Source organism: Juglans microcarpa x Juglans regia, chromosome 8D (assembly GCF_004785595.1).
Source record: "Juglans microcarpa x Juglans regia isolate MS1-56 chromosome 8D, Jm3101_v1.0, whole genome shotgun sequence".
NCBI lineage: Eukaryota > Viridiplantae > Streptophyta > Magnoliopsida > Fagales > Juglandaceae > Juglans > Juglans microcarpa x Juglans regia.
Genome location: NC_054608.1, coordinates 12,883,603 through 12,955,691, shown reverse-complemented (window position 1 = coordinate 12,955,691; position 72,089 = coordinate 12,883,603). Strand labels below are relative to the sequence as shown.

The 72,089-nt window shown below is 35.0% G+C and overlaps 3 protein-coding genes, 1 long non-coding RNA gene and 1 other non-coding gene across 7 annotated transcripts; 4 read left to right on the top strand and 1 right to left on the bottom strand.

Annotated features, from left to right (window-relative positions):
• Positions 1-13,867: 13,867 nt before the first annotated feature.
• Positions 13,868-19,950, top strand: LOC121242791 (probable LRR receptor-like serine/threonine-protein kinase At2g16250). Its single transcript, XM_041140735.1, has 4 exons — positions 13,868-16,403; positions 18,054-18,182; positions 18,347-18,369; positions 18,843-19,950. Exons 1-4 carry the CDS (start codon positions 14,569-14,571, stop codon positions 19,433-19,435), a joined length of 2,580 nt encoding a protein of 859 aa, XP_040996669.1. The 5' UTR covers positions 13,868-14,568; the 3' UTR covers positions 19,436-19,950.
• LOC121243813 lies at positions 17,720-17,840 on the top strand. Its single transcript, XR_005936297.1, has one exon. It is a non-coding gene; the product is annotated as a small nucleolar RNA snoR80 (small nucleolar RNA).
• Positions 19,951-47,027: 27,077 nt separating the features above from the next.
• On the top strand, positions 47,028-50,096 carry LOC121243056 (probable rRNA-processing protein EBP2 homolog). Of its 2 annotated transcripts, none has more exons than XM_041141116.1 (2): positions 47,028-47,221; positions 49,010-50,096. In XM_041141116.1, the coding sequence occupies exon 2, from the start codon at positions 49,019-49,021 to the stop codon at positions 49,916-49,918; it is 900 nt and encodes a 299-aa protein (XP_040997050.1). In that variant the 5' UTR covers positions 47,028-47,221; positions 49,010-49,018; the 3' UTR covers positions 49,919-50,096. The 2 variants fall into 2 exon arrangements, with proteins under 2 accessions (XP_040997050.1, XP_040997051.1); XM_041141117.1 differs by having other exon boundaries at positions 47,028-47,263.
• Positions 50,097-61,075: 10,979 nt separating this feature from the next.
• LOC121243456 (5'-nucleotidase domain-containing protein 4-like) lies at positions 61,076-70,239 on the bottom strand. 2 transcript variants are annotated; one of them, XM_041141573.1, is made up of 18 exons: positions 69,785-69,923; positions 69,338-69,421; positions 68,363-68,679; positions 68,032-68,109; positions 67,715-67,935; positions 67,458-67,550; positions 67,251-67,334; positions 66,816-66,932; positions 66,178-66,283; positions 66,018-66,080; positions 65,816-65,869; positions 65,635-65,692; positions 65,345-65,421; positions 62,126-62,196; positions 61,988-62,048; positions 61,838-61,897; positions 61,687-61,749; positions 61,076-61,552 (listed from the first exon to the last, which is right to left on the bottom strand). In XM_041141573.1, the coding sequence occupies exons 3-18, from the start codon at positions 68,648-68,650 to the stop codon at positions 61,430-61,432; spliced, it is 1,617 nt and encodes a 538-aa protein (XP_040997507.1). In that variant the 5' UTR covers positions 68,651-68,679; positions 69,338-69,421; positions 69,785-69,923; the 3' UTR covers positions 61,076-61,429. The 2 variants fall into 2 exon arrangements, with proteins under 2 accessions (XP_040997507.1, XP_040997506.1); XM_041141572.1 differs by lacking the exon at positions 69,338-69,421 and having other exon boundaries at positions 69,785-70,239.
• On the top strand, positions 62,116-65,314 carry LOC121243457. The gene is made up of 2 exons (XR_005936142.1): positions 62,116-62,251; positions 65,195-65,314. It is a non-coding gene; the product is annotated as an uncharacterized LOC121243457 (long non-coding RNA).
• Positions 70,240-72,089: the final 1,850 nt, after the last annotated feature.

The window sequence follows — 72,089 nt, the reverse complement described above, 5'->3', positions numbered from 1 at the left end:
GGTGATCTCGATGAAGAGATCTACATGGAATTACCTCCAGATTATCACATCAATAGAGAGTAGATTGAAGGGGAGAAATTGGTTTGCAAATTGAATAAGTACCTTTATGGACTTAAGCAAGTATCTCGACAATGGTTCTCAAAATTTTCCTCTTCACTCACTTCCATTGGCTTTCATCAATCCAAATCTGACTGCTCTTTATTTATTAAAGTCAGTCACTAAGGATTCATAGCACTCTTGGTGTATGTCGATGATATCATAGTTGGCAGTAATTCTCAAGAAGAAATTGATTCTCTCAAAGTTTATCTTCATACCGAGTTTAAAATCAAGGATCTTGGAGCTCTTAAATATTTCCTAGGACTAGAAGTTGCTAGGTCCTCCTCTAGGATCAATCTCTGTCAAAGGAAATACACACCCGAAATATTAGAGGGTGTAGGGTTACTTGGTACAAAGATAGTCTCTACACCTATTGAACTAAATCACAAATTGAGCCACACCACATATGAACTTCTTCAGGATCCTACAGGCTATAGAAGATTCATTGGAAGGCCGATTTACTTGACTATTACCAGACCAGACATTACTTATGCTATAAATGTTCTAAGTTAGTTCATGGATAGACCCTCACAAAGTCATTTACACTCAGCCTGTAGGATTCTCAAGTACCTCAAAGGGTCCATAGGCCAAGGCATATTCCTATCAGCCAAACCCCCTGCATCTAAAGGCATACAATGATTCTGATTGGGCTACTTGCCCTGAGACTAGGAGGTCTATTACAGGTTTTTGTATTTTTATTGGTGATTCCTTGATAAGTTGGAAATCCAAAAAATAAGTGACTGTTTATAGATCTTCAGTTGAGGCTGAGTATAGGGCATTAGCTTCCACAAGCTATGAGATTATGTAGCCTCTCAGTTTGTTGAAGGAGTTTAATGTTGATCATGCACAGTCTGCTCTCTCTTTCTTTTTGACAATTAGGCGACTATTCATATCACGAAGAATCCAATTTTAATCCAATTTTTCATGAAAAGACTAAACACATAGAGATGGACTGCCATTTTGTTCAAGAAAAGGTTCTAGTTGGGATCATCACCCCAGTACACATAGCTTCAAAATTCCTGTTGGCAGACATTTTTACTAAAGCCTTACCAGTCTCTACTCAAGATGGGAATGTTAGATATCTATGTCCATCTTGAGGGGGAGTCTCACGGAATGCAATGCAGTGGAAAGAATTGCAAGGAACAGAGGAATGACAGCACTGAAATACTGAAATGCAACACCCCTCACAGTGGCTGTATAGAATATTAACAACAGCTCCACTTGTCGGAGAGTTTGATCCAATTCATCATATGCCTATGGAATCCTCACACTTGTATAGATTATCCTTTGTTAATCTTCTAGAAGCTAAAGTTAGTTAGGATTTTATCCTCCATTGGAGTGTATATATGGAGCATTCTTTTGTACATCATTGAAAGATTAATGAGAATATTTTTCATTTCTCCACATTTCCATCAAGTCTACATTTTCACTTTCTTTTCTCTAAGTACAGTTTATGCAGCAGTCAAGACACAGTCCTAGAAAAAATGAAGGGGGTAGATTGGCTTAAAAAATAAGAGCTCTTCCCATATCTAATAAGTGGTAACACAACTTCGTTGATGTGAAGATTATTTTAAATGCATAAAAGAATTAAGATACTCAATTCAGTTCCATTATTGTTTCTCCTCACAATTCTGACATTTTCTATTAAATTGAATGTCGAAAAGCTGATGATTTGGAACGAGTGTTGGATTTGGTTTGGCTTGCATGATGAGAAATATATATATATATATATATATATATATATATATATATATATATATATATCCATGTAGTATATATACGAGTAAAGTCAGGATCAACAATAGTAAGAAACCAATGAAAACTACTAAATATCCAAGAAGATGAACTTGGCAAATCTAATAACTATTATTTTGTAAACTAATTGTAATTGTGTTGTCATGAACACCAAAATGATATATAGATCATATATATCATGCATGCATGTATACAATATTGAATCTATACTAACTAACTAGCTCTAATATTTACACGTGGTATATTATATGTAGTAGAGCAATGCTACGTACAGTCTTCAAATGGGGACTGCATTGCAAGTCTAGTTAATTTTGTCTTTAAATTTTTTTCAAAATTACAATAATATCTTTATCAAAATAATACTTTTTTTTTCATTTAATGAAGGGCTTGCACATGCAGTCTCTAAATAAGGATTGTAAATAGAATTTCTCTATGTAGTAACTAACTGGCATGCTGACTTGGCTAACCTAGAAACAATCCAACTCGTTGGAAATATAATTTAATAGCAATTACTATCTGTAATATTAATTTTTTAAGGACTTACAGCCATTTATAATATAATATATATGTGTATATATATATATATATATTAAAAAATAAGCATATATGTTCCCAAACAGAATACTAAATGCATATATGTTCCTTAGTTAGGTATTGGTCTTATCAATTCCCAAACAGTTCCGTGACCAAGTCTAAATGAATATTCTAAGATCAAAGAGGTTTCTTTAAACCTACGAGGGAAGTTCAAAGATGGTTCCAATGTTATTACCTATCAAAGATGCAATAAATTACCTAAGGAATCTTATACTTTTCTTCATTTTTTTTGCATTTTTCATAAAAGAAAATAACACACACATATATATAGACACGGGCATGTTTGGGATTATGTTAGAAGTCTTAGAAAGTGTTTAAATAGCCTTAAAAGCTTTTTAATGGAAAAAATTATGTTGTTTGGGTGTTACATTTCAGATTTTCCTCAAACATACTTTTTTGGATAATGTTGAATGTAATTCAAACCTTAAAGGGAATATCAATGGATAAAAATACCCATACAACTTTAAGATAATTATAACTTTCAAATTTTTAAAAATATGGTCATAATTTTTAAAAAAAAAATCAAATAATCATTATTTCTACCTTAGAAAAAACTGTTTTAATTTGTTTTCAAATAAATATAACATGTTTAAGTGTTTTAAACATCTAGGTATCAAATAGTAGATAAAATTTTAATAATAAAATTTATTACTTAAGTTATAAATTATAAACTCTAAAATTATAAGTTATATTTCTCGCATCAATTTCAAACGTGCACGCAGTAGTACTTTGAGATTGATGTTTCTCCGTCATTGACCCTATTTATGTCATTTTGTGAAATTTGAATATTATAACACGCATCAGGGAGAAAAAAACAGTGTTGGCTTATGATAAAACCCTAAACCCTACATGCACCAATTATATATATATATATATATAGCCTTTAGACCGAGTCAAATTGGCATTATTATGTGTCGTGGCCGCCACAAAAATCTGCCGTTATCATGTTTTCATTGAGGCCTTTGTCTTCTCATATATGGATTAGAAAAATCAAGTTGTGTACGTACATATATTGTAGACTGTAGTAGTGTTCATAACAAATTTCCAAAGGGAACATGTAGAAGAGAAAACCAAGTCAGACACGTATTTTCAATATGTCTTTCATAGGAAACTGCATGAATCTTACGTACCTTTGTTCCAATCTCTTTCCTTTGTATGAGGTTGTCATCATCTTGGTCTTCGATCGTCCATTAATATTATTGGTGAGTCTGAATATATATCTTTTGAGTAATATTAGGTGTAAATATTATAGAGTGAATAAGTATTGTACAGTTATTATAAAAAATAGTAAGATTTATTATTAAAAAATTAATTTTTTCATGTAGATCCCGTATTTAATTTATTTATTTTTTAATAGTGATTATACGTTGCTTACGCACTCACGACTGCAGCTTTATTCCTCTAATTTCTACATGTTGATATATATAAGATAATGCAACCAACATATTTTTGTGAGAGTTTAGATTATCTACTCATGTCTCTATCTTCTTCTTTTTTTTTCTTTTTTTGCCTTTTTTTTTTTGTAGCTTTGATATTTTATCTAAAAATTTAAATCGTCGACATAGTAAATCCAATAATTTATTTAATAATTAAAAATAGTTTAGATTAATCTAGTCATTTAGGTTGTTTAAAATAGTTTCTAATAAAATACATTTATATTTTTATCTTAATATTTATTGCTTTGTTTTTATAATTTAATCAATACTTAATTTTTGATATTATTGTCACAATTTGGCAAGAACAAAAATAATAGGAAAAAACAGTTGAATACCTAATAACTGTATTATTAGGTATAAATGCACTTAATTACATGTACAAAATATCACATCAAGGTGACAGATTTTTTATTTTAATTATTTTCCAAGACAGAGTTGTCAATATCAGGACGTGAGAGATCGAGACTTGTCGGGGACCATGTAAAACTAGACTTGCAAAATGCCACGTCAGTCAAAATTTCAGTGCTGTTCGGTCACTATTTGGCAGCCATCACTTTCCACACTATAATTATAATTAAGCTTCGGGTCCGAACTCCGAAGTCAAGATAGCTCGTACACAGTAATATTTTACAAATTTTACTGTGATGCGTTTAATATTTTTAAATTGAAATAAATTTAATTTTTTAAATTAAAATATATAAAATAGGTGGTGATAGTTTAAAATTTTTATGAAAAGTTAAAAAAATAATATATCTTATTAATAATTAATTTGAGATGAATTGAGTTTAGTACAACAACCAAATATAGTCTAAGTTATAAAATTGTACTTATCTTCTTTTAAAAATTGATTAAATTTGGTAGTTACATAAAAAGAAATTATATTTTAATAATAGACTATTTTTTAAATGAAACATGTAAAATTTACACATATTAAAACTGTATCTAGCATTAGTCATAGTTTATAGATGTTATGCCTTATATCAAATTATCATATTGTTGGTGTCATAATATACTTATACTGAGGAACAATTCCACATAAGCATTGTATCTTAAGGTCTAGTTTGGATATTGAGAATATCTCAGTTATTTCAAAATATCTCATTATTATTCATTATTTAATTATTTAATTATTATTTTTTACTTACTTTTTATTACTATTAACTACTATTCAACATTTTATCATTAATTTTTTTATTAATTTTTTACTACTATAAATAAGAATAAGATGAGAATGTAGTTTATGACTTTTTGTAATGAGTATTGAGTATGATAAAAGTCGATTGAGTGTCAAAGTCTCACGTTGATTTCTTATTAAGTTTAACTGAGTTTTATAATGTTTATAATGATCTTTAATAGTAATTTTGATATGTCCTTTTAGAGTGATAGCGTGAGTTTTTAGTTGGACTTTCCTTAAGTTGTTACATGAAATATGTCCCTTGGTATTTATGATTGTATTTGGTCCAAACTGATATGATAAAATGCAATTTAAAAATAAAAAATCATGCTTATGTATTACACTATCAGTGATAATGCGTAATTCGATAGACTAAGATAAAAATATAGTATGCAGTATTACCGATAACTATGTATCTCTTTTGTTGGGTATTAAATGAACCAAGCTTCACCTATTGGCTCTCTCCATGCCAGTTGTCAGGAGATCATGAGTTCACCATATTTCCCGCCCACCTGCCTACGCAGATTCCTGAGGGTAGGGTGTCATTGGGGAGGTGTCAGAGCGATGAGTCTCATCCACCCCTACTGTCTGCTTTCCCCACGCGTGGGTTGTTTCATGTGTGTGTTCTGCTCATGGGTCAAGTGCACTACAGAGTCCCAATGACTCATTTTAGAGGAGGGGCATTGGGCTTGGCTAGGCTTGGCCGGGCGACTTACTTCCACAGTGGTTCCTTGTGGGCTTACTATACAGGTTGATGGGAGGGAAAAGTCCCTTACAGTTACCCCACCAATTCTTATCAGTCCTTTTTGCCTTCATCTTCATGCTATTATTTTCCCTCAGTCGCTGCCATGGAGATCTTCTTCCCTAGAAATGGATGATTATTACTCTCCTGGCTCTTCTATGTGTCAAGTTATGGGCTCTAGATTATGTCTATATGGTTCTTTTTGTCATTTAATGATGTCAGGCGATGGTTCATCTCCCGACTTTATTGGCACATTTGCTAGCGATTGGATTTTGCACTTGATTGTGTCCTTCCAGTTCTCTCGGCATTGATGATATGAGCTGGCTCATCCTCTTCATGTCGCATTGTACAGTATATGTCGCGGGATTCGTGCACATCTTGCCAGCTTCATGGGGCACATTCACTCCCATAACTTTGGGATGCTAACCATCGCTGGGGTCTACTTAAATTCCCCATCCCCTCGTCATTAGAGCCCACTTTGCCTTTTGTTCATTTCTCAGAGTTCTTTGCGCTTCCTCCCTTTCTTTTTAAACTTCTCTATGCGTGTATTCTATCTTTCCTTCTTCCATCTTTACATTCACATGGCTCCAAAGAACTCTTCACGTGCTACCCCTAAAATCCCTAAGCCTGCCAAGCCTTCTAGTCCTTCGCATGCTCTCGGGGGCTTAGATCCTGAGGTCCGCACCAAGTCACAAAGATTCGATGCGTTCTTGTGGCAGTCGGTGGTGACTCCTAGTGAGTTGGAATTGCTAAAGGCAACCTACCATGTGCTAGGAATCATAGACATTGAGGCGTCGTCACCCAAAGAAGGCGTCATGGACTCCGAAGGGTACGCCTCAAAGGTAGGTGTGTACCATAGCATGTTCTCTAGTGGCATTAGGCTGCCTATCTACTGTCCAGTTCTTGATATGCCAGGCTACCTGCGCTTGGCACATGCCCAGCTCCACACAAATGCGTGGAGGATCCTGGTATCATGTTGCATCATCCTGTCAAGGTCCCCACTGTCGGACTCCGAGAAGTTCCTCCACCCAAGCACCCTTTCTATTGCTAAGTTTCTTTTTGAGTATTCTCATTAGTGTCTTGTTGGTCACATCCACCTGCCCATTAGACTAAGAATGTCCTAGAGACGAGTAGCGAAATTTAATCCCCATTTCCCGACACCAGTCTCGGTAGTGGTCAGAGTCAAACTGTCTCCCATTATCTGATATGATGACACAGGGAATGCCAAATCTGCAGATGATTGTCTTCCACAAAAAGCGTGTGATGTTGCTTGTTGTGATCGTTGCCAACGCCTCGGCCTTTACCCGCTTGGTGAAGTAGTCCATTGCCACTACTACAAATTTTACTCCTTTACCCAGGGAAATGGGGCATACTAGGTCAATTCCCCATTGGGCAAAAGGTCACGGCGAGGTGATTGACATTAGTTCTTCCAACGAGCAATGTGGCACTTTGGAGTATTCTTGGCAGTTCTTGCACTTCCGCACGTACTCCTCGGCATCCTGTAGGGTGTGAGGCCAGGCCAGTAGTACCCAACCCTCATCATTTTGTCTGCCAGCACCTTTCCTCCGGAGTGGTCCCTGTAGATTTCCTCGTGTACTTCCGCCAGCACATATTGAGCTTCTTCAAAAGAGATGCACCTTAGAAGAGGTGTGGAGTATCCTCTTCGATACAGGATCCCCTCGACTTCGATACAGGACTCCCTCTACTAGAGTGTAATGCTCATTCTAGCGCTCCCGACTTTACCTCTACCACTTCAATTCCCACTATGGGTATTTCGACAGTCCTAATCACCGTTCTTTCTGGCAGGGGAGAATCTTCTTGCCCGGACATCATTTGTGCCAATTTATCTGCCTTTTGATTCTTAGCCATTGATACTCATTGGATCTGAAAGTATCTGAAGTGAGCGCGCTTAGCCTCTATCAACGTTAGATACTTCTTCAGTTTTTTGCTCTTCGCAGTGAACTTCCCCCATACTTGATTAACCACAACTTGAGAGTTGGCTCGCACCTCTACTTCTTTGGCGCCTAGAGACCTGGTGATCACCAGACCCAAGAATAGTGCCTCGTACTCTATCTCATTGTTCGTAATTTTGAATGCCAACTTCATAGCATAATTATGCTCTTCTCCCTAACTTGTAATAATATGCACCCCCACTCCTCCTCTAGCCCGGTAGGATGAGCCATTAACAAAGACCTATCAGAGCTTCATAAGAGGTGCATGTTCAATCGCTTCCAGGAAGCTAGTGAATTCTACCACAAAATCTGCCAACACTTGCCCCTTAATAGTATTTCGTGGTGCGGCCTGAGGCGTCCGGTCTTTGTAGAATCTTCTTTAGGGGGTCTCGGTGATGACCCTTACTGGATGAGCCTGGAAGTATGGGCAGATTCTTCAGGTGGTCACCACTAAGACAAAGGCGAGATGTTCTATGCTTGGATATCTAGCCTCTACTCCTTGGTAAGCTCAGTTAGTGTAGTACACGGGCTTTTGGACCCCACCTTCTTCTCGTACTAAGGCCGAGGAAGCCACCTGTGGGGAGACTGATAGGTACAAGACCAAAGTTTCTCCACATCTGGATTGGCTAAGGAGCGGAGGGCTAGTGAGGTATTTCTTGACAGCCTCGAACACGTGGTCGCACTCTTCATCCCATGTTTGTACCTTCCGCAAAACTTTAAAAAATGGTAGGCACTTATCGATGGACCTTGACACAAACATGTTAAGGGCTACTATCTGGTCGGCGAGCTTTTGTACTTCGTTTATACTCCGAGGGGGGGCCATGCAGAGTATGGCTTCCACTTTCTCCAAATGAGCTTCTATCCCCCATTCCAACACCATGAAGCCCAAGAATTTCTAGGAGCTTATACCGAAAGCACATTTTGCGGGGTTCAACTTCATCTAGTATTGCCTCAATACTATAAAGGCTTCACGGAGGTCATCCAAGTGTTGCTCGGGGGTTCTGCTTTTAACCAGCAGATCGTCCATATAGACCTCCATGTTTCTACCAATCTGATTCTTGAACATGCCGTTGACCAGTATCTGGTAGGTGGCCGCCACATTTTTTTCAGCTCAAACGGCATGGCAGAGTGGCAGTATAATCCTCAATCGATGATGAACGAAGTCTTCTCCTCATCATCTGGGTTCATGTGGATCTAGTCGTACCCAAAGTAGGCGTCCATAAAGCTGAGCATGCAATAACCCGTCATGGAGTCGACGCTCAGATTGATGCGGGGTAGCGGGAAGCTGTCTTTCGGGCAAGCCTTATTTAAGTCTGTAAAGTCAACGCATATTCTCCACTTGTCGTTTTGCTTTTTCACCAACACCACGTTGGACAACCAATCCTGGTAATGGGCCTCCGGTATGAAGCCCGCATGAGTAACCGATCGACTTCTGCAGTGATGGCAACATTCTTCTCTACGCTAAAGTTTCAGCACTTTTACCTTACTCCTTTAGTTTTTAGGTCCATGCTTAGGTGGTGTTGTATGATCTCTAAATCGATTCTGGGCATGTCCTTGTGACTCCAGGCGAAGACATCTTGGTGCTCTGTGAGGAGCTGCTGCATGGCACTCCTCATTTCTAGTGTCATCCCGCTGCTAATCTTGGTGGTGGCTTCCGGGTGGCTCGGGTTCAAAGGGACCAAATCCAACAGCTCGTTCGGCTCCACCTTCCTAAGCGCCTTCTCATCTCAAATATCCCCATCTGCTGGGGTGTGCTCAAGCTGGGGCAGGAGAATGGGGTCATCGGCCAAAGTGTGGACCACATAGACCCCGCCGCCTCTGGGCTTCAATTCCTGCACGTAACACTCTCGTGCCAAGACTTGCTCTACTCAGATTTCTCTCACTCCCTAAGGGGCCAAGAACTTCATCTTCAAGTGGTAGGTTGACCTCACCGCCCTTAGGTTGTTGAGGGTAGGCTTGTCGATTATGGCGTTGTAAGTCGAAAGGGTCTTCACCACCAAGAAGTCGACCATGACAGAAGCCGTACAACGAGCGCTGCCTGCCAAGACAGACAGTGTGATGGTCTCGACTGCTGGACCATCTCTCCAGAGAAACCCTTGAGTGGCATGGGAGCTATTTGGAGTCGGGCGATGTCTTTCCCCATCCGGGTAAAGGCTTCCCAGAAGAGGATGTCTGCGGAGCTTCCATTGTCAACAACGATCCTCCTAGTGGTGAAGTTGGTGACCAGCATAGTCACCACTAGGGGCGTTATTGTGTGGATGGAGGACCCCTTCCCCCTCGTCTTCTCCAAATGAGATAACGAGCCACGGTTCTCTTCTCCTGTACTTGGTGGGGGCAGTATTCTGCTGAATACACTTCTCGGAATCTCACTTGCCTGGCGTGCACCTTTTGACTGGATGAGGTCGCGCCCGCTCCAGCAAATCCTCCCGCGATGGTCCTGATTTTTCCCAGCGGTTGTCCTTCCTAATGTGGTGCTCGAGGGCGATCGTGCAAGGGTTCCCGTGTAGCTACCTTTTGCCTCGGGCTCCCTTCCCTCCTTGGCCTTCTGACTCTCTCTGCACTTCTTTCCCGTGATCTCCTCTGCCACTCCCGCTCTAGCCTCCGAGCGGGAGGGTACCGCGACCTCAGCCGCCCAACCTGCTCTCTTTCCTCTTTCAAGGAAAGACAATCTTCCGTGTTATGAGTGTTGGATTGATGGTAGGTGCAATAGCGAGGACTAGTGCTCTTGTAGTCGTCTTCTTGGGCAAGTTGATAATCGTGTTTTTGGATGGTGAGCGTCGGCCGGTCAAATCAAAACCCTAGGCCTCTCATAGAGGCTTCTTCTCTCCTATTGTCATGTGATCCTTTCTCCAGCTTCTCGCGAACCTTGCCTTTGGTTGGTGCCTTCCCTTTCTTTTCTGCCTATTCCAGCTATTTCCTCATTGGCTTAGTCAAGGCCCGAAGTGTGTCCTCAGCGTTAATAAAGTTAGTGGGAGGTTCTCCTTACCAATTCTGCCATGAACTGGGATCAGGAACACATTCCTCTTAAAAGCACTATCAAAGTTATCTTCTCATCTTGGTCGTCTGTAGTCATGCATTCTTTGTTGAACCTAGATAGGTATGTCTTCAGAGTTTTGTTTTCCCCTTGCTTGATGGTGAGGAGTTACGCTGCAGGGCGTCTTCTTCTCCTGCTCACCATAAACTGTGTGAGGAACAGGCGAGCCAGCTCCCCAAAGTTGTCTATGGACCCGGGTGCCAAGGATCCAAATCATACTCTCGTCAGCCCCTTCAATATCAGGGGGAAAGCTATGCAGAGCACTTCTCCTAGGAAGTCGTGCAGGGTCATATGAGCTCTGAAAGTTTCCATGTGTTCGAAGGGGTCTCTGGCTCCATCATACATGCCCATGAGGGGAACTTGGAATTTCGCTGTAGGATAGGCCCGTGCTTGTGAGCAGTTGGTCTACTGATGACAATGTGCCCATCTTCCTCCCCATTTCTTTGTATTTCCCTTTGAGGTTACGGAGTTCATCCTGCATATTTTTTCTTTCTTCCTTCGCGTCACCTCTCACTCCTGCGTCTTTGGACTTTACGTGCTCGTTGTTGCTTGGTCCTACCTCATTCTCTGGTTCGTTGGTGGCTACTCTAAGTGTCTCATTCTCCATTTCGGTAGTTAGCTTCCCTACCAGTTGTTCCATCACGGTGAGCCTTGCTTCCATGTTTGTTGACGTTACTTCTTCTTGTCCTCGAGTTGTCTAAGAACAGGTTGTCACAAGCATACGAAAGACATGAAATCTATAGAGATCCCACAGATGGCGCCACTGTTAACGTCCTGTTTCGTATGCCTTTGGGCCGGGTTCCAACAACTCGGGTCTTGAGTCTTTTACCTGTACACTTGAGAAAACACATAGAGTGTGGGGCCTTGGTAGAAGCCAAGGAGTCTCCGATGCTAAAGTCATTATATCTCCTTAGTAGTTTGTGTGTGAGTTTTTTTTAGAATCAGAGAGTTCTTCATACCTAAGGGTCGGTTTTTATACTGATTTTTGGGTGAAGACAGCTAGTACCTGACTTCGGGGAGCCCATGTACTTTCAACTGTTTGTTTAGTTAGAATCCTTTAATGCGGCGTGGCTTCTAGGGCGACATCATTAATGCCACGTAGAGTGTGAGGAGTGGCATCATTAATGTGCAACGTGGCCCCCTGACTCAATTTACCCTGCGAACGTTCCTTGTTAAGCGTTTCTATGCCTATTGTTAGGGGATCAAGGGTTCCCCATATTTCCCGCCCACCTGCCTGTACAGATTCTCGATGGTAGGGTGTCATAGGGGAGGTGTTGGGGAGGTATCAGGGCGATGAGTCTTGTTTGCTCCTACCGTCCGCTTTCCCCACGGGTGGGTTACTTTGTGGGTGGGTTTTGCTCATAAGTTGAGTACACTACAAAGGTCCACTGACTCCTTTTAGAAGAGGGGCGTTGGGCTTGGTTGGGTTTGGCTGGACTTTCTGACTTACTTCTCTAATAGTTCCTCGTGGACTTACTATACAGGCCAATGGGAGGGAAAACTCCCTTACAGGATGCATCTTCTTCAACCCTATTTCCCTACATTGTATTGAGAGCTATGAGGTCATGAGAGAATGTAAACTCACTCAATTAGTGGGTTTTGCCCCCAAATGACCCGTTGACCTAGACTTTTATATTGAATAACATAAATATCTGTATTTCTTTCTCTATTTACTATTTATTCTATGGATTTTATTTACCATTTATTCTATGGATGAGTATTCGAGAACCGAATCAACGAGCCAACGTCTTGGACAACTCCACTATGTTGTTGGTCTTGGTCACGCTGGAGAAATGCATCAACATCTATCATATCTATTTCATCTTACGTAACTATTTCATGAATATTACATTTTATGTGTGCACTTTTTATCACTTTATATGTTAAAACTCCCAACGAAAGCGCAAAGGAATTTGATCCTTTTGAAATTATTGGTTAAAAATGATAATGTTTCCACGAACAAACGTATTAATTAAATGGAAATAATGTTTATGTGATGGTTTTCGCATCTTTGGACTCCCGACAACCTTTAGTAGAAGCAAACTTTCAACCAACCCTGTTTTTGGCCCATGGAAAAGGATGTTTTCACATGGAGTTTTCCCAAATGAATGTTGTATTCGTTTAATTAATGGCACACAAAAATACACAAATGGGTGATGTTCTAGTTCATTGACTCACCACTTCACAATTTATTTTCTTCCATTTTCTGCAAATGGATTTTCACTTTATTCTTTTTTTTCTTAGAAAAAAAAACATATAACGAAATATGATCATAATTTGGGGTGTGATTTAGAAAATGTGATAATTTGAGTGTGTAAAATAAAATTTTAATTTAAAAAATATTATTCTTCATCCTGAATTTAATCATTTTCAGTCACACTAAGGTCTCACTTGTTTTCACAGATGAGATGGGATGAGTTATTATAGAAATTAAAAGTTGAATAAAATATTATTAGAATATATATTTTTTAATATTATTTTTGTTTTGAGATTTGAAAAAGTTGAATTGTTTATTTTATTTTGTGTGAAAATTTAAAAAAACTGTAATGATGAGATGAGAATAATTATGAAAACAAATTAGGCATAATTATATATCTAAAATAATTTTTTATTTAAATGGTTGACGTACAAAGGTATATATGTTCCACCATATAAACTAGCGTAATTAAATATGATAAAATAAGAATGAAAAATAAATATTAGAGGATTATGAGATGGGGTTTTGGAAAATAATTTCTATTTTCTTTTCTATTTTTAAACAATTAGGTCTAGTGGACATGCAAAAGAGGGCCATTGCACATTAGTGAGAGATAAATTGCAATAGGAAATATTATATTAAAAAAAAATAAAAGTATTAAATATGATTCCAATCCAAAGACAAATAGCTAAGCAAGTTTATCCTAAATGATTGGACCCATTCCAAGTAATAATTATATGATCAAAAGAGGTATAATGAAACCCTAAAACCCAATTTAAAGTGAAGCCAAATGAGTCCCCCTCAAATCATTCATTTGGAAAAACCGACCATTATAGGGCATCAAATTCACCCCAAGAAATTCCAATAAAGAAAATGTAAAAATCAAAGACTGCCCATGAAGAAAGAAAGGAAAGAAAAAGAATCCCTTTGAATTTTCAGCTAGCAAACACACTGATGTCACATCCACATGGCCCTCCAGAGCACACCACAGTGAATGATTTGTTCATCTGTGAAGGGCGTGGGCTGCCTGCCTAAACCTTTTTCTCTGACCAGAATTTTAGCAGGAAGTCAACTAACCATGATGAAGAAACCCAGAAGAGAAACCTACCCAAAGCAGTAGTAGCCATGGCTTGAGGCTTTGCAAGCATTCTCGAACTACTCAACTTTTAGCTGGCCCATTTCCCAGGCTGACTGTCTATGTTTAACCCAGTATTGCGTTGGCGTTGCAGTGCAGAGCCATGGCAGTTGGGACATACCACTTTTCGCCATTAATGTATTTCAGATTAGCTTGATTTGGACCCGAGAAAGTACCAGAGAGAGAGAGAGAGAGAGAGAGAGAGAGGGAGGGAGGGAGGGAGGGAGGCGGGATATTTCTTTGTTGTATAGTTAAGAATTCTGTTGGGTGGGTTGGACAGCGGACGGCATCGAATGCAGAATCAAAGCTCGTGATTAGGGGTAAAGGAATTTCGCAGAGCACAATAAATAAGCGTTTTTTTTTAGTATTATTTTGTGTACCTGTGAAGCTGTGGCCTGTGGCCAAAATTAATTGTTCACGAGAGAGAGAGTCGAAGATGGACCTCCGTAGACCATGAGGAACATTAACTTGACATTATCACAAACAGCCATGGAAGAAGCTCAACGACGACTGGTTAAGGTGGCGATATTGATGGTCGTGTTGATTCAGTATGGGGTAGCTCAGCAACAGGTGCCGTTGAACTCTAGCATCGAACGGTCAGCGTTAATCGGCCTACGGTCATCGCTGGGACTCAGGGGCAAGGACTGGCCCATCAAGGCCGACCCGTGCTTGAAATGGAACGGAGTCCGGTGCCGGAACGGCAGCGTGGTGGAGATCAATGTCTCCGGGCTGAGAAGAACACGTCTCGGACGGGTAAATCGAAGTTTCGCTGTCGATTCGCTGGCCAATCTGCCCCTCTTGCAGTCGTTCAATGCTTCTGGGTTTTCGCTTCCCGGACCTATTCCCGACTGGTTCGGCCTGAGACTTAATGCTCTCCGAGTGCTCGATCTCCGGTTCTGCACGGTGTTGGGTCCGATTCCTTCGTCTCTCGGTAACTTGAGTACATTGAATTACTTGTATTTGTCTGATAATAGCCTTACTGGTGTTGTATCTCCTGCATTGGGACAGTTATCGGAACTGCTAGTTCTCGATCTTTCGCAGAATACACTTACTGGGTCAATGCCTTCTGGTTTCGAGTCTCTTGGCAAGCTTACCAGGCTTGACCTTTCTTCAAACTTCTTATCTGGGTCGATTCCAGCTGGTCTGGGTAACCTTTCTAGTCTTCAGTATTTGAATCTTGCTAACAATAGTCTCTCTTCTTCAATACCTGGTCCATTGGGTGGCCTTTCTCAATTGGAAGATCTCGACCTTAGCATGAATTCTTTATCCGGGTCGTTGCCCGTCGAATTGGGAGGATTGAGGAGTTTGCGGAGGATGGATATTGGAAATAATGTTCTGGAGGGTCCATTGCCGGATGGTTTGCTAATGAATCTTAGTTTAAATGTTAATGCCCCTGCAGCTGTGTTCAATCTCTCAAACAATCAGTTGTATGGAGCTCTGAATTTATCATCTCTTAGGAAGTTTCGTGCAGCTGATTTGTCTGGGAACTATTTCCAAGGCAAGGTACTTGATGCTGGTCAAGCCAACGCTACTCTTGATAGAAATTGTCTTCAGATGATTACTGATCAGAGGAGTTCGGAGGACTGTAGACGGTATTATGCCGAGAAAGGCTTAGATTTTGATAATTTTGGAGCCCCAGAACCAGATTCTAAGACCAACAAAAAATTGATATACATAATGGTGGGGTTATTTGGTGGGATTGGTTTCGTTGTGCTTTTAGTATTTGTCATCGTACTTATCCTAAGAACATGTGATAAAGGCACTGCAAATCAAGGAGGGACTGCAGATGTTGGGCCTGTGCCAGAAGGAGACAGCCCTTCTCTTCCTAAGGATCCTGTTTACATGACAGGTCTGGGAGAATCATTTACCTATGAGCAGATGCTGCAATTCACTGGTGATTTTAGTGAAGCAAATCTTATCAAACACGGCCACTCCGGAGACCTTTTCAGGGGGTTTTTGGTTGGTGGGATCCCTGTAGTCGTCAAAAGGGTAGATTTGTGTTCTTTCAAGAAAGAGTCATTCATGATTGAGTTGGAATTTTTCAGCAAGGTTTCACATACTAGGTTGGTCCCGGTATTGGGGCACTGCTTGGAGCATGAGAGTGAGAAGCTTTTGGTTTACAAAGATATGCCATATGGAGACTTGGCAAATTCCTTGCACAGAATTATCCGTTCTGAGGATGACAATTTCCAGTCTCTGGATTGGATTACAAGATTGAAAATTGCAACAGGGGCTGCTGAAGCCCTAGCTTACCTACATCATGAGTGCAACCCTCCTCTTATTCACAGGTATTATTGAACTTGCTTATGGCTACCATTGTTTTCTCTTCAGTCATATAATTGAAAAATTGCTGATTTCTCATTGTTTACTTTCGATTGCATTATGTGTACTGATTTAAATTGCTTGATTTTCCTGATAAAAAACTGTGATATTTAAATTGCTCATATTATGACTTTTGTTTTTGGGCACCTTCGAATGCAATTCTCTGTTCTGAAGAACTTTCGCATGTCAAGTATTGTATGGTCTCTAATGCGGTATCCCTATGAACCAATTTGAATGCTAATGAAATGGGCACTTAACTAGCTATTAATTTATATTTGTTTAATTTTAATGAATAATAACCATTAAACTAAATTAGAGTTTCTGGGTTGAAGTTTGTACTTAGGACTTTTGACTTCTGAGTTCTGACTTCAGTTCCCTACCTTTCTGTAGCTTTGCTTTGAATCTAAACTCACCTTTTGGCCGAAATAAAATCTAACTCATTTTGTTTGAATGAAGAAACAAGGCTTGAGAAGACAAAATTCTGTATTTCAATTTTTTTTTTTTACTTAAACTCCATCACTGAATACTTTTTGGGATCTAAAAATAAGTGATTTCCAAAAATTGAGGATCATTCTCCGTATATAGGATGTGGATTCCTTGATTGTCCTAGATCCGTTCTATGTGAGTTGATGCTCAGAAATGCTGTTACAAAATATTCTGTGTACAAGGTCCTGGGGAGTGTTTAAATTCATAGATATTTGTGAGTTTTTTCCACACTAAACCCAAGAGTGTTACTTGTATGCTGAAATCTTGAACCCTTTGAAAGCAACTATTGGGTTTTGTGTGAGAAAAGGTTCTTCATTTCAACATTCATAAAAGAACCTGGCTGTGAATAAGTTCTTCTTTTTAGAGTGTTACTTGTATGCTGAAATCTTGAACCCTTTGAAAGCAACTATTGGGTTTTGTGTGAGAAAAGGTTCTTCATTTCAGCATTCATAAAAGAACCTGGCTGTGAATAAGTTCTTCTTTTTCTTTTTTCTTTTATGGAGATTATTATGCCAATGTCAATATAAAAGAGTTTTAAATATTGAGCTATTTTTCTGCAAATTTATTAGTCCTTATTGTCAGAATGATCTATGAAATTTCAATCATTAATTGTAATTTTTCTGAGTTTCATACCAGCTGCTTTTCTACATGTTGCAAAAGCATGGTTTCAAGTTGGACCTTTAGTTCCTTTCAATTGATAGACTTTGGAGTATATGCTGGTGAAAGGAGACGTCCCTACTACATCAGTATGCTAACAAGAGTATTTAGTGATCCTTTTCACGTGCTTTGATTTCAGACAATCTCAATTATTAATATTATCTGATATAATGGCTCGGATGCTATCTCTAAAGTATGTGGTTATCCTGATCAATGGTTGCTTTCGATGTCATTTGATCCTGGAAACAGAATATACACTACTTATTGCCAACTTTAGAGAAACATATAACAAAAATATCATCTACAGATACTTTTCTCACTCTCTTTTAATTTAATTCCAACTGCCTTTTGATTTTAAGTTAATTATATATTCCTTTGTAAATGGCATGCCAATCTTTCATACTAGTTTCTTTAAAAGTATTATGCCCAGCCACCCAAATATTAAATGCAATCATATTTTTTGGCTGTTGAAGAGATGTTCAAGCGAGCAGTATCCTTCTTGATGATAAATTTGAAGTGCGACTTGGAAGTCTGAGCGAGGTCCATGCCCAAGATGGTGATTCTCACCAAAATGCACTCACAAGGTTCTTGCGGAAGCCACAGTATGTACCTCATCATTCTATATTTGCTTTGTGTTTTCATGTTGTGTATCCATGGTGAGCTATATATATGTATGTGTATATAAATATATATATATATATATATATATATATTACTTGAATTCTGCTCGAAGTTGTAATGTTATTTTCTTCTTGATCTTGTGCAGAATTTCTGAACAAGGGCCTTCTGGTGCGTAAATTCACTTTCATTTTCTGGATACTCTCTATTTCATTTTTCTATTTATCAACAGAAGACATAAATTAGATATGCTTCAATCATCCTTGATAAGCCCTACCTACCCGTTCCCATGGGGAATGGACTGTAAACCTGCGTCTATTAGTTCAGTGACCAAATATTCTAGACCACTGGAAGACCAAGTAGATAATCTTGTCTAGAACTGATAAATTGAAGTTAAAACATGGATGGATGTGCTGCTATCCTCACAGATAATATCTATACTTCCCATTCAACTTAAGTTTTAGGTTCATTCATACTTTAATGAAGCGAGTCTGTCATTCAAAGATAGTCATTCAGCTTGGCAAGTGGTGAGGAGAGTGACTATGTAGGCTTTATGCCATTTGGCATTTCAGAGGTTTTTTCCTTTCCAACTGCATTATATTTGGAGAAGAGAACTTACTAGTTTTTTCTTTGATAATGGACAGGCTCATCATCGGCAACTTGTGCCTATGATATATACTGTTTTGGGAAGGTCTTGCTTGAGCTTGTAACGGGTAAGCTTGGCATCAGCAAATCAGATGATGTCACTACAAAAGAGTGCCTGGAACAAATACTGCCTTACATTAGCACATGTGACAAGGAACTGGTAACTAAAATTGTTGATCCATCTCTGATAGTCGATGAGGATTTATTCGAAGAGGTATGGGCAATGGCAATTGTGGCCAGGTCATGCCTTAACCCCAAGCCTTCTAGACGCCCCCCAATGAAATATATCCTCAAAGCATTGGAAAACCCTTTAAAGGTGGTTAGGGAGGAGAGTTCAAGCTCTGCAAGATTGCGAACAATGTCATCTAGGAGATCTTGGAGTTCTGCATTCTTTGGTAGCTGGCGGCACAGCTCATCAGAGGGTGCCGCCATTCCAGGCCATACTGGTATCAATGGCTTACGACAGTCAGGGAGAGTGAACTCTCATGGAAGTGGTGGACAAGAATTCTCAACTTCACATAAAAGGTTGTCCAACGAAATTTTCCCTGAGCCAGTTGAAATCCAAGACCTGGAGAGCCAAGATGAGCATTAGCTGAAAAGGGTTTTTATTGCTTTTTAAGAATGAGACTGCAGGTTGCCTGATTTCCGGCTTGCTCAACAGCATACCCAAACGGCAACCTTTTCCAGTCACCTTTCATCTAATTACAAAGCCATTCGATGGATTATGCGCTTTGTTGACCAATCTGTTGAAGTGTGTGATCTGGTGAGGAATATATTGTTGTGGTCAATGAAAATTGCTTACAAAGTGGGTCCTGTAAATTCAACCGGACTCACTGGTTTTGAGTCTATTTGTTGTCAAAGCAAGCTGCAATTTTTCTCTGCAATGGATGCTTTCTCATAGATCCCGTACATGGAATATAAGGTTGTGAATCTGTGATAGATCAAAATTTCTTCTTGTGAGATTGTTAGAGCTTTACCGGAAAAGAAAATTAATTCCCCAAAAGAGGGCATTGTTGTATTTCCAATTTGTTCAGGAATCAAGTTGCTTCTGATGTATCTAATGAACATTTTTCTCTTGTTGGGAATTGTGATATGGTCATTACATCTTGTAGCGTGCCTGCCTTAGTTGTTGGCATGTTACTCTTGATGTCCTAGACATTGGCCTCTAGTTCCTGGAGTCTCTGTTAAAAAGACTTGCTTCTTTGTTACTTTCAAAAAAATAAATCAATAAACAAAAAGAGTAGAAAGCATGTAGAAGATACAAAAAATAAAAAATACCATTCTTTCTTGCTTCTCAAATGCTGGCTAAGGCTTCGTTTGATTTCTTAGTTCGGTTCAAATTTAGATTTCTTATAACATTCAAGTACCTGACTCTCAAATTATTAAATTCATCTCAATTTAAAACCTCTTTATATGTGGAATCTACTACTTTTTTCAACTCAATACCTCTTTACACGCAAGATACATAACATTTTTCAATTTTTCATAAATACATCTTCTCATCTTAGGTGGATCCCACATAACTCACTCTATCATCTCAACTCATTACTATTCATAGAGAGTTCAACTCAGCTCAACATTCAAATGCAACCTAACTCTCACTACACCTGTAAAAAAAAATTATAGACATAAAACCCACACTCCTGCACACCACTTACAAACATATGATTTTATTGTTTTACCCTCATATTTCATATTCAATTAATATAAAATATGAGGGTAAAAGAGTAAAATCATATGTTTTTAAGTGGTGTGCAGAGGTGTGGGACTTCTGTATAGCACAACTCCCTATCAAATATATATTATATATCTTTCTCGTTTCCTATTATATTAATATTTTATCATTTATCAATTTTGAGTTTTTTTATTTTATAAAATAAGGGTTGATCTAATGATTGATGAGCAATATTACATTAGTAAAAGATGAAGGGAGTGACATTGGAGTGTAGTACACATGTGCCGTGGATACATGTTTATTTTGGAGTGTTCAACATGCCAGATTGTCGAGCTCATTTGGATTTCTCAGGACTTTGGACCAAGCAAAGATGAAACTAGAAGTTATATATGTAAATCATGGATTCATATAATCTCCTCTAGACCATGAGTGTGCACGCGGTACTAAAGATATATCTGAAGGCTTATTTATCCCTAAATGATTTGCATCTTTTCTCTTAATTAAATGATGAATGTTTGGACTTGCTCGTATATCTTTAGAGAATGATAAATGCATTAACTATAAAGAGATTTCACAGAAATAAACTTATAAATTGACGTAACTTGATGTTATACGTTAGATTATATAGTTAGTTTTATTGTAAAATAAATCTAACATATTATATAAAGTCATGTCAGTATATGAATTTATTTTTTTAAAATCTCTTTATAGCTGTAGCACTTTTCATATCTCTAACAAGCCAAAAAAGATAAATAAATAAATAGATTGGGAACGGTCAAATTAATCTAAAAAATAAAGTAATGAAAGCTAAAAATTGAAACTTCAATAATTAGTGTACAATCTCACTTGAAATCTAAATAAAATGAATAAGCTATTGGTCAAATATCAGTACGTAGTAGCTTTAAATTATATTTAAAGGCCTTTACACCACACACTATTCACGTGATATAATTTGATTTGAAAGATAAATTTTAAAATATGAGTCTTACTAACTAAATTATGACACATGAATATTGTGTGGTGTAAAAATTTTTAAATAACACTACTCATAAAAATAATATATCCAAACATTACTGATTTAACTAGTAAGTTTAACTCTTCTACTTCAAAGAATGATTGTTTTAAGAACAAATAAATTATCTATGGATGAGATTTAACTACTAAGTTAATAAGACAATGAAATTTAGTGAGAAATTACCTGTTAGTACCTACCAAATTAAACTAGTACGCTAGACCCACTCCACCTTCAAACTTATAGTTTGAAGAAAGAGATCAATTCTCTAAAAGCTCTTATATTTACAAGAATGTCAGTGTAAAATGCATAGACATGAACAATAGAATCACCGCTTGTGTGAACAGTATTATTTAAATGAATTTTAGAAAATGATAATGGCATCCAATGTTTACAAATCACATGTTGGTTATATAGATGCGTGCGGTATAAAACTTTCTTGTAAAATAACTCGACTAGATAATTCTCACAGTATTTATAGTATAGTTAAAAAGGGGTGAGATAACTATTTATTAAAAGAGTATTAATATTAGATACAGTTCTAAAATATGCAAGTCTCGTGCACTCATTTTGAAAAAAAATAGGGTCAATTATTAAAAAAATAAGTTTTTCATGTAGATCTCATATTTATCTATTTTTCTCAAAATGAGTGTACGAGTCTTGCATACTTTAAAACTACAAATATCATTTCTCTTATTAAAAAATTAAATAACTAAAATTGTAAGTTTGATCAAGTATGATGTTTATATACAACTTGTAATATTAGCATATTTGCTTTAACCAAACACTTATAAAGACTGAAGCCATTGGATAGAAAGGGCATCTAGTGTTCTAATAAAATTTATAATCCATTTTACCATCTTCACCCATTAGGGATGTCTTAACTTTCTGTGCAAAATAGTAAGGTAATTCAGGAACAAACTTTTTTTTTTTTTTTTTCCCCTTTAGAGCAGCCATATTGGTATCGACGTCTCCTTTTGCAAGACAAAATTTGCCTCATTTATCTCAAACTTTGTCAGCATTGGAGTAGGTGTTCTCCACGTGTTTCGTACTTTTGCAAACGACTCCAACAACTTACAACAAGAACATGATAGGGATCCTATGCGGCGAGAGACACTTCCGATATCTAAGTTGGTGTAAAATGTGAAGAACTTATGAACCCTTTGAGATTTCAAATATTCTTCATACTTTACGCTGACTTAGGAATCAGAGGTGTCTCCTACCATACCGAGCCCCTCTCATCTTCTTGTTGTATGTTGTTGGAGTAGTTCGCAAAAGTACAAAACACATTCGAAATAGTAGGCACAATACAAGTAAAATGCATTGGCACTACCGTACTTGTACATATATGTTTGCATATTGTTACTTTTTTTCATCAAACTTGCATTAAATTAAAATAGATAATACAAGAGGAGACGGCAGGGGAGCCTAATAAAAACCCATTCACAGAAATTACAGTGCATACAGTTGAAAATAAAATATAAAAAAAAGGGCAAAGGGACCAATAAATTGGACTTGAACCCTGGTAACCACTGCAATAGTGGTTATAAAATTCAACTGGTGGATTAGTCGAATGTAGTTGTGTTATGCATTTGTGAAAGCAGCACTATAACCATCTGTTTCGGAATTGTTTATGACAATCTTTATGTCCTTTTTTCCTAAATTATTGTTTAGGAAAAGCTGTAACATAGCTAGATAGCTAGAATTGGACAGTCCGAGTCGCTAGCGGCCATTTGGAAGAACATACAGTGGAGCCAGCATTTGTACTACACACGCTGACAAGGATGGAGCAAAGGGGTCGAGATCCAAAGGATCCGGATGTGGGGAGTCTGCATGTGCTGTGCGTGTGGTGATAGGTGGCCGAAAAACGAGTTGGTGTGTCAAAAAGCCCCACGGCTTGGGCAGCGTGTTTAGGTCATGCGACGTTCATTTGGCAGCTTCTACACTAGAGTTTTGAAGATTGGTAGCTAGTGAGCACAATAGTGGGGCGCCTGTGGCAGTCCGATAGCCGGAAAGCAACAAATCAGTCATTTACAATATCGTGAAAAAAAAAAAAAAAAAAAAAAAAAAGGGTAATAAACAGGAGAAGCAAACCAGAAAATCTACTATATAGCAGCTGAGGAGGAGGAGGAGATCAACTAGCTCCTGCCTCCCCTCGGGTGACGTTTTACAATAGCAGATCAAGTTTTTGGAGAGAGAGGGCGAGATTTCAAGCATATTGTTACTTATCAAACAATTTTTAACTATTTTTTTTTTTTTTCATCTCAATCAAACATTTACATCTCAAAAGGATAAAACACAAAAGACATAAATAAAAACTAATATTTCATTAGTATAAAGCAAAGAGAAGCTAAGCCAATGTAAAAGGTAATTTATATAAGTTAGTCAAAGTTAAAAAAAAAAAAAAAAAAAAAAAAAAAAAAAAAAAGGGGTATCCACTTTTAATCAAATTTGCAAAAAATTTTGCCTAATTCGTTGGCAATGCTCGATAAGTTTTTTTGCAATCATTCTTACATGAACTTTTAAAAAATAAAAGAAGTATGCCAAAAAATAATTAGTAACCTTTTGTGAGTAATTTGATTAGAAATTACTATTATGTCATCTGAGTTTGTCCCTTCATTTTGATCACTCATGTATTTAAATTTTTTTAACTTTTTTCTTTATTTAATGATTAAAGAAGAGACTTTTAATATATTGATATATTTTTTATTTTTTAAAAATATTTAAATATGTTAAAAAATGCAAAAAATAAAAAATTTAAAAAGGCAAATTTGAGCTAGTGGGCATGGTCAAAGCTAAGCACACTCGCACTGCTCATTTGATTATAATCTCTTAGTAGCCCCATCAAAAAGAAAATCTAAAAATACTATAAACCATACCAAAAAAGGAAAAAGTTATTATAATAAGAAATATGAAAATAGGAAATAAGAACATCAACATCTTAATTATTATTTATGAACAAACGTGGGCAAATTAACACATTACACGTTGACATCAAGGGTACCAAAAAAAAGGGGCTTAGAACCAAAACATGAAGTAACTAGGGGGTTAAAACAAAATGGGGAAACCAGACAGGACCGATCCGAACCGGTCCGGTCCCATAATGGCAAAATTGACTAGAATCGGTCCGGTTCCGATTCTAGGCTTTTTATGTAATATCTCGTATTTTAGTATATTTTAATTGAATGAGTATTTTAATTAATTTAAATGTTGGTTCTCTTATTTTAAATTTTTCAGATCTCTCGTTAGTTTATTTTTATGATTTTTAAATTGTGAAATTTATTTTGGTATGCTTTCTTAATATTAATTATTGTTTTGCATTTATATTTTTCTTTAATTTAAATTAGTTTGTTGTGGGATTTAAAATTATTGTGTTGTTGAATTTTTATTATTATGTATTTTAACTGCATTTAAATTATTTTATTTAACTTACTGTTTTGAAATTATTTTCGTTGAATCAATTTTGTGATCCAAGTTGTAAGGATTAGACCTCATATTTTTTCCTTTCTCTTTTTCTTCTTCACTTCTTTTTCTTTTTCCTTCATTTCTTTTTCTCATTTCCACTGCATCTCTTTCTCTCCCCGCGCGCACGACACCTTCCCTTCTCTCCCCCATTCGTTTTTTTCTTGCTCCCACAGCGCCGTCGTGCACCGCCCATTGCCGTCACCGCCCTTCCCAACCTCTTCCCCACCAGCCAGCGACCACCTCCCTCTGTTTTCAGCCCCTCTCACACCGTCGTGAGCCTCCACGCACGGCTTCAAGCCGCACGGCCTTTGTGCTCCAACGCCACCGTCGCACCACCATCGGCCACCATATTTTCACCACATCACCGGCGACCCCCAGCTACCTAACCCACATATCCTCTGCCCCGATTCGCCACCGGTGAAGCTCATCCATCCCCATTTTCGATTTAAGCTTTTTAGAGTTCAATTGCCGCCCACGCCGCCACCCACTGCCACCATTAGTTTCACTAACATCCCTAAGCACTTCTCTAGTAATCTCAAGTCTTCATTTGTCCCCGTTCAAAAGCTGGGTTTTTGAGACTCATGACCCTTGTACATTTTTCAATGTTAAATTGTTGTGATGCCACTTCTAACACCACCGTGATCCTTCAAAAATAATATTATAGCACTGTAAGTATTTTTTCAAATAAATTTTGAGATTTAAATTTATTTTTGCACTAATTCATATTTACTGTGAACTAGTTGGTTGTGCAGTAAGGGGGTCGGTTGGATTGGAGGATGGAGTTTTTGTGTGATTGGGTTATGCGGGGATTTGTTGGTTGTTGGATATTTGTGTCGTGTCATGTACATTGCATATTTACACGCATGTTCATGTTTGTAAATGAGAACTGGATTTTCGCATAATTGCATACATGTTCATGTGTATATTTGAAAACTGAATTTTCATGTGAAAAATGGTTTTTGCGTGTGTGTATCACAATCCCAAGCCGAGATGAGGCATTATCTCGGTGGAGCTCCTCTGGTCATTCGGGAGTGGAATATACTGAGTGACATCTCCTGAGTTGTCGCTAGGCGACAACGGGATCGGACCAGATGATAATGCTCTGGTGCCAACTTCGTGACCCCTCTGCTGGCGAGGGTTAGAGGATGCTTGGCCATGAACGAGCTAGGCGCGGAACTGGGCATCGCTCCTTACTATGTCACTCGCACGGTTGTTACCCGTGGTGTGACAAAGGGAGTCAAGGTATGCTGATGATCCCTAGGAGAGATCATGATGCATACGGTTAAAATGGATTATTGTTTTGGGCCATTTTTTGGGAAAATGGCAGGAAAATATTTTTATGGATATGTTTCGGGCCAAAATGGGATTTCGGCGTGCATTGAAAAATATTCATTTTCAGGGAAAATGATATTTTGGGTCTAATGCATATTTCATCATATGCATGCATGGTTGCATTAATGCATTTTTATCTTGTGGGTTGTTTAGATTATTACTTACCTGTGGTACCGTTTTATGGTATCGTAGATTTTGATGCAGATGATGCTTATGTCAAGCCTAAGGATTCGACTCCGCTGGGGAAGTGATTTGGGATCACTTGTTTATGTATTCGGTCTTTATATTATATTTTTTTCGGGATAACTGTATAACTCTTTTTAAACGTTTTACTTATGTAAATTTGTATTAAACAATTCTGGTACTTAGTCGACTTACTTAAATTATCCGATGCTTTGTTCATTGTACATTGTTTGCATGTACACACACTTGGCACTATCGTTGGGATGTGTGACCGTGTTGTCATCATTCAGGCATCTCGATTCCCTAGTTTCCATACATGGGGGTCGGAGGCGTCAAATTTTAGGCTCGGACCTGATCGGTTCTATACAATATATATTTTAAATTATTTTTTTAATATTTTTTATATCATATATATTTATATATAATATATATAATAATATAAATTAATTTAAAAATAAAATAAAATTGTAAAACTTTAAATTGAAAAGAAAATCCTAAATATCAAAATATTTGAATTTATATACCAATATTGTAAATAAGATCACTAAAATATTATTTACCAAAAAAGAAAAAAAAATCACTCAAATATTATTACCAAATTTTTATGGCCTAATAAATTTTCAATATATTCTTTTTGATAAGTACATAATACATTAGTAATACTAATATACATTAAATGTATATTAATTATAATTTACATTTTATGGCCCAATACTAATAGTCTAATAATATATTACTATTAGTAATATATTTTAAGTCTATATATAAATTAGTATATAAATCATTATACTAAATAGTTATTACTATTCTTATTTCTTATTGCTATTTTATTCCACTTATTGTTATTACTATCTTATTTTTCGATGGATTTCTATTATGCTCATAGTACCGACTTTCGCGATTTGTATGAGTTAAAATGCACAGAATATAATTTAAGAATGGAATTACAAATCTTGATGGATAATATAAAAGATTTTAAAAGACAACAACAATTAATGAGGTAAAATTATACATTAATGATGTCTAAATATCATGTATATCAAAGTAGACAAGCGGCAATAGAGTACTATGAAGCTGACTGTACTTTCCTAAGGAACGAAATTAATAGTATAAGAAACCATTTGAAGATACTTACTTTAAAAGAAAAAAAAAAATAGAGTAAGGAATCACTGATACAAATTTTACAAAGATAACCAATAACTAAAGAGAATAATGTATATTGGAAAGTTTATGTTAGTAAGCCAAGAAAAACCGATGGTCAGTCCATTCAAGCCAGAAGGCTATATGGGTGGTCCCGGTGATGTTCCCTCAAGTTCTTAATCTACTTATTTCTCTTTGGAAATAGGAAATCTTTGTTTAAAATCTGTCTCAATGAATTCTTTATTCAAACCTAATGAATCTACCATTAGCATCCCTATATAATCTGATAATATTAATCAAGAAGACTACAGTATATTAGATATAGAAAGAAATCTACAAGACTGGACAATTCCTGATGTTCCAAAAAATCAAATATACAAAATCTCTACTTTTTCTTCTAAATTATCATTCCTTACAAATTATACAATTAAAATAGTAGAGAAAACTATTAGTTTAAATAATGACTATGAATCATTACAACTATTAACAAAAGAAGCTATTAATCGTTATAAAAAACAAAATTATTATTTTATTCATATTGGACTAGTACAAGTAGCTATAAAGCCACTCACTCGAAATGGCTTAAACACCTCAGTATTACTTTGTTTAAGAGACGGAAGATATTATAACTTTCATGATTCATTACTTGGAATGGTAGAATCCAGCCTGTTCCAAGGACCGGTCTATTTTAATTGTTATCCCAATTATTTTTTATCATTATTTGATGGTAATATTTTACACGTCTTAACATTAAATATTAAGACAAATGGCTATCAAATGATGAAAGGGTCACATGCTTTAACAGTAGTTTATAGGATTCATTATAAATTAATGAAAACAACATTATAACCACAAGCTCTAATTACTAGCCCTAAATGATATACATTATTATTACAATCCAGTACACAAAATTCTAGTATACAAATTCCTAAACAAATCAATTGGAATCAAGTCACATTTCCTAATGAATGGCAATTAAAGAATATTACCCCAACACCCAAGATAGAAAATAATTCTAAAGATAATCTCGAATATATAGATAAAAAAACGGATGGGACGGTTCAAATAGCTTTTCAACCTTTTAGAAGATCTTTTTCACATTATTCCTCTCCAGCACCCTCCAGTTATCATACACCCAGATCTATTCTTACATCAATCTCTATAAATAAATCCCAAAATTTTGACACCAGATCTTTTGATACTAGATCTCAAAATTTTGACACCCAGATTCGAGGAATCATTCTTGGAAATATTATTGATACGCCAGTATATGCTATTAGCCATCCTAATAAAGCATCTACCTCTCATAATCCTGAAAAAGAACCCTCTTCTCCGACGTATTCTCAAGTAGTTGGAGATGATGCCCAAATATATACCCTGAATAAAGAAGAATTTAAAATTAACAAAGAATATCTCAAACAAGATTATATGAAAAAAGAAAATAGTCACAAAAGAATAACATTTTTCTCAACCTTTACAAAAATATAAAGAGATTATATTCAAGAAAAATATTACGAAGATTTAAAAAAAATACAGACCAATATACCTTTCTTTACATGATTTGAGATATATAAATCAAATCAATTATCTACCATAAACAGGACTACTAATCAATGGATTAAAGGAGAAAATAACCAAATTATTTATGAAGAATATCCCCCTTTTGAAGTCATCAAGTACAATCAGAGGAATACTCAAATTTTGGTTACACCAATAAAAAAATATAATATTGCAAATACTGAAAAAAAACCTTGATAATATAATACAACAAAACAATTATACTAATTTATATCTAAAAATCATGGGTAAGCAATTAGAAAGGATTGAAACCCAAATATCTCCTATAAAACCCACTATTAAAGAAATAGAAGAAACTCCATTATTTGTTCCCCACGAAATTTCATCCCATTTAAAACCGATTTTTTCCAAAAACAAAAATGATTTATTGGAACAGATCTCTAGTAAATTAAAAAAATTAACTATTAATAACACTGCTACCACCTCAAAACAACCACATATTAATGTATTAAGCAAAATAGACTCACCCGTAATATCTGACTCTGAAATTAGTAATATTGAAAACCAATTTAAAAATCTAGATCTACAAATAAACAAGATTAGAGGAGATCATGTTAATAATTTTTCGGCTAGAGATTCAAAACAGCATGTCTCTATTACTCGTAATTGGTATCCCAGACCTACTCCACCGGATATGCAATTCAAGGAAATAGAACATATAGTAAGATCAGCCTTCGTACTAGATGTATTATACGAATGGAATATAGACGGATTATCTGAATATGAAATACTAAATCATTTTCAAGAAATGATTATGGTAGTTAACGTCTATAAAAGTAACAGAAAAACTGATCATCAGGTAGCACACATTATTGTTACAGGATTTACTGGCCAACTAAAGGGTTGGTGGGATCATTACCTTTCATATGATGAAAGGTCACGAATATTAACAGCTTATAAATATGATGAAAATATGCAAATAATTAAAACAGAAAATGATTTACCTCTAGAAGATGCTGTCAACACATTAATATATACATTAACTAAACACTTTGTTGGTGATCCCGTTCAATTTAAAAAAAGAACTAGTGATTTATTGATTAATCTTAAATGCCCTCAATTATCTGATTTCCGTTGGTATAAAGATGTATTTCTAACTAAAGTTATGATCAGAAATGATTGCCAACAGCCATACTGGAAGGAAAAGTTCATAGCCGGACTTCCATATTACTTCGCTCAAAAGGTACGAGAATCATTATTAAAATCAGACGGTACTATTGATTTTCATAATCTCACATATAGTGATATAATAAGTAAGATTAACAGAACTGAATTAATTATGTGCAACAATTTAAGATTAAAAAAGCAAATGGAGAAAGAAAAGAAGTTTGCTAGAAAAGAATTAGATACTTTTTGTGAACAATTTGGTTATACTCCTTTATTAGCCCCTCAAAAAGACACAAAAAAAGAAAAAGAATTTATAAGAATTATTCCAATAAAAAACAAAAATACAGAAAATCTTATAAAAAGACAAAAGACAAACCAACATATAATAAGTCACTAAAAAGTCCTAAAAAAACTAATAAAAAGAAAAAGCAGATTGTTTGTTATAAATGCGAAAAAGTAGGACATTATAAATTAAACTGTAAAGTCAAATAACAAATTAATGAATTAGATATATCCGAAACATTAAAAGAAAAATTAATAGACATTTTTATCATGCATTCAAGTGAAGATGAGGTTAGTTCTTCAGAAGAAGAAGAAATTTATCAACTAAAATAATCAAGTTTTTCAGAACAATCTTTCGATAATGAATTAGAAGAAGATGAAGTACATATTTGTAATTGTCTAGATAAGGATAATTGCATTTGTAACAAAACCATTAATGTACTCTCAAAACAAGAAGACATTATACTAGAATTAATAGACAAAATCAACAACCCTCAAGAAAGAAAAGATTATTTAGAAAAATTAAAAGATACATTTAATAATCAAAATACTACAATAACTTCATCCTCAACACCTTATAATTTTTCAGAAATAATAGGAAGATTTAAAACTGACAAACAGAAAATTACGATTCAAGATATACAACAAGAAATCAATGAGATAAAATAAGAAATTAAAAATTTAAAAACTTCTAATCTTAAATTAGAAGTTTCAAATGAACAACTATTACAAGAAATTATATTATTAAAAATAGAGAAAAATGGAAAGAATTTTCATGATGAAAAACATAAAATTGAACAGGAAGAATGTTCAACATTAGATGAAACCACTTTTCAGCAATTTGGATTTGCCAAAAACCACTTTTCATGTCAAATTTTGAGAATATTGTAGCATTATATAATCGGGATAATAAATCTTTTTTATTAGGATTTGGGTATCTAATCCATTGTTATACCTTATTTAAGGGTTTATAATTTATTATTAAACGAAAAACTCCTCTTTCTAATTCTGCCTGTTTTTGGACATAAAAGGCAGCACAACTCCATGGTGATTTACTTTTCCTTATTAATCCTTTTGTTTTTAAATTATTAATTTCTTTTTTACAATATTCTAGTAATTCATTATTCATTTGGATAGGTCTAGCCTTGGTTGGAATGTTTTTCTTAGAAAACTCTTTTTCATAGGGTAATTCAACTATGTGTTGTTTTCTGTTCCAGAAGGCATTGGGCAGGTTAGAGCATATCTCATTTTCAATTGTAATTTTGAAATTATCAATTTTTTGGGTTAATAATGGGTATTTTAATTGTTCTCGAATTCTTTTATATTTTAATTCTTGTTTTAAGAAGTTTATTTGGTTTTCCTTTCTTCTAATTCTATTTTTTGTTAAAAAATTAATCTCTCTGGTTAATGAAATTTTCTTTAAAGAGTTAATTTCTTTTAGTACCGGGAGAAATAGGAATTTAAATTGTATCTCTTGTCCAAGTATTTTAGTAGAAATTCCTTCTCCTGTTACAGAGAAATGGTAAAGTAGTGTAAGAAAGGAATTTCCTAATATTACTTTGATATTAATATTTTTTACTAAAATGAATGTTATTTTAAAGTAAAGTCTATTATTACAGATATGTGCATTGGATAATTTATAATTTATATTCAATTTTGTTCCATTGGTTTGGGATAATGTTTCTTTTGTTTTTTCAAAATATTTAGAAGGTAGTAATCCCTCTTGTATACAATTTAGGTCCGCTCATGTATCTAATAGGGCAATTGTAGTAAAAGAGAATTCTTGATTAATTGAAACTGTTACTTCAATACCATTTTTGAAAATTTATCTTATCAAGAATATTAATGAAATTGTCCGTAGTAATTTAGTATTAGTATAATAATACTAATATACTATCACTATATTCTATCAATAATATAGTTATAATAAATTAAACTCGCTATAACTAATACTAATATATATACTAAGGCATCGTTTGTTTACGTAGTTCAGATGATATATTTTGAATAGTAGTGACATTTTTGAGTTAAGATGAGATGAAATAGTTTGTAAAAAAATGTGTGTTTGGATAGTGAGATAAAATGAGATTGTTTTTAATTTTTGAGATATTAAAAAGGTGTGGGTCCCACTATTAATTAGAGAGTCGAAAATGTCACTGTTCACTGTCAGTTTTCACTGTTCATGCACTGTTTATACACTATTCATACATTGTTCATTACTGTTTATTTAAGTGAATGTTTTTAAAATTTAGAGATGAAATATAGTGTGTTTGGATTGGAAAAACTAGTGCACGGTACATATGAGATGAAAACATCTCATCTGTATCATGTAACCAAACGAAAAATAATACTAATAGTCTACTATAGACAATAGTTATACTTGTACTAATAGTCTAATATAGTTATACTAAATCACTATAACTAATACTAATATATAGATATACTAATAACCTAATATTAATACTATTATATAGTTTAATATATTATATAGCTATAACTAATACAAACATATATACTCCCCTTTCAAAAAAAAAATACAAATATATATACTAATACTAATACTAATAGTCTAATATAGTTATACTAAATCATTATAACTAAATCACTATAATCTATAATATATATACTATATGTAATAGTATCACTATAATAGAATAATATATAGTACTAGTATAAGAGTTTAGTAATAATTTTAAGAGTTATAATATATTACCAATATAGTATTAGTAATAAAGGCGTGTCCCAGGTATAAGATAATAAGGTATTAGTAGAATATAATGTATTATTAAGAATTAAAGGCGGTAAGACCGGCCATATGCATGATAGCAAAGTAGGCAAGCGGTATAACCGACCATATGCATGAGGAAAATTAAAGAAAAGAGATATGAAATAAACTTCTTCATTAAAAATATAATACTTACAAGGAGATTAATTCTCAAAGGAGTTGGGAGCTGAAGACATGAGGGAAGGATGATTGAAGATTTACAAAGAGAGGAGGACAGGACTTGGACTGGAGAGGTTTGGGCGAGAGAGGAAGGGATATCAGATTAGAATTCTGAATGCCCTTCTTGCCTCGTGAACCCCCCTTATATAGACACTAAAACAGTAACTTTAATAATACATGAATAGTACCGGCCGTTATAATAACAGTATTAGCCGACGCTAAAGACAAACACAGTACCGGCCGACATTAAAGACAAGAACAGTGTCAGCCGACGCTAAAGACAAACATAGTACATAACACGTAATCTAGTACAGAATTATTTGTCGCTTTGCTGGGCAATAATCTGTCGCGAATAACTTTTTAGAGGGATAATATCTGCATGTCATGCTGGTTAGTCAGATAATAATTTTTGTAGTCACAAATTCTGAGGATCATAATTTGCTAATTCCAGTTGAAACGGGTCTTGAGAATCCATCAGTTGCACCGGATGGTAAGGTGAATAATTTTGAGAAGGAGATGCAGCTTGGTTGCCTTGAAATTGAGAGGCCTGTTGAGAAGGAGAGGCCTGATGGGCTGGTGATAATACGGGTTGCTGTGGTAGAGTTAATCTGGGTTGTACTTCTTCTTCATCGTCACTGTCTGATATTTGTGACATTACTTCAGCTAATTTTTTCAAATCCTTTTTGTTTGTAATGGATGCCAATTGTGCTTGGAATCTGCTTCGCTGGACTAGGACTTCCGGAGCTTTGGTAACTTTTGAAAACATCTTCAGTACATGATCATAATTGTATTTTTCCCACCATTTGATGGAAACTTGACGGGCTAGGAACATAATGGTTTTGAGAGAGGGATGAGGTTTGATAACGTATTCCCATTTCATAATCCAATTTAATTTTGTTTTGAGAAAGAAGAGCAAGAGGGGTGAGCAATGGTTTAATGCTGGTGGGCTGTCATTCTGTGAGATGAAATTTTGGAGACTTTCCTGAAGGGGAAGAGGAAGGAGAAGAGGTTCAGGTCCATAATATTCCCACCATAGTGAGAACCATTTCGGGAGTGTTTTAATTTCCTGTAGTTTATCAAAATGAAGGAACCATGAATGACGCAAATTTTTGTTTTGTTTTAAAAACATTTTTGTCCATACTTGCTGGTAATCGTAATAATCATAATAAGGAGGATCATAGGGATGAGAGAATTTTCTTGTCAAGTAGGGATTTTTTCCCCATTGTTCCAGGGTGAGAACTTGCTTAATAGTGACTTTATGAAAGGCAATAATTGGAGACGCTGGTGGAGAAGGTTGAGTTTGAAGGGAACAAGGAATTTCTGAGAGAATAATTGAGTCAGTATCTACTAATATAAATTCATAAAAATGTTGAGTTTTCTTAATGTTTTGTGGAACATAATGCCAGTCCGGTAGGAGAAAGGCATCAAGTAATTTCTGAGGGTCAGACAGATGTTGTATTTCAGATTCAATAGGAAAGACCGGATGCCAATGAGATTTGATAATAATAGGAGATGAAGAAGGTTGAGATAATAATGGGGGATTAATAATTTGGGAAGGAGAAGGAGGAGAAACAGCTTTGGAATAGGTTAGTAATTTTGGAGAGGCTAATGGTGAAAATGGATTGTAAGAGGGTCTAATATTTTGTGGTAATGATCCCAATACCGTATAAGGTTTTCTGTATTTTCGTTTTTTATTGGAATAATTGTTATAAACTCTTTTTCCCTTTTTGTGTCTTCTTGAGGGGGCTAATAAAGGAGTGTAACCAAATTGTTCACAAAAAGTACCTAATTCTTTTCTAGCAAATTTCTTTTCTTTCTCCATTTGCTTTTTTAATCTTAAATCATTGCACATAATTAATCCAGTTCTATTAATCTTACTTATTATATCACCATATGTAAGATTATGAAAATCAATAGTACCGTCTGATCTTAATAATGATTCTCGTACCTTTTGGGCGAAGTAATATGGAAGTCCGGCTATGAACTTTTCCTTCTAGTATGGCTGTTGACAATCATTTCTGATCATAACTTTAGTTAGAAATACATCTTTATACCAACGGAAATCAGATAATTGAGGGCATTTAAGATTAATCAATAAATCACTAGTTCTTTCTTTAAATTGAACGGGATCACCTACAAAGTGTTTAGTTAATGCATATATTAATGTATTGACAGCATCTTCTAGGGGTAAATCATTTTCCGTTTTAATTATTTGCATATTTTCATCATATTTATAGGCTGTTAATATACGTGACCTTTCATCATATGAAAGATAATGATCCCACCAACCCTTTAGTTGGCCAGTAAATCCTGTAACAATAATGTGTGCTACCTGATGATCAGTTTTTCTGTTACTTTTATAGACGTTGGCTACCATAATCATTTCTTGAAAATGATTTAGTATTTCGTATTCAGATAATCCGTCTATATTCCATTCGTATAATACATCTGGTGCGAAGGCTGATCTTACTATATGTTCTCTTTCCTCGAATTGCATATCCGGTAGAGTAGGTCTGGGATACCAATTACGAGTAATAGAGACATGATGTTTTGAATCTCTAGCCGAAAAGTTATTAACATGATCTCCTCTAATCTTGCTTATCTGTAAATCTAGATTTTTAAATTGGTTTTCAATATTACTAATTTCAGAGTCAGATATTACGGGTGAGTCTATTTTGCTTAATACATTAATATGTGGTTGTTTTGAGGTGGTGGCAGTGTTGCTAATAGTTAATTTTTCTAATTTACTAGATATCTGTTCCAATAAATCATTTTTGTTTTTGGAAAATATTGATTTTAAATGGGATGGAATTTCGTGGGGAACAAATAAGGGAGTTTCTTCTATTTCTTTAATAGTGGGTTTTATAGGAGATATTTGGGTTTCAATCCTTTCTAATTGCTTACCCATGATTTTTAAATATAAATTAGTATAATTGTTTTGTTGTATTATATTATCAAGGTTTTTTTCAGTATTTGCAATATTATGTTTTTTTATTGGTGTAGCCAGAATTTGAGTATTCCTTTGATTGTACTTGATGGCTTCAAAAGGGGGATATTCTTCATAAATAATTTGGTTATTTTCTCCTTTAATCCATTGATTAGTAGTCCTGTTTATGGTAGATAATTGGTTTGATTTATATATCTCAAACCATGTAAAGAAAGGAATATTGATCTGTATTTTCTCTAAATCTTCGTAATATCTTTCTTGAATATAATCTCTTTCTAGTTTTGTAAAGGTTGAGAAAAATGTTATTCTTTTGTGACTATTTTCTTTTTTCATATAATCTTGTTTGAGATATTCTTTGTTAATTTTAAATTATTCTTTATTCAGGGTATATATTTGGGCATCATCTCCAACTACTTGAGAATACGTTGGAGAAGAGGGTTCTTTTTCAGGATTTTGGGAGGTAGATGCTCTATCAGGATTCCTAATAGCATATACTGGTGTATCAATAATGTTTCCAGGAATGATCCCTCGAATCTGGGTGTCAAGATTTTGGGATCTAGTATCAAAAGATCTGGTGTCAAAATTTTGAGATTTATTTCTAGAAATTGATGTAAGAATAGATCTGGGTGTATGATAACTGGAAGGTGCTGGAGAGGAATAATGTGAAAAAGATCTTCTGAAAGGCTGAAAAGCTATTTGAACCGTCCCATCCTTTTTTGATCTATATATTCGAGATTATCTTTAGAATTATTTTCTATTTTGGGTGTTGGAGTGATATTTTCTAATTGCCATTCATTAGGAAGTGTGACTTGATTCCAATTGATTTGTTTAGGAATTTGTATACTAGAATTTTGTGTGCTAGATTGTAATAATAATGTATATCCTTTAAGGCTAGTAATTAAAGCTTGTGGTTCTAATGTTGTTTTCATTAAGTTATAATGAATCATGTAAACTACTGTTAAAGCATGTGACCCTTTCATCATTTGATAGCCATTTGTTTTAATATTTAGTATTAAGGCGTGTAAAATATTACCATCAAATAATGATAAAGAATAATTGGGATAACAGTTAAAATAGACCGGTCCTTGGAACAAGCTGGATTCTACCATTCCAAGTAATGAATCATGAAAGTTATAATGTCTTCCGTCTCTTAAACAAAGCAATACTGAGGTATTTAAGCCGTTTCGAGTGAGTGGCTTTATAGCTACTTGTACTAATCCAATATGGATGAAAGAATAATTTTGCTTTTTGTGTTGATCAATAGCCTTTTTTGTTAAGAGATGTAATGATTCATAGTCATTATTTAAACTAATAGTTTTCTCTACTGTTTTAATTGTGTAATTTGTAAGGAATGAAAATTTAGAAGAAAAAGTTGAGATTTTATATATTTGATTGTTTGGAACATCGGGAATTGTCCAATCTTGTAGATTTCTTTCTATATCTAGTATACTATAGTCTTCTTGATTAATATTATCAGATTCTATAGGGATGCTAGTGGTAGATTCATTAGGTTTGAATAAAGAATTCATTGATTCAGATTTTCAACAAAAATTTCCTATTTCCAAAGAGAAATAAGTAGATTAAGAACTTGAGGGAACACCACCGGGACCACCCTGAGAGCCCTCTGGCTTAAATGGGCTGACCATCGGTTTTTCTTGGCTTACCAACACAAGCTTCCCAATATACATTTTTCTCTCTAGTTATGGGTTATCTTTGTAAAATTTGTATCAATGATTCCTTTACTTTTTTTTTTTTTTTTTTTTTTTTTTTTTATAAAGCAAGTATTTTTAGATGGTTTCTTATGGCATTAATTTCTTTTCTAAGCCATTGGCGTAATAGTTCCTTGATAAATTTCATGTCCAAGGAATCTAATTTTCTCTTGGAATAGTTTTATTTTTGATGGGGAGACAACTAATCCATTTTGTTTGATAACTTGAACAAAAATATTTAAATGTTTCCAATGTTGTTCAATAGATGAAGAAAATATTAATACATCATCTATATATACTATTGAAAAATAAGTGAATGGAGTAAAGATTTCGTTCATAATATTTTGAAATTCACTAGGGGCGTTTTTTAATCCAAAGGGCATAACATTCCATTCAAAATGTCCAAAGGGGACTGTGAAAGCTGTTTTATACCAATCTTTTTCAGCGATTTGGATTTGCCAAAACCCGCTTTTCATGTCGAATTTTGAAAATATTTTAGCATTATATAATCGGGATAATAAATCTTTTTTATTAGGAATTGGGTATCTAATCCATTGTAATACCTTATTTAAAGGTTTATAATTTATTACTAAACGAGGAACTCCTCTTTCTAATTCTGCCTGTTTTTGGACATAAAAGGCAGCACAACTCCATGGTAATTTACTTTTCCTTATTAATCCTTTTGTTTTTAAATCATTAATTTCTTTTTTACAATATTCTAGTAATTCGTTATTCATTTGGATAGGTCTAGCCTTAGTTGGAATATTTTTCTCAGAAAATTCTTTTTCATAGGGTAATTCAACTATGTGTTGTTTTCTATTCCAGAAGGCATTGGGTAGGTTAGCACATATTTCATTTTCAATTGTAATTTTGAAATTATCAATTTTTTGGGTTAATAATGGGTCTTTTAACTGTTCTCGAATTCTTTTATATTTTAATTCTTGTTTTAAGAAGTTTATTTGGTTTTCCTTTCTTCTAATTTTATTTTTTGTTAAGAAATTAATTTCTCTGGTTAATGAAATTTTCTTTAAAGAGTTAATTTCTTTTGGTACTGGGGGAAATATGAACTTAAATTGTATTTCTTGTCCAAGTATTTTAGTAGAGATTCCTTCTTCTGTTACAGAGAAAGGGTAAAGTAGTGCAAGAAAGGGATTTCCTAAGATTACTTTGGTATTAATATTTTTTACTAAGATGAATGTTGTTTTAAAACAAAGTCCATTATTACATATATGTGCATTGGATAATTTATAATTTATATTTAATTTTGTTCCACTGGCTTGGGATAATGTTTCTCTTGTTTTTTCAAAATATTTAGAAGGTATTAATCCCTCTTGTATACAATTTAAGTCTGCTCCTGTATCTAATAGGGCAATTGTAGTAAAAGAGAATTCTTGATTAATTGAAACTGTTACTTCAACATACCATTTTTGAAAATTTATCTTATTAAGAATATTAATGAAATTGTCCGTTTCATCTAATGTTGAACATTCTCCCTGTTCAATATTATGTTTTTCTTCATGGAAGTTTTTCCCATTTTTCTCTATTTTTAATAATATAATTTCTTGTAATAGTTGTTCGTTTGAAACTTCTAATTTATGATTGGATGTTTTTAAATTTCTAATTTCATGTTTTATCTCATTGATTTCTTGTTGTATATCTTGAATCGTAATTTTCTGTTTGTCAGTTTTAAATCTACTTATTATTTCTGAAAAATTATAAGGTGTTGAGGATGAAGTTATTGTAGTATTTTGATTATTAAATGTATCTTTTAATTTTTCTAAATAATCTTTTCTTTCTTGAGGGTTGTTGATTTTGTCTATTAATTCTAATATAATGTCTTCTTGTTTTGAAAGTACATTAATGGTTTTGTTACAAATACAATTATCCTTACTTAGACAATTACAGATATGTACTTCATCTTCTTCTAATTCACTATCGGAAGATTGTTCTGAAAAGCTTGATTCTTTTAATTGATAAATTTCTTCTTCTTCTGAAGAACTAACCTCATCTTCACTTGATTTTATTATAAAAATATCTATTAATTTATCTTTTAATATTTCGGGTATATCTAATTCATTAATTTGTTGTTTAACTTTACAGTTTGATTTGTAATGTCCTATTTTTCCGCATTTATAACAAACAATCTGCTTTTTCTTTTTATTAGTCTTTTTAGGATTTTTTAGTGACTTATTATATATTTGTTTATCTTTCGTCTTTTTATAAGATTTTTTATATTATCCATCAAGATTTGTAGATCCATTCTTAAATTATATTCTGTACATTTTAACTCATACAAATCGCGAAATCCAGTACTATGAGCATAATAAAAATCCATCGTAAATATCAGGAAAATAAGATAGCAATATCAATAGCAATAAAATAAGCAATAAAATAAAATTGTTGAAACAGATGCCTCTGATATAGGTTACGGAGGAATTATGAAACAAAAATTATCATCCAACTCGGAACAAATAGTTCGATTCCATTCAGGATGTTGGAATCCTACTCAAAAGAATTATAGTACTATTAAAAAAGAAATTTTAGCTATTGTATTATGTATTTCTAAATTTCAAGATGATTTGTTGAATCAAAAGTTTTTGCTTAGAATAGATTGCAAATCAGCCAAGGAAGTTTTAATTAAAGATGTGAAAAACCTGGCTGCCAAACAAATATTTGCCAGATGGCAAGCTATATTAAGTATTTTTGATTTTGATATTGAGCATATTAAAGGAGAATCTAATTCTCTTCCTGATTTTCTATCCCGAGAATTCTTACAGGGAAAATAAGATAGAAATATCAATAGCAATAAAATAAGCAATAAAATAAAATAGTAATAACAATACTATCACCAATGGCTCTGATACCAAAGGCGTGTCCCAGGTATAAGATAATAAGGTATTAATAGAATATAATGTATTATTAAGAATTAAAGGCGGTAAGACCGGCCATATGCATGATAGCAAAGTAGGCAGGCGGTATAACCGACCATATGCATGAGGAAAATTAAAGAAAAGAGATATGAAATAAACTTCTTCATTAAAAATATAATACTTACAAGGAGATTAATTCTCAAAGGAGTTGGGAGCTGAAGACATGAGGGAAGGATGATTGAAGATTTACAAAGAGAGGAGGACAGGACTTGGACTGGAGAGGTTTGGGCGAAAGAGGAAGGGATATCAGATTAGAATTCTGAATTATTTTCTATTTTGGGTGTTGGAGTGATATTTTCTAATTGCCATTCATTAGGAAGTGTGACTTGATTCCAATTGATTTGTTTAGGAATTTGTATACTAGAATTGTGTGTGCTAGATTGTAATAATAATGTATATCCTTTAGGGCTAGTAATTAAAGCTTGTGGTTCTAATGTTGTTTTCATTAAGTTATAATGAATCCTGTAAACTACTGTTAAAGCATGTGACCCTTTCATCATTTGATAGCCATTTGTTTTAATATTTAGTATTAAGGCGTGTAAAATGTTACCATCAAATAATGATAAAGAATAATTGGGATAACAGTTAAAATAGACCGGTCCTTGGAACAAGCTAGATTCTACCATTCCAAGTAATGAATCATGAAAGTTATAATGTCTTCCGTCTCTTAAACAAAGCAATACTGAGGTATTTAAGCCGTTTCGAGTGAGTGGCTTTATAGCTACTTGTACTAATCCAATATGGATGAAAGAATAATTTTGCTTTTTGTGTTGATCAATAGCCTTTTTTGTTAAGAGATGTAATGATTCATAGTCATTATTTAAACTAATAGTTTTCTCTACTGTTTTAATTGTGTAATTTGTAAGGAATGAAAATTTAGAAGAAAAAGTTGAGATTTTATATATTTGATTGTTTGGAACATCGGGAATTGTCCAATCTTGTAGATTTCTTTCTATATCTAGTATACTATAGTCTTCTTGATTAATATTATCAGATTCTATAGGGATGCTAGTGGTAGGTTCATTAGGTTTGAATAAAGAATTCATTGATTCAGATTTTCAACAAAAATTTCCTATTTCCAAAGAGAAATAAGTAGATTAAGAACTTGAGGGAACACCACCGGGACCACCCTGAGAGCCCTCTGGCTTAAATGGGCTGACCATCGGTTTTTCTTGGCTTACCAACACAAGCTTCCCAATATACATTTTTCTCTCTAGTTATGGGTTATCTTTGTAAAATTTGTATCAATGATTCCTTTACTCTTTTTTTTTTTTTTTTTTTTTTTTTTTTTTTTTTTTTTTTATAAAGCAAGTATTTTTAGATGGTTTCTTATGGCATTAATTTCTTTTCTAAGAAAAGTGCAGTCGGCTTCATAGTATTCTATTGCAGACTGCCTACTTTGATATACATAGTATTTAGTCATCATTAATGTATAATTTTGCCTCATTAATTGTTGTTGTCTTTTAAGGTCTTTTATATTATCCATCAAGATTTGTAGATCCATTCTTAAATTATATTCTGTACATTTTAACTCATACAAATCGCAAAATCCAGTACTATGAGCATAATAAAAATCTATCGTAAATATCAGGAAAATAAGATAGAAATATCAATAGCAATAAAATAAGCAATAAAATAAAATAGTAATAACAATACTATCACCAATGGCTCTGATACCAAAGGCGTGTCCCAGGTATAAGATAATAAGGTATTAATAGAATATAATGTATTATTAAGAATTAAAGGCGGTAAGACCGGCCATATGCATGATAGCAAAGTAGGCAGACGGTATAACCGATCATATGCATGAGGAAATGGAAGCCCTAAACATGGTAATTTCTTAATATGAGCTTTAATCTGTTTTATAATACTAGTATGTTTTTCTGTCCAAGGAGGTGGATTCTTTTTTAATCTTTTAAATAATGGTTTGCATAATGGTCTGAGAGATTGGTAAAAATCTGCAACATAGTTGAGACTTCCTAGAAATCTCTGTAATTGATTTTTATCTTTTATTTCATCTGGAAATTTATCAGTAAATTCTATTGCTCTACTAATTGGTGTAATAGTTCCTTGATAAATTTCATGTCCAAGGAATCTAATTTTCTCTTGGAATAGTTTTATTTTTGATGAGGAGACAACTAATCCATTTTGTTTGATAACTTGAACAAAGATATTTAAATGTTTCCAATGTTGTTCAATAGATGAAGAAAATATTAATACATCATCTATATATACTATTGAAAAATAAGTGAATGGAGTAAAGATTTCGTTCATAATATTTTGAAATTCACTAGGGGCGTTTTTTAATCCAAAGGGCATAACATTCCATTCAAAATGTCCAAAGGGGACTGTGAAAGCTGTTTTATACCGATCTTTTTCAGCGATTTGGATTTGCCAAAACCCGCTTTTCATGTCGAATTTTGAAAATATTGTAGCATTATATAATCGGGATAATAAATCTTTTTTATTAGGAATTGGGTATCTAATCCATTGTAATACCTTATTTAAAGGTTTATAATTTATTACTAAATGAGGAACTCCTCTTTCTAATTCTGCCTGTTTTTGGACATAAAAGGCAGCACAACTCCATGGTGATTTACTTTTCCTTATTAATCCTTTTGTTTTTAAATCATTAATTTCTTTTTTACAATATTCTAGTAATTCGTTATTCATTTGGATAGGTCTAGCCTTAGTTGGAATATTTTTCTCAGAAAATTCTTTTTCATAGGGTAATTCAACTATGTGTTGTTTTCTATTCCAGAAGGCATTGGGTAGGTTAGCACATATTTCATTTTCAATTGTAATTTTGAAATTATCAATTTTTTGGGTTAATAATGGGTCTTTTAATTGTTCTCGAATTCTTTTATATTTTAATTCTTGTTTTAAGAAGTTTATTTGGTTTTCATTTCTTCTAATTTTATTTTTTGTTAAGAAATTAATTTCTCTGGTTAATGAAATTTTCTTTAAAGAGTTAATTTCTTTTGGTACTGGGGGAAATATGAACTTAAATTGTATTTCTTGTCCAAGTATTTTAGTAAAGATTCCTTCTTCTGTTACAGAGAAAGGGTAAAGTAGTGCAAGAAAGGGATTTCCTAAGATTACTTTGGTATTAATATTTTTTACTAAGATGAATGTTGTTTTAAAGCAAAGTCCATTATTACATATATGTGCATTGGATAATTTATAATTTATATTTAATTTTGTTCCATTGGCTTGGGATAATGTTTCTCTTGTTTTTTCAAAATATTTAGAAGGTATTAATCCCTCTTGTATATAATTTAAGTCTGCTCCTGTATCTAATAGGGCAATTGTAGTAAAAGAGAATTCTTGATTAATTGAAACTGTTACTTCAACATACCATTTTTGAAAATTTATCTTATTAAGAATATTAATGAAATTGTCCGTTTCATCTAATGTTGAACATTCTCCCTGTTCAATATTATGTTTTTCTTCGTGGAAGTTTTTCCCATTTTTCTCTATTTTTAATAATATAATTTCTTGTAATAGTTGTTCGTTTGAAACTTCTAATTTAAGATTGGATGTTTTTAAATTTCTAATTTCCTGTTTTATCTCATTGATTTCTTGTTGTATATCTTGAATCGTAATTTTCTGTTTGTCAGTTTTAAATCTACTTATTATTTCTGAAAAATTGTAAGGTGTTGAGGATGAAGTTATTGTAGTATTTTGATTATTAAATGTATCTTTTAATTTTTCTAAATAATCTTTTCTTTCTTGAGGGTTGTTGATTTTGTCTATTAATTCTAATATAATGTCTTCTTGTTTTGAAAGTACATTAATGGTTTTGTTACAAATACAATTATCCTTACTTAGACAATTACAGATATGTACTTCATCTTCTTCTAATTCACTATCGGAAGATTGTTCTGAAAAGCTTGATTCTTTTAATTGATAAATTTCTTCTTCTTCTGAAGAACTAACCTCATCTTCACTTAATTTTATTATAAAAATGTCTATTAATTTATCTTTTAATGTTTTGGGTATATCTAATTCATTAATTTGTTGTTTAACTTTACAGTTTGATTTGTAATGTCCTATTTTTCCGCTTTTATAACAAACAATCTGCTTTTTCTTTTTATTAGTCTTTTTAGGATTTTTTAGTGACTTATTATATATTTGTTTATCTTTCGTCTTTTTATAAGGTTTTCTGTATTTTCGTTTTTTATTAGAATAATTGTTATAAACTCTTTTTCCCTTTTTGTGTCTTCTTGAGGGGGCTAAAGGAGTGTAACCAAATTGTTCACAAAAAGTACCTAATTCTTTTCTAGCAAATTTCTTTTCTTTCTCCATTTGATTTTTTAATCTTAAATCATTGCACATAGTTAATCCAGTTCTATTAATCTTACTTATTATATCACCATATGTAAGATTATGAAAATCAATAGTACCGTCTGATCTTAATAATGATTCTCGTACCTTTTGGGCGAAGTAATATGGAAGTCCGGCTATGAACTTTTCCTTCCAGTATGGCTGTTGACAATCATTTCTGATCATAACTTTAGTTAGAAATACATCTTTATACCAACGGAAATCAGATAATTGAGGGCATTTAAGATTAATCAATAAATCACTAGTTCTTTCTTTAAATTGAACGGGATCACCTACAAAGTGTTTAGTTAATGCATATATTAATGTATTGACAGCATCTTCTAGGGGTAAATCATTTTCCGTTTTAATTATTTGCATATTTTCATCATATTTATAGGCTGTTAATATACGTGACCTTTCATCATATGAAAGATAATGATCCCACCAACCCTTTAGTTGGCCAGTAAATCCTGTAACAATAATGTGTGCTACCTGATGATCAGTTTTTCTGTTACTTTTATAGACGTTGGCTACCATAATCATTTCTTGAAAATGATTTAGTATTTCGAATTCTAAAGATAATCTCGAATATATAGATCAAAAAACGGATGAGACGGTTCAAATAGCTTTTCAGCCTTTCAGAAGATCTTTTTCACATTATTCCTCTCCAGCACCTTCTAGTTATCATACACCCAGATCTATTCTTACATCAATTTCTAGAAATAAATCTCAAAATTTTGACACCAGATCTTTTGATACTAGATCCCAAAATCTTGACACCCAGATTCGAGGGATCATTCCTGGAAACATTATTGATACACCAGTATATGCTATTAGGAATCCTGATAGAGCATCTACCTCTCAAAATCCTGAAAAAGAACCCTCTTCTCCAACGTATTCTCAAGTAGTTGGAGATGATGCCCAAATATATACCCTGAATAAAGAAGAATTTAAAATTAACAAAGAATATCTCAAACAAGATTATATGAAAAAAGAAAATAGTCACAAAAGAATAACATTTTTCTCAACCTTTACAAAACTAGAAAGAGATTATATTCAAGAAAGATATTACGAAGATTTAGAGAAAATACAGATCAATTCCTTTCTTTACATGGTTTGAGATATATAAATCAAACCAATTATCTACCATAAACAGGACTACTAATCAATGGATTAAAGGAGAAAATAACCAAATTATTTATGAAGAATATCCCCCTTTTGAAGCCATCAAGTACAATCAAAGGAATACTCAAATTCTGGCTACACCAATAAAAAAACATAATATTGCAAATACTGAAAAAAAAAATCTTGATAATATAATACAACAAAATAATTATAAGTATACTAATTTACTATATACTAATAGTATTTTTTTTATAAAATATAGTAATAGTATTAAATGTATTACAAATATTTATAATGATCAATTTCCCAAACCATAAGGGAAAAAAAAATTAATGATCATTTAAAAAAAAAAAAAAAATCCCAAACCATCAGGAAACGGCGCCGTTTCCTCTCCAAGACTCGAACGAATAAACCCTAGCCCCTCTCTTCTGAATCCTCATTCCTCACCCGAGCCCCTCTCTTCTGCCTCTCTGCCTCACTCTCTGCCCTCTGGCCTCTGCCTCTCTGCCCTCTCGTCTCTGTCTCACGCCGTTGCACATCTCGCCGTCGCCCCCTCCCTCTCGCCGTCGCCCCCTCAGAAACACAGGAAACAGCGCCGTTGCACCTCCCATCTCGCCGTGCCTGTAAGAACATGAGAATGTCAAAGAGTCTTTCCTTTAATTTATGTTAGTAGATTCTGCAAGTTTAGTAAAATCTTTATCCCATATTGTTACCATATACACAAATTGATGTTAAATTCTGATTAGTCACCAGACTCACCACCATCGATCGATTTCATGGAAGATGCATGAACCTTCTTTCATTTTAAACTACCCTAGCTTTGATTGGTTTATGAACCTTTAAATTGTAAAGAGCAATCCGTTTAAAGATCAGTACCGTGGCAGTAAAAATGAAAACAAAATAAAAGCTTTCCTAGATCAACATGGATTAGTTTGTGCCTTTTGCTTTGATTCAAAACCAAAGCCAAGATCTAGGACCCAGCTAGCTACGTTTCTGCCTTTACTGCTAATAAGGAGACTCTCAATATATAATTGCATGTTTCTCAGTTTTTAATTGGTTTTTCACACACACACAGATAATTGAATTAAAATTTGTTTAACGGGTGTTGCATAATGGGGCTATATTTATGATCCCTCCAATTTACTCGAGCAGATTATTGCTTTATTGGATATTTTCTGCAATTTTAGTGGTTAACATCTCCTATCTTAGATTTCTTCTTGTGTTGGTAATCCTATTTCTTTTTTCTTTCTGAGATTTTCTTTCTTATATAAGAATTCAAATCTATTCAAGGGAAATGTTAATGCTATGTAACAAAGACGCTGAGTTTTAATTTCAGGAAAAATTATCACTCTTATGCCCGACAATTTGTTCAAGGGTAATGTTAATGTAAGGTCAGGCCCAAATCTGACCTCTGTTAGTCTGTACCAACTCCGTGTGGTTCTCGTGGAGTCAAAGTGGAGAAGAGCAGATTTTCAGAGTCTGATTGAGTTCGGACTCAACCTCCAATTATAAATCCAGTGCACAAGCCTTCCTGCATGACTCGATTCTTTGTACCGCATTGAGAGGATCATGTTTATGAATTTGTTTCACCGGAAAAAAAAAATAAAAATAAAAAAAAAATAAAAGAAGGAAAAAAGTGTATATGAATTTGTTGCTAAACTGCAAGTTATCAGTTGTATTCCCAATCTCCATCATTTCTTTTCCATGACTGTTCTGCTATCTTGTTGTTTCTGTTCATCATTGCATATCTCACTTTTAGTTTTAGTTTTCTAGCTTGCTACCCTGACTGATGACAGTTAGCGGTGTCTAACCTCAGGGTAGGGATTTAAAATAGGGGGAGTCCTGAAGACTATCGGAGTGGTTGTGTATAAATTGTAATCCCGTTTAATCTCTCTTTGACATGGTTATTTGGCACACCCATTTTCATTATTGAAAACTTTGCCATTGGAGCTATCATAATTTTAGTGTTAAATCATTTTCATTCCTTTTTTTTTTCCTTTAATATAATTTTAATTGTGTGTTCCCGACATATATGCTTACAGTGCAGACATTGCCATTGTCTGATGAATGCCTTTTTGGTGTTAAGATATTATAACAACTCATTGGGAAAAAACTGTCACAGTTCTATACTTTTTGGTGTTTGGTAAGTATATAGGATTCCTTAACTGGATCTTTGGGAGCATTTCAACTAATTGTTTGATTCTTTTATTTTGAGAGGAAAAAAAAGTGGGGGGTCAATGTGGGGAAACAATTATTTTATTCAGCCTTTATGATGATCTGATTACACCCTTGAATCCATGATCTCCGATTATAACTTGACTCCTTTTCATATCTTGTTTCTTTCTTAAATAAACATTGTACAAAATACTTTCTCCTGCTCACATGGTTGCTCTTCTTTTGATTTTTGGTAGGATAGTTGAATGGGGGTACTCAATAAAGAACCTATTGTTTCTGACGAGAATAGACTGGAAGATGATAACTTGGAAGATCACAGTGAGGAAACACCTCAATCTGAATCGGAGTCAGAAGGAGATGAAGATGTGAGATTGACTGAACCCGCGAAGAACTCCATATACAACCGAGACGGTCTCCTTGATAAACTTGGAGATATTAGCTGGCCTGAAAATGTGGGATGGATACACAAGCTCTCTATTGATATTAATCAAGAGCAAGACGTGGATGTGAATGATGACCTAGCACGGGAGCTTGCTTTCTATACACAAGCATTGGAAGGAACTAGGCAAGCCTTTGAAAAGCTTCAGTCGATGGGGCTCCCTTTTCTCAGGCCTTCCGACTATTATGCTGAGATGGTGAAGACAGATTTCCATATGGAGAAAGTCAAAGGCCGGCTTTTGGCAGAAAAGAATAGGATTGAGGAGGCTGAGGAGAGAAGGAAGGCCAGGGAGGCAAAGAGACTCTCTAAACAGATTCAAGCACAAAAGCTGAAAGAGAGAGCTAAGCAGAAAAAGGAGGACATAGAGTCTGTTAAGAAGTGGAGGAAGCAGAGGCAGCAGACTGGGTTTGCTGGGAGTGAAAAAGATGCTGAGATGGATTTAGCCTTTGAAGATGGAAAAGTCTTTGAGAGGTCGGATAAGAAGAGACCCGGCGTGGCTCCAGGAGATCGTTCTGGAGGGAAGGGACGGAAGGCAAGACAAGTCGGTGGAAAGGGGAAGATACAAAAGAAAAGGGAATCTAAAAATTCGAGGTTTGGATCTGGAGGGAGGAAAGGTATGAAAAAGCAGAACACAGCTGATACCACTAATGATATAAGAGGTTTCAGTAGAGGCAATGCAACTGGAGATAAGAAAAGGAAGAGGTAGTAAATACCCTTGATATGCGCTTTTTGTTGGGCAGCAAATCGTTGTTTAAGGATTTCAATTTTTTTCATGAGGGGCTTGTTGTAGCCTACTGAGCTTTGCTGCTGATTCTAAATTGATATGTAAACGTTAAGTTTTGACACTTTGTTCTAATTGCATGTCTTCTTCAAGTGTTCTCTTATTCTGGTAATCATTGATTGAAGTCATTTTCTTAAATCATGGCCATATGTTTAGTCACACACATCTTGTACTAAGTTTGAAGCCTGACAACAATCTTACCAATTGTTAGTGTTTTTCCTTATAGCGGTGTCATCAAGTCTTCCTTAGTTCGTGTTATGCAGTGGTGTAAACAAGTCGAGTTCGTGCTCCTTTATTTTGTTATTTGAATGAGTTCGAGCTTACATTCGTTAGGTTGATTTATTTTTTGAACGTGTTCGAAGCTATAAAGGAATTACTTGATTTTAACATCCATATTATTTCTTATAAATCTACAAATTTTGATACACCCATTTTGAGTTTTTTGTAAATATCTTTAGAGAAATGCTATTATATCGAGTTAATTATACCACTCACGTGGCACCTTCATTTGATGTCATGTGGCTTATAAAAAGAAATTAAAAATACCAACATAAAATGGATAGAGGAAATTTAGGATTTTAATTTTCTTCTTTTTGTATTGTTTTGAATATAAAAGAGATAGAAGGGAATTTAAGCCACGTGGTGCCACATCAATGGAGCAAAGTGAATGATATAACTGGAGCAGCATAGTAGCAATACTCATACTTTTATATAGTTCATATGCACATATATTAAATAGAAAAAATTTAGAATAAATAATGTAGATGGTGTGTTCTACACATTTTAAAATCAATAAGTCTAGGGATAAACGATAATTATTTCCACCGCGGCACCTGCTGATATTGCCACATCAGCGGATAATATTATTAAAAAAAACAAGAAAAATAAGAGAAATTGTTTTGTCTATAGCTTACCGAGGAAGCTTGCTCAAGGTACGAAACCAAGCTTTAGAGAAACCAACTACGGAGCAAGGTTGAGGAAGCTTTCGGCTTGGTTGAGGAAGCTTTCGTCACTGTCGTGCGTCTTTGGGTCGTCGTCCCATAGTTGTGGTAGCCGTCGTCTTGCTGTAGAGCGAAACCAAGCTTCAAAGTGAAACTAGAGAGGGAGCTTGCTTAAGGAAGCTTTCGTCACCGTCGTGCATCTTTGGGTCGTCGTCCCGTTGTTTTTTTACCCGTCGTCACAGCCTACAAATCTCTGAGTCGAGGAATCGTGGGTGAGAGAGAGGTCTGTGGTCGCCGTAGTGGTTTCGTGAACACAAGCACTGCAGAGTTCGTGGGTGGATCCAGGTCAGGCCATCATCTCAGTGAAATTTATTAGGTTTGATCTTCTATGAGGCTATGAGCATGCTATATTGAGTTGTGTTATGCCTATGGAAACTTTCACTGGGACCTTTTCCATTTTGATATAGCATAACAACTTCTGGGTTGTCTATCTACCGAGTGTTTCATTATCAAACGTAGGAGTTGTTAATAGAAGAGTTGAGATAGGTTGGATCGATAATGCATGCACAAATATCATATAAATGATCTCACAGAAAAGTAGAACTAGAATACGTTCATGTTGGATACTCTGTTATACTTGCAAGTAGGGGTGTGCAAAATTCTGAGAATTCCGACTCCGTCCGACCTTCGCTCCGATGGAGTCAGAGTTGTCAGAATTCGGAGTAGCTCCGAATAGTCATTCGGAGTCGGAGTCGGAGTCGGAGTCGGAGCTCCTTGTAGCTCCGACTCCGACTCCGAATTTTTTTTTTAAACCCAGCTGTAAAACGACGTCATTTTACAGCTAGATTTAAAAAACAATTATTGAACGACACCGTTCCACTTAATATGGAACGGTGTCGTTTCATATGTCTTCCTAAAGAAGACTTCCTTCATACGTTCCCCCCTTCTTCTTCAGTTCTTCGGTTCTTCTTCTTCCTTCTTCAGTTCTTCTTCTTCCTTCTCCCTTCTCTCTCGCGTCTCCCGTCCCAGTGACTGAACCATCCCTTCTCTCTCGCGTCTTCCGTCCCAGTGCCAGCGTGCCGCCGTTCGTCGTTGCTCCTCCGTGCCGCCGTTCGTCGTTGCTCCTCCGTGCCGCCGTTCCTCGTTGCTCCTCTGTTCAGCTTCCACCTACGGTGAGCCCTAAATTTATGAGCCCTAAATTTAATTCAAGCACGTCTCTTATGAATTGGAGCCAGCAGTTGTGATTCTTGTGAATTGGTTGTATTGAATATTCAATATAGTCCCAACACGGCGCTCAAAACCCTGAATTTTACATTGTATTGCAGACTTGCGCTCGAGCGAGGTGTCGAGCGCAAGTCGAGCGCACGTTGTATTGAACATTGGTTCGAGCGCCACGTCGAGCGCACGTCGAGCGAACCTCTCTAGATGGATTCTGCTCGAGCGCCACGTCGAGCGCACATCGAGCGAACCTATCTGGATGGGTTCTGCTCGAGCGTCACGTCGAGCGTCACGTCGAGCGCACGTCGAGCGAACCTCTCTGGATGGGTTCCGCTGAGTCGAGCGCAAGTCAACCGAACCTCGATGTAATAATACATCGATACAATAATATATTATGATACAATAATACATGTCCTATTGTATAATACAATAGCCTAGTTTATTTTTAAACTAATTTTTTGCTTCTAATTTAATTTTTTCAGCTTCATTGATTGTGATATGGATCCTAGACATAGTGGAGATGATCGTCCACAAGGGGATGTGGCGAATGCTAATGCTACAACTCCTACACCGTTGGGTACTTCCACCCCTAGAGCCACATCTAGGGCAGCTACATCTAGAGCAGCTACATCTTGTGCGAGTAGTCGACTCCCACTCCCAGTTGATATAGAGGATGAGGATATGTTCAACAAAGAGGAGGAGATGCCCATTGAGCAAGATCAACCACCACGACCTTCTAAAAAGAGGTCGTGGACATGAGAGCATTTCACCAAAATTCCTGGTGAAATTGCGAACCCAGTAGCAAGATGTCATTACTGTGGATCACTTTGTGGATGCCATTTGAAGAAGCAAGGTACCAGTGTGTTAATAGCACATCTAAATGGTTGTCAACAATATAAGATAGCAAAGGGATTGCAAGCCACTGATCAGACCAACCTCAGTTACCAAACTTCTACAGCCACTGATGGTACACAGACTAAGAAATTGGTCATCCCTCAATACAGTGAGAAGATGTTGAGGGACATGCTTGCAGAGATGATAATTACTGATGAGATGCCATTTACCACAGTCGAGAAAAGAGGCTTTCGAAAGTTTCTAAATTTTGTTGAGCCACGATTTCCCATTCCATCACGGTATACAATGATGCGAGATTGTATGAAGAGGCATGCGAAGGACAAGGAGGAGATGAGAAAGATGTTTATTACCACTGGCCAGAGAGTGTCTTTTACGACTGACACATGGACTTCCATACAGAACGTCTGCTACATGTGTATCATAGCACACTACATTCGTACCATCATTCTTTTTTATAAAATTTTAAATTTATGTAATTTTCAACTCATGAGTCATGAGCATTTTTAATGCTAAATTTCAGGCGGACATAAAACAAATTAAAGATATAATCAAAATTCAGTAACAAAATCAGAACGAATATTTAAATTATTGAAAACTCTTGAATAAACCAAATATTTGTAGATCGTTCACTTTTAAAAAAAATATATATGTTGCTCACTATCTGAAACGAAATTGAACAATAAAATTTAAATAATAATAAAAAAAGAACAAAATTTCCGAAATTGAGTTCAAAAATTTTGTTCGGAGTCGAAGCTCCGACCTCCGTTCGGAACTCCCTCCGAACTTCAGTCGGAGTTCCGATCGAAGGTCGGAGCTCCGACCTCCGTTCGAAGTTTCGATCGGAGTTCGGAGCTCCGACCTCCGATCGGAATCGGACTCCGACTACATTCAGAGTCGGAGTCAGAGGGGAAATTCGGCTCCGACTTTTGTCGGAGTCGGAGGTCGGAAATGACAACTCCGACTCCGTCGGAGTCGGAGCCCACCCCTACTTGCAAGATATACAAGTAGTTAACTAAAACTGCTTTGCATACCTTCATCATATACAAGCATGAAGGGCAATATTACTGCCATTGCTTTACAAACTCTTATCTGTTTTAAACTATGTTAAGTAAAACTTGCGACGCCACTGAATCTTCCAATACAGAGAACCACAAACTCCACTGTGTTCTAAAATCTACAAGATTAACTACTTCCCACCCATATATGCCTTTCATAGTACAAAGAGTATTGCTTTGCATGGAGTAGAAGAAGATATACATGATCCTGGTATAGATTTTGCAACAATACCACTTGTCATGATTTATTTTGGGTGTGTATATAATCTGATATTTTTTGGTTGGATTTATGATAAGTTCGATAAAAGGACCACTATTATGAGCAAAAGCTTGCTGCAAGCTTGTATAATGTGGATAAGTTTTAGACCAGTGCAATGAAAGACATCCTCAGACTTCTATCCATGCATGACTTCATTTCATATCGTAATGAAAGGCATAGAATACACAAGCAGCATGAGGTTAACCTGCAGTTTTTCCAAATAACCTACACCACTCGACTTCATTTGATACCAACAAGAAAGACATAAAGTAAATGTTTTTTTTATACAATATAACATACACTACTTATTCCAATTATTGAGACCTTTTCCATATTTGTGACATATTTTAGTGGGACATGGCCACTAGCAAAAGTCCCCGAGAATAAGATATTTATAGCTTGCATGATTAACTCCATTACTAAGCCCTTATTAAGAATAATTTTGCCAACAATGATTCTCTCTTTAATAGAAATTCTTAAGAGATATATTGACAATGCATTTGTCTCCCTCTCAATATGGGAAACGAGAAAGAACAACCATCTACACTAACAACATCTACCTCAAATCCCATATCTGCGGTATGTTACATCATTTAATATATCAAAATTGAGTTGGAATTTGTTGAGTTATATTTATTTTCAAAATACATAAATAACTTAATCTCTCTTTCTTGTTAGGACATACCATCAACTTGTCCAAACATCCCAAATTATATGTTTGGTTATTATAGACCAGTGTCTGTGTGGTCACCGACTTTTCTGCCATATCCAGTTGGCAACCAATATCCATTCAACATACAGGTGGTGAAAACATGTTAATATTAATTTTTAATAAGTCGGCTTATTTTCATGATTTTTTTTTTTTTTTTTTTGGCAAAATGCTTATTACCCATTTCAACATGACATGGAACCTCTGATTCTTCTCATCAATACAAGCTCTGCTACAAGCAGACCAGTTGATTCAGAGGATAATAGACCCGATGGTGAGAAAACTAAAGTGTCATGTACATCCTCTAGAGTTGAAGAAAGTAATGAGGATAGACTAAATCTACGGAAAACTGAGGATGGCAGTGCTGAGACATCTCAGAATGTGCAGATGGATGATGATGTTATGATTGAAGAGCCAAAGTCGAGGATGGAGTTTAATTCACTTGCTTGTGCCCACGGTGGGAAGGCCCGAAATAGGACTTTTACTATTGCCAATCCACGTCCGACAGGAAAGACAGAATGTAAGACAAAGATTAATGCCTTAAAATCTGAGGAAAAATTTCAGTTAACTACAGTTCATAATATTCATAATCACGACATCAGTCCAAAGAAATCCCGCTTCTTTCGATGTAATAGAGAAGTCAGTGATACCATAAAAGGGTCTTAGATGCAAATGATTTGGCTGGCATCAGAATGAATAAGAGTTTCAGATCTCTTGTTGTGGGCGCGGGTGGATTTGAAAACCTTTCGTTCTTGGAAAATGATTGTTGTAACTACATCGACAAGGCAAAACATCTAAGACTTGGCTCAAGTGGTGTTGGAGCGCTTCAAGAGTACTTTTTATGGATGCAATACAAAAATCCTAAGTTCTCTACCTTAATGGATTTAGATGATAACAGGAGGTTAAAGAATGTTTTTTTGACAGACCCCCGTAGTAGAGCAGCCTACCAATATTTCAGTGATGTGGTCACATTTGACACCACGTACCTAACAAATAGATATGGGATGCCATTTGCACAATTCTTTGGTGTAAACCACCATGGGCAGTCAATTTTGTTGGGAGCAAGCTTGATTTCCAGTGAGGATACCGAGACCTTTGTGTGGTTATTCCAGACGTGGTTGCTTTGTATGGATGGTGTAGTTCCGAAAGCTATTATCACTGATCAGGACAAAGAGATGAAAAATGTAATTGCTATTGTTTTTCCAAAAAGTCAACATAGATTTTGCCTATGGCATATACTGAAGAAAGTCTTCAAGAAGTTTGGCTCCTATGGATCCTACAAAAGTGGGATGAAAAATCCTTTGATGAAATGTGTGTTGACACCCAAACCGTTAAAGAGTTTGAGCAACGTTGGGATCAGTTAATTACCACTTACAACTTGCATGAGAATTCGTGGTTGGAAAGTTTATACGCTGAGCGTGAACATTGTGCATAAAGAATAACAAAGATGTTCTCCATCTTATCTGAATATCTTATTTCAAACCCAAAAAAACCCTTACAAAGAGACAAAAAAATTCCTGGACATAAATTACCAAAATTTATATGTAACATATCAATACAAGGTAAAATGATATAAATTTCCTTACCCAAATCTGGGACTTAACACATCTTCAGTTACTTGCACTAGACTTGGGGAGGAAACAAACTAGGGTGGGATACTGAATTGAACAAGCAAAAGGAAGAACAAGTATAGACATGAGAAGGACATGATAGGCATGGAAGTCAGCAAGAAAATTTTCATTATACTGTACAATTCATTACTTGAGTTTGATAAAATACAATTTTTAGGACCTGTACAATTTATTACTTAATACAATTAATCAAGAAAATCATGTGTGCCCCAGGAAATTTCATGTTTTTCCTTTACAACATATCCCACCCACCTATATCCTGTGATAGATAAATAAATAAAAGGATCAATGACCAGCATTTGTAGGAGGTTGCGTAGCGTGCCTAACGTTACTCGCATGCCCATCATCCTCAGAATCGCTTATTAGTAAAGTTTCCTCCATTTCATTCAAGCGTCGTAGGACCGTGTTTTGGAGCATATCAAATTGACCACCCATAATAATGAACCGATATACCAGACTCTCACATCAAGTATCCATGCGCTCAAGATGAGTATGTAAGCCATCTACACGAGCATACACACTATCAATGCAAGTATGATGATCCTCAATGCGGTGTAGATGGCCTTCCAAATTATCGAGCTGAGTATCGATGTGCTCAAGACTAGCAACGATATGATCAAAATGACTATCGATGTGGTCAAGACGAGTTTGGATGTAACTCAAACAATCAAGCACCAAGGGTGGATGGTCTTGAGCTAGATGGCTGAGAATCCAATGGCGTTGTACGGAAAGGTTGTGAACTGGGTGCAGGATCCTCATCATCAAAAGGGAATAGGTGAATGTGTGCACGAATGAGCTGAATGGTCTGACGACCAATTGGAGCCTTCAGAGGGATTCTAGGCTCTGTCTTTGAAATAGGAACAGAGTGAAATAGAGTAATGCAAGTGACAAGACTCGCAAAAGGCAATCCCATCTGAATTTTGTTGGACTGATGAGCCTCTAAAATGACCTTGCAAATATGACTTCCCAGATTGATAGGAACATCATTGATCAGTGCATAAAGCAAGGTGGCTCTATCATGGTGGACATTACTGTGATGATTGGTTGGGTAAAAGTTAGTAAGGACGACCCTACTAAGAATGAGATAGTCAGGGGAGAACTTATTAGTAGAAATGGATGTTCGACCATCCCAAGCCACCTCATATCCACACAAGCAGGTGTAGGTAGCAGGGTTGCTAGGACTAAAGGTGCTGACATATAGATATGGGGCCTCGGTAACATGAGGGGCATTAAGCAAATCAACTAACATGCCCGAACTGACTCGGATTTGGATGTTCTGGAGAGTGACGTCAAAGGAACTATTGGGTGAGATGGCATGAATGTTGGAGTAAAACTCCCAGACCAACTCCATAAACAGAGGAGGGAGACTAGTGGTTAATGATACCCACTGGCGAGACCGAAAGATATGTGGCAGTATAGTCTCTTGAAGCTCACCTAGATTGACCTCAAGCTCAATAATGAGAGTGCGCTTGGAAAAATTTTCAGTGTATAGTTGTTGAACCCGAGCATTATGGAACACTGATTGGGCAGGAGCAGAAGGAGTTGGCCGATGTCGTACACGTTGCATGGTGTTTGTATGTAGGCATAATAAAGCAAATTAGACATTGAGGTAAATTAATAAAGCAAATTAGAAATCGATGTCAATTTGTTAGGACAATAAAAGGTAAGACGTAGTCTAAAATGACAAGTAGCAGACTGCACTAAGAAACTCATCCAATAATGACAACAAACACGGTTTAATGATAAACTTCATCTCTAGATCTCAATTGAGAAAATATTTGTAGATGCATATATGCAAATTGGAAAATAACTTGTCTAGAAAATACAGAGGATGAGATAAAAACTCAAAAAAAAAAAAAAAAACTTATTAACATTATGAACCCCGGAACTAGAAATGCAATTCATTTCTTAAGTATGCAGCTTGCAAGTACCCGCAGAATAAGACACTTACTACTCACACCTGAGAAATTGCCTAAAATAACTAGGATGATTAGATAAATAATCATAGCAACAAACTCTTTTAATTTCTTTGAGCAAGGAAATCATTTTCAATTATAAAAGTAAAGAATCATCCACTCATAATAAGTACTAAAAAACTTCCAACTCATATAAGAGTATCTTGCAATTCTTAATATGGAACTTTGCTTTAAATCAATTCTACGCATTAGGATAAGTGGGAGATTTCTTTTTATAAAGCCATCCTCCAAGTTATTACAATTTCCATGACAGAGAAATTTGTTGAAAATAATATTAATGGGTGCATGAATCAAGTTAATGATATGATAGATGTATGTGATCAATTAGATCAGGAACATACAATCATAAAGCATTTATAAGAATGTTATAATCTGCTCCATTGAATGCAGGTTTTAACAAGCATCCACATAAACATGCTATCCCAAAATCCACGTGATCCACCAGTTCACTTCAACCAAATAAGGCCCAAAGATCCACTGACCTAGGCATGAACCCCCAAGGAGGACAAGTTGGTCGTGAAATCTAGAATCAAATTTATCCCAAGTGGACTGTCCATGCAATATTGGACAAATTTCTACATTGAGAGACACATTCCTGTGCTTGCACTAATAATATTTAGCTATCTACATCAACCTTTTATCTCATGTTTATAACAGATGCCAATGGTTATTTCATATTCATAGAGATAAAAGCACAAGAGAAAAGGGGAATGCATGAAAGCTGACGAAAGAATACACCAGCTAAGGAGGATATGTATGTGCATGCGTGGACATATTTAACTAGTGCAACACCAATGACCATTGCAGAGAGCATGCTTAAAAGTAAAAATAGAAACAAAATATATTTAAAAAAATAAGCACAAAAAAAAGAAAAAAAAGTTTGCTATGTACACTGTTTTTCGATATAAATTGCACGCTTGAAAGCAGCTGGTTTATTTCCCAAATTAAAGTTTGTGATCTATATCCAAATATAAATAGTTTCCTTAAACCCAAATTTTATCTAAAAGATAATTTAAAGTTGAATCATTATTAACTCTCAAGATAATTTAAAGTTAAGGGCATGGACTTATGATTCTAAAGTGACAACTTCATATACTATAGGATACAAAAGTAACTCAGGATCTCTAGAGCTAATACGAGATTGATGGCACAAAAAAGCACTCTGAAAAAGCTAATTTTGCAGTAGATCATTGTCTTCTAAAGCCACATTCCTTTCAAAACTCTGTCTCACTCTAACACAGTTCTAACCAATCAGTAAAAGTAGGTCAGCTTTGTAGCCCATGTACAAGGACAATGTACACATGCAATAACATAAATTTCAGTCCCGAAAAATTACAATAACCTCAACGTTTGATGAAAAACCGAAATACCCAAACTTCCCCAACCCGTCAAATTACTAATCCCTAATTTCTAACAAAACGACGCCGATGAAAAATGACAAATGCATTTAACCCGTCCATGTTATCCCTTTAACCCGTCAAATTACTAGAATACATTTAATCCATTTAATGTTATTAACTGTTATTAGAATATTAATGTTAATCCACGTTATTAACATTAGATGTATTTGTTAGATTAGTTTGGGATTAACATTGTAAAGTTAACATTGTATTACTTAATACATGTTAACAGTTATTAACCCAAGTAACATTAACACAAACTCATGTTAATATTATTAATCCATTTAACATGTAACGTGGGCGTTACATGTATTTGTTAGATTAGTTTGGGATTAATCTAGCAAATTACTAATCCCTAATTTCTATACGGTTTATGTCAAACGACGCCGTTTTCATTTTGCCACGTGGGCGTCGATGCCATAGTGGGGACGCAACACGATTGTATAGAATTTTTGTTTTAAAATAAGTATATCTTTTGAGTAATAATATTAGATATAATCTTAAGGTATGCAAGTCTCACATTCTCATTTTGAAAAAAAGTAGAGTCTACCGTTAAAAAATAAGAATGATATCACACTTCAAAATTTGTTGTCTTATTTGGATGATTCATTTAAGAGAAAGATAAACATGTCATATAATCCCACGTCTGTTAAATTTTCAAATACCATAGGTCAAGTATACTTAATAGTATTGTATCAAATCTCTCTCTTCAAATAGACCATCCAATAAAAAAGGAAATTGAATATTTGTATTGATCTCGAGACTTCGAGCAATCGAGACCAAACACCTCTTACACAAGTTGCTACACATGGTTCACACATGATCTTAAAAAAACAAACTTAAAAACTGACGTTATTTGATATTTTACGTTATGAAATATTTTTTTGTTATAAAGTAGATTTACCGTCTTACAGAAGCAACGCCAAACGTATTTTGTAAGATTTATATGTGGCCGTAGCACTTCTTGGTTGTCAGTAACCATTTCCATCCCAAACAACCGAAAGATTCCATTCATTCATGTCATATAGGTAGAAAAGCTCTACACTAGTATACCTTTATTTAAGTATTGTCAATTCCCAACTTGCGTTTCCTTACAATGCAAGAAATCTCACCTATAGCTTTAGTACTAAAATCACAACTAGCATGATTAATTATTGAGACGATCTACATCGGATGTGATTGTACTGACTCCTACGCGATACATTTACAGAATTACATGGAAGCAAATCATCAAAGAAAACAAGGATGGAGAAAGAGGAAAAGTGAAAAAGGATCTTCGGTAAGCTCCCCACTTTTTTCCAGAATATAAAACTATTCATGGCTTTCTAAAGACATAATTAAAAGGTTCAGCGAAAATGTGCTATAAAACCAATTGCAGGGTGCAAATATCCTTCACATGGGAATGATATCAAATTCATGGGGCATGAAATCTTCACTTGGTCTATAGTATTTGTCTGGGGAGTACAGGCTTAAGTTGGACACTTGGCCTGTGTAGAGGCAGGCAAATCTCTCAACCTGTCATGCAAAAAAACAAAAGAGAAAACCAAGATTTGTATATCACATGAGCCTTATGCTATGGCCTTGCAATTATAAGAAAGGTTTTGCAAAATAGTTGTCTAAACACCCGATAAAAGGTGGCGTAAACTTACCTGATGTGCAAAGCGTGAGTTCTGATAACCAGTCTTCATAAGCTGTCCCCAAACTTTATGAAACTGTAATTATTGGCAAGCATAAAAACACAAAACAGATTACATATACATAAAGTAGTTCAAAATACATTATACAATAAAAGCTTGCTACCTTTTGGTGACATTCCCGTTGAGCCAGTTGATGAGTTAATCTGACAGGCTCCCTCTGAGACTATCAAATGAAGAACCGAAAAACAATAAGTTTCACACAACAGCATTCAAAAGCTGGCTAAGACATTATAGCATTATAGATAAGCCAAACCTCCAACTCATTGAGTGCAGAAGATAATTTCTGTTTCTCATTAACATTGACATCTTCAAACCTGAAAAAAGGAAATCCATTAAATAGAACTGCTAAAAAAATTGGTGGACAAGATATGCTGTCCAGATAGATAGTTACTTGAGAGACCACTTCAAACGATGTATTTGGTCTTCAATGTTGTCACGCTGATTTCGCATTAGTCGTAGTTCCTGCATATAACTAATGTCAATTACAACATATTTCCTGTAAATACTAAAGAGCAAGGTGGATATTGGTGCTGTTTTCACAGGTTCATTTTCTAATCTCTTTACTACCTCTTTGCCTACTAATTTTGAGGATTGTCTGAGTGCTCTGGTTCCCAAGATTTCGATTGAGATGAACACTAGCCTTATGAAGCAATTCACAAAGGAAGAAATTAAAGCAGCTGTGTTTCAAATGAATCCCTTGGGATCTCCTGGTCCTGATGGATTTCCAGCTCAATTCTATCAGAAGCATTGGGAGGTGGTGGGTGGAGACGTATGCAATTTTGTCCTACAGGTGCTTAATCATGGTGGTTCTCTCAAAGAGGTAAATGACACCTTCGTCTCACTCATTCCTAAGGTTAAGAATCCAAAGAGAGTGGCTGAGTACAGACCTATCAGCCTTGGTAATGTCATTTACAAAATAGTGTCCAAAACACTAGCTAATAGGCTGAAAGTTATCCTACCTGACATAATCTCCTTGAACCAAAGTGCCTTTGTGCCTGGGAGGCTTATTTCTGACAACACTGGTGGCTTTTGAGGTGCGCCACTCTATGACCTCAATAATGAACGGGAGGAAAGGATTTATTGCCCTAAAAATGGATATGAGCAAGGCCTATGATAGGGCAAAATGGAGCTTTATAGAGGCAGTGATGAAGAAGGTGGGTTTCAACAGAATTGGGTGTCCCTCATTCAAAACTGTCTAAACTCAGTTTCCTATTCCATTCTGGTTAATGGTGAGCCTCAACAGAAATTTTATCCCTCCAGGGGCCTTAGACAAGGTGACCCCTTATCCCCCCTACATTTTCATCCTTTGTGCTGAGGCCTTATCATCTCTGTTGCATATAGCTGAGTAGTGTGGTGACATTACTAGTGTCCCAATTGGGAGAGGCCCTACCAGTGTCAATCACATCTTTTTTGCAGATGATAGTCTGCTCTTTTGCCAAGCTAGCACTGAAGAGTTGACTAGAGTTCTCAATATCCTTGAATCATATGAACAGGCCTCGGGTCAAGTATTGAACAAGGACAAGTCATCTGTCTTTTTTAGCAAGAACACTAGGTAGAGGCACAAAAACAGATACTGCAATTTTGAAAAGTATTTGGGATTGCCTGCAGTTGTGGGTAGGGCTGAAATTGCAGCTTTTCATTCTCTCATAGATAGAACCTGGGCTAGGGTGGCCAACTGAAAAACTAAGTTCCTCTCAGCAGCAGGTAAAGAAGTTCTCCTTAAAGCTGTCCTCTAGGCTATTCCAACCTATTCAATGTGGATCTTTCTCTTGCCTACCTCTATTACTAAAAGACTCAACAAGCTGCTTAAGAAATTTTGGTGGGGCCATAATGAAGATACCTCAAAAATCAGGTGGGTGAACTGGAAACAACTTAGTCATTCAAAAGAATCTGGGGGCTTGGTTTCAGGGACTTCAGAAGTTTCAACTAGCTGGAGAATATTGCAGGATCCATCCTCTCTGGTTGCCAAGGTGTTCAAGCAAATGTATTTTAGCAAGGTGGACTTGTTGGATGCTAAACTAGGGCCAGGGCCATCTTTTGCTTGAAGAAGTTTGTAGGCAGGTCTGTCTTTGCTTAAGAAGGGTCTCATGTGGAGGGTAGGGAATGGCCAAAGCGGGCACATCTGGTCAGATAGAAGGGTTCCAAATCTCCCATCATATCATATTACCTCCTCTCAAGTTGAAGGGTGTAGATGTGAAACAGTTAATGATCTGATTGACTCTGATCTGAAGCAATGGAAGGAGGACCTCCTTCAAGAGATTTTCTCCATGCAGGAGATTGAGGCCATTAAATCCATTCCTATCAGTCTTGGGGGGAGAGCAGATAAAATGGTATGGAGTTATACTAATACTGGCCAGTTTTCAGTAAGAAGCGGGTATCATCTTCACAGAGGCTTGGAGACTGAGTTGGAAGGGGAATCTTCAAGCAGATCAGGAGAACAAGGAGGGTTGAAGGTGTTATGGAAAATGAAGGTGGCTCCTGCTGTTAAGATGTTTCTCTGGAAAGCTTGTAGTGAAGCCCTTCCCACCCTTGCTAATCTGAAAAGAAGAAAGATTATTGAAGATAGTTTGTGTTTCATCTGCAGGCAAGAACCTGTGACCTCGGGTCATGTGCTTTGGGGTTGTGCAGCTGCTAGGGACGTGTGGAATCAAAGTTGCAAAAAAGTGCAAAAGATGACTTGTCAGAGTGAGCTTTTCATCAACATCTGGACTCAGTTAATCACCTTACTAGTGATGAGCTGGAGGAAGTGGTTGTTACACTGAGAGGGATTTGGACTAGAAGGAATGAGGTATCACATGGAAAAAGTTTCAAGCATCCTGTTGTTATAGTTCAGAAGGCCAGAGCAGAGTTAGCAAACTTCAAAGAATCAAATCAAGCTGGTCATCAAGTCCCTAATCAGATGGCTCAGGTGATTCACAAGTGGACAAAACCAACAGAGGGGACCTTTAAAGTAAATTGGGATGCTGCAGTGAAGGTAGTTGAGGGTAAAATTGGTGTTGGTGTGATTATAGGGATCATCAGGGCCAAGTAATTGGCACCCTTCAAGCTTTGAGGAACCTGAGAGGCAGTCCTTTTGATGCTGAAGCTCGTGGTCTTATGTTGGCAACTGTTTTCTGCAAGGAGTTGGGCCTGAAGCAGGTTTGGTTAGAAGGAGATTCAAAGCAAGTTGTTGACCTGTTGCAGATGCAGAACTCTAATTGGAGCTTAGGAGGGTTGTTGATTGAGGATGCTAGACAGATCATGGACTCTTGTGCTTCATGGACAGTGTCTCATGCAAATCGAGAGGCAAATATGGCAGCTCACCAACTGGCCCAGGCTGCTCTAATATGCTCTGACGACTTATACATTATTGAAGAGTGTCCTTCATGCATTTACTCAATTGTAGTAAGAGAGATGTTGTAAGCTCCTTTTATTAACAAGATCAGTTTCATTTCAAAAAAAAAAGAAAAAAAAGAGCAAGGTGGTTTTTAAGACAAGCTTTTGTTCCCACCCCCAGTAAGAACTATTTTATAAGCATACTTAATTGGCCATCTCACTTTAATTTTTTTATTAAGAATTAAACTCCTATAAAAGCACTGGCGTAAAATATTAAAATTAAATCTATAAACACCTTGCGGGTATCCCTTAATTCCCAAAGAAGTTCAACCTCTCTCTCAAGTTCTGGAACAACAAGCATTGTTCTCCAACCTGCTCACAAGACAAATACCACAGCCAAACCATTATACATAATATAAAAAAAAGATTTGTCGTTTCAGAAACTTCATATATACACCATAGATACCTTGATACACCATGGAAACCTCATTTGATATCCATCCAGGACATGGTGCAAGATATGAATTGAAAATACAAGAGGGAAATCAAATAACTAATGGGAAGTAATATAAGAACAAATCATACCGAGAACCTTTTTGCTGCGTAAAATATCTCCATAGATATGATCCCCAACATAGAGAACCTGCAAAAAGTAAAATATATTTGAATTAAGTACCTAAACATACAATAATCAAATAACGGACAAGTTAGCATGTAAGTGCAACAAAGTTTCCTCTCGCCACCTATGTTCAACAGGATAGTTCACCTGTGAACTTGACTCAATTGAGAGCAGTTTATGCAGATGACCAACACTGCCACCCTGAAACATATCAGCTATCATCAACATTTATTCAGATTTTCAAAGCAAAGAAAAAAGCAAACCATAAATCTGGTTTAAGTTCATGTTATTATAACATAAACAGCTTTTACACAGAATAGTATCGAGCAAAATATCTCAATCAAAGTACCTGGAAAACTCTGCACGTCTTATTCTGCCCCTTCAATGATAATCTTAGTGAAGTACTACCCACCTTGTAAATAAATCATAAACTGAATTAATAAAGGAAAAACGCACACCATATAGTGGTAGGATATGCAAGACAAGAACTGACAACAATATATATTGACCTGAGGCATAGGAGAGCCATTATCAGTATTAAGTAGCATCCCAGACTCAGGTTCAACTTCAAATAGATTTGCACGATTGTCCTCATGGAAGAAGCCTGGTTTTGCACTATATGGACAATTGCCTCTCTCAGGTTAGGCGTGAAAGTACAAAGCAAATAAACAAAGCTTATTGGTATATTTAATATAAATAAAATGAGCTTTTTTAATCATAAACACATTTTCATCTTAACATAAAATCTTAATAAATCAAATCCAAACTCCATCAGATCTCTGAAAAGGAACAACTTCTATTTTAAACAAATTTGTTTAAATCCAGTTAAATATCCCAGCACTAGTTTTTTGGTGTAGTTAGTCGGTTTCACTACAAGTAAAAAACATGAAGTAACTTCACTACCCAATGTTTTCTTTCACTTAAAACTTAAATTAATAACCGTCAATTCTACTCCAACTAAATGACAACTTTCAAGAATGCAGAGAAATACATTTGAACGGAGAGATCTTTTGGCCTCTCCCAAAAAAGGGGGAAAACAGAGAAGAAAGCTAAAGCAAATTTATGATGAACTACTGATTGTCACATAAATTTTTAAAAATTGTTATATTACAATCTAAAGAGAATGCGGAGACTACAGGCTATATACCTGCCAGTAATTACAACGTCGAAGTATTGAAGCCAGTCAAAATTGCATTTGTTACTACCATTCATTGTGCGGGATTCACAGAGGAAATTCATCACAATGTTCGTGTAGTCCCATAAACTGCAAGAGATATAATCAATATTCTTCATCTTGTCACTTCTTACAAAAAAGAAAAAGAAACTTTCATACTTCATGTAAATTTAATATCTTATACATCAGAAAGGAAAGGATAGAACCTACAAATAGCTTGCAATGTAGAAGCAAATTCTATAACTATTTTAACGTTGGTATAGCCCTATAAGTTTTTTTTCCTATCATTTCTATGTTGTAGGAATTTTTAGCTTCGTCAACTTCAAGCATAACTCAATAAAACACATGTCAACAGTGATATAGTTCTAGATTGATATTTGAAGACAGGATTAAGAGAAGCAATAATACCTGTTTGTCACCAAGAATGTGGAACGACCAGAATCTCTGAGCATTTTGAGCATGGGCACGATTGAAGTATCTTCGTTGATATAGCTAGTAGGGAATAAACGAAAAAATGAGTGAAATTTAAGCTTCCAATAACTTAACTCAGCAATTGTAAATAAAAAACATAAGAACACCCTTCACTATGATATTAAATACAGTTTCCTTCCTTACTGTTTAGGATCTTTTGCAACCATTTGCTTTAAAGTTCCATCACGGTGGCACAAATCAACTGCAGCTCGCACATCTTTGTACATGCGAGAGTAACTGGGAAAAAAAATTATAGAACATTGAGATAGCAGCGTTCTATGGAGTGCCAGCTCAAATTAGTGATCGCATACAGTTAGTTGTAAGAGAAAAAGGGCTCTTCAAGAAGCCATAAGAGAAAAACAGGACGAAGAAGAAGAAGAAGAAGAAAGGAATATTCTTACTCAACACCCTCTGGAACCTTTCCAGGATTATTATCCCGAAAGTCAACCAGTTGAGCAAACAAGTAGGCTTCCGCTAGTGAAAAAAGGGTATCAATGAGAGCATAGTCAGGTTCATCAAAAGAATCCCGTATCAAAGTATTCCCATAGGTCCCCACTTTTTCTTCCTTTGACAACTCCTTGAATCCATGGTAGGCAACTTTCACATACTTATGGCGATCCATCTGTATAAAGCACAAAATAATTAATCAAACACTTTATCCATGAGATTGAAACAAGAAAGAGCAAAACAGCAACCTAAGCCAAAGGCAAGGATTAACCTTCAAGATGTTGCCTCTCTTTTTATCAAGCACCAGACCTCTCACCATGTACTTCCAATCAAACGACCAATCCAGCAACTACATAGGATCATTTTACTCGATAAACCAACACATTGGAATTTTCAGAATAAAAACTACATATAATGCAATAAATAAAGTACACTGAAATCAGCGCTATACGAGCATAAAAGTAATAGAAATAACACATCAAACCTAAGAATGACATGCTAGATCAACTGAAACACATATTACCTAGGTTATTTTGCATAATTTATTATGCAACGCTGTAATCTTCCTAGAACAGTAAGCATACATGAGAAAATAGACAAACCTCACACGGGTATCCCAAATCATGCACCAATTTTTTAATTGTGCCTTCATAAGCAAGGGATTCGAAAGTCTCAGGCTTGTATTGTGCCAAAGTGTAATCCATATCAAACCCAACAGCAACAATATTCTTCATATTTAATGATCTGTTGCAAAAGATATGCTTTCCTATATCAATCTTACGTCCTCCTTCAGGTGATGACCATATACATGGTTTATGACCACCATCACCGATAGACACATGAAAATTTGATGATTTGTCGCCTACAATAGTCCCGAGGCTCTCGTCCATTGGATAACTTGCATGCAATTGACTTGCTCCTGATAGTATTTAGCGGGGAGAGGAGAGGAGGAAAAAATAAAGGTTAGCTTTTGATGGTGATTGAGAATGATAGCACTAAATTAGAACGAGTCCAGGCTGCACAATGCAACTATACATATTAATTATTATCATGTATATTGTCTTCGCACATAAAATTACGAGTTCTTGCATAAAAAAACCCAGAATATGTTTGCCCAAAAGGACATGTATAGTCAAATGTCTCACGTTCACACAACTTCAAATTTGGTGTCAATTTCATTCTATATGATTTCTCACTTGAGATTTTATTGTGTGATTTTTAATTGAATCAAATGCACACTCTAAAACAACCCATACAAAAACAAACAACTTATTTCTGGTTATTTATTCATAGGGCGTGTTTTATATTATACCAACAAATATACAAACAGAAACAATCACATTTGTGGAAACATGCTCGATAATCCATCATACAACAGAACTAATTAATTTCGTTCACACTTTCCCTTGAAGCAAGCGGGCAGGTCAGCCTGATGTAATCCAAAGGTCAAAATCCTCATTCCCGCAGCTTCTCATCCAACCCATTCGGCCAAATTCACAGACGTTGCTATCTTATATGAAAATTTTAAACAAGACAAAAACAACATTTTCTCTCAAAATAAAACCTTAAGATCTTACCTGTGTTTCGAATCAAAAGAGCACAAAGTGCACCACGCTAAGTTCCAACTCTAGGAATCCTCCAAGCTACGCTCCGAGAAACACCTAAAAATCCAATTCCTCAATTAAAGACCAAACAATCTTTTCGCTCTCAAAACAATCTCCCAACTAATAAAAAAACTGGTTCCAATCTTTACACTCCACAACCTCCTATTCTAGACCATCCCTCCTCGTAACTCCAAAACTTTCACCAAAGTTCGACGAACATCAATTTCACCAAAGAAACACTAAGTTTACCGACAATAGAAAATACACTGAAAGACATTGATAGAACCGTAAACGAATAATAACTTTCAGCCTCGCCTCACCAGAATGAACCCATAATTTTCAACTAAACAAAATCAAATACTTTTCAAAGCAGGACAGTTATGAAGCAAAATGGAGCAAGACCCAAGTAAGGAAACGAACCTGTGTTGCGAAATCCTCTTCGTTTTCCTGACCGAAGAGGAATCCAGGAAGAGAGCGGAGGAGTAGAAAATTCAGGGGAGAAGAGCGATAGACAAAAGGAAACGGGCTTCTTTGGGATTCGCATGGTGGAATTAAATAGGCATTTTGGAAGTGGTGGAGAGAAAGGAGAGGAATCGGGTTCCCGAAGCGATGCTACTGCGTTTGGGGTTTGATTAATACAACTTGGCCATGAACAACGTTTGCAAGAAGAAGTTGCAGGGTCGAAGAACATATCACGTATGTATGCAACGTGTGTAGTTACGAGAGCGAATACAACAGCGGGAGAACATGTCCGTGGATTAGTATTATTCCCCGGCTGGAATTGGATAATCCATGTTGTGGTGGAGGAATCTATTTCCCAGAATAATAAAGTGCCATTAATTATTCGACTCCTCACTCTCAGCGGGAAAACGTTTGGAAAAGAAACGGCAAAATATTATTTCTGGTTTGGTTTGGGTTTGGATTAGGTTGCTGTGCCACGTCGGATTGTGTGTGCGCAGCTGTCGTCCATAAGTTGCGCCACAGGTGGAGGGATCTTGTGTCCGGTTTAAATTTGTAATTTGTGTCCTTTTTCTCTTCCATTTTGGTTTAGTCACGTTTCACGTTTACACTGGTCAGAGCATTGATATTAGATTGATTATTTTATTCTTTAAATTTTAAAGAATATGTAATTTTTTTATTTTTAACTAATCATTTAAAATTTAAAATTTATATTAGATTAGTCATCACACTCTCTATAATAATAAAATATTATTATTTTTTATTTTTATATTTTTATAATTAATTTTTATTTTTTAATTAATTCTATTTTCATAATCTCATATAATTTCCATCAATCATATTCATTTTTATTTTTACGATCTAATAAAAAAAATTTCATCACATAATATCAATATTATCAAAATAATTACATCGATCTTCGATGCAACCAAACCAATTCTCAAAAATATCATCACCGACTAATACAAAATTTACAAAAAAAATTGCCACTATAATGACTTCCATCTCAAGAAGATCTCCACAGATTTTTTTTATTAAGTTATACAAACCTACGTACCACTACCAGTAAGTCTTGAATACGGGGGAGGGAGAGAGTGGATATTAATAAACAATGTATTTAAAGGTGAAATAGTACTTTTCATATTTGAAGAAAAAGATAAATTTACTGTTGATAATATTTAGGATAAAAAGTGTTTGGCTAATTCAATATAGGCCAGCTATTGATAAAATTAGTTAAATTTAAAGATGAAATGTTATTTGAAGAAACCAATGTGAATGCTCTTAAGATGATTGACTTCTTTATAAATTGTAATGAATTAAAATAATGGACTAATTTTTTTAGAATTTATCTAAAATGAATTTAAATGTGTTTGAATATTAAAATAAATTTAGGCTACATTTAGATATTAAACTGAGTTGAGTTGAGATGATAAAATATTATTAAAATATTATTTTTTAATATTATTATTATTTTAGAATTTAAAAAAATTGAATTGTTTATTATATTTTATATTAAAATTTGAAAAAATTGTAATGATGAGTTGAAATGAATTGATGATCCAAATGTACCCATGTATTTATGAGAAGTTAAAATATGTTGTAGGTCTCGCGTGTAAAGAAGTATTGAGTTAAAAAAAGTTATAGATCCCACATGTAAAGAAATTTTGAGTTGAGATAAGTTTAATAATATGAGAGTTAATGTTTAGATATTAGATTCAGTTTAAAATTACATTGAATTAAATTGATTTCAGACCAATGTAAATTTCAAACAGGCCTGAATTATTATATTCTTCAGTCCGTACATAGAGTATCATTCACGTCACTACTTGAATAGTAAGAATTAAATTGTAAAATTTAAAAATTTAAATTTTTTCTTTTAAATCAAATCATATTTGTTATCACTTATAAATAAAAAATTTCTTTAATTTAAGCTCAATTTTATGAAAAATAATATGAATAAAATATTTTATAACTGATTGATATAATATAATGATATAATATTATAAACATATTAACAAATTCTAATTTTTTTATGAAAACATTAAGTTTTCTTTTTAATTTTAAATTTCTTTATCTGATTGGAATTTTATATCTTGCATTACCACGTTCCCTTTTACATAGAAGAATATTTTACAAAGAATTTACGGATAACAGAGAGATTTTTTTTGTTTTTTTGTTTTTTTGTTTTTTGTTTTTTTTTTTTTTTTTTTGGCGTCTCCGAATAGGATAAATAAATTATGTATGTATTTCTTTGTCCTTTTTTTTT

Coding starts and splice junctions, on each gene's coding strand:
- LOC121242791 (XM_041140735.1), top strand. CDS start 14,569: ATGAGGAACATTAACTTGACATTATCACAAACAGCCATGGAAGAAGCT. Junction 18,183..18,346: donor AGGTTCTTGCGGAAGCCACA/GTATGTACCTCA, acceptor GATCTTGTGCAG/AATTTCTGAACAAGGGCCTT. Junction 18,370..18,842: donor TTCTGAACAAGGGCCTTCTG/GTGCGTAAATTC, acceptor GATAATGGACAG/GCTCATCATCGGCAACTTGT.
- LOC121243056 (XM_041141116.1), top strand. CDS start 49,019: ATGGGGGTACTCAATAAAGAACCTATTGTTTCTGACGAGAATAGACTG.
- LOC121243456 (XM_041141572.1), bottom strand. CDS start 70,055: ATGTTCTTCGACCCTGCAACTTCTTCTTGCAAACGTTGTTCATGGCCA. Junction 66,933..67,250: donor ACATTCTTGGTGACAAACAG/GTATTATTGCTT, acceptor TATCTCTTGCAG/TTTATGGGACTACACGAACA. Junction 65,693..65,815: donor CAATTGAGTCAAGTTCACAG/GTGAACTATCCT, acceptor TACTTTTTGCAG/GTTCTCTATGTTGGGGATCA.